This window comes from Vigna umbellata, chromosome 5 (genome assembly GCF_029865625.1).
Source record: "Vigna umbellata cultivar VRB3 chromosome 5, Vumbellata_1.0, whole genome shotgun sequence".
Taxonomy (NCBI): Eukaryota; Viridiplantae; Streptophyta; class Magnoliopsida; order Fabales; family Fabaceae; genus Vigna; species Vigna umbellata.
The window spans coordinates 46,301,337-46,373,425 of NC_142169.1; the positions used below are offsets into that span (position 1 = coordinate 46,301,337).

A 72,089-nucleotide genomic window follows, 5' to 3' on the forward strand; every position below is an offset into this window, starting at 1 on the left:
CTAATTGAATGGTTTGAAAGAAGAATTGAAATACCGAATGATTAGAGTGCTGAAAAGTCAACCAGAAACCAGAAAAGTCAACCAGTCAACCAGAAAAGTCAACCAGTCAACCAGAAAAGTCAACCAGTCAACCAGAATGCTGAAAAACCAACCAGAACGCAGATAAAGTCTGACCGAGTGGCGCTGAGCGGAAAAATATCGCTGAGCGGCACTTTTCGGGTGCCGAAATCACCGCTGAGGGGCAAAACAGCAGCTGGGGGGCAACATGGATCATGCGCTAACCGCTGAGCGCCATTCTAAGTGGGCTTGGACCGGTTTTCTTTTGTTTTTATGGGCTTGGACTTGTTTTATGTTATTTTTATGCCCTATTTAAGGACTTGCACGTCCTAGGGTTTGTATCTTTGGCAGAGACGAAGCAAACACTCTCTTTTTCACCCCATGGGGGTAGATTGGGAGATGGTGACAGCTCTCCTCTTCTCTTTCTCGGGTTTTTCTATCTCTTTCATTCTTTCATTATTGTTCATCTAGGTTCACCATGAATATGGTGAACTAAACTCTGTATGTTTGTTGGGGAATCACTGTAATCTTTTGAAGCTCTCATATATGGAATTTGTTTTTACATCTTTTATTTAAGATCTATGCTTTCTTTCATCATTAGTTAGGCTTTTTCCTCTTTGCTTAATGCTTGCATTGTTTAACTCATTCGATGCATGATTATTGGTTTTGTCGATACGGGCGCGTACGGGGAAGTCTAGATCCGGGGAATTTCTCCCAATATTATATTGGTTGTCGTTAAGCTCCTGCACTTATGAAATGATCATTAGGAATGCTAGGAATTGTATGAACTCGTGATTAGGGAGAAGCCTTCTTGAAAGGTACTTTAGAGAGTGGCATTAACAATGATGATTTGAATGTTGAATTCCTAAAATATATGAGAGTGGGTAAGATGAAATTGACCCCAACAACATATTCATACATATATTTCATTGAAAGTGTTTATCTTTAGCTTTTTTCCATTGATCAAAACTTCATGCATACATATTTAATTTTCGTCTTTTGCATATAAAATTCAAATATTTCGTCTTTAAGTCTTAGCTAATCAATAAACCACACAACTAAACTAGGCCGTGAGTCCTTTGGGAAGAACGATACTTGGTCTTACCAAGTTTATTACTTGAACGATTCGGTCATACTTGCCGATTGAAAAACAAGTTTGTGACATCATATTTTGGTGTTCATAAATTTGTCCATCAAGTTTTTGGCGCCGTTGCCGGGGACTCGTGGTTTAACTGGTTAATTTGTGTGATTGTTGATTATCTTTGACTTTAATTTTGAATTTTTGTTTTTATTTTTTTTCTGTTTTTATTTTATTTTATTTTTATTTGATTTGATTTGATTTGATTTGATTTGATTTTATTTTATTTTGATTTTATTTGATTTGATTTTATTTTATTTTCTGTTTTTATTTTTCGGTTATTATTTTTTTTATTTTTCTGTTTTCTTTTATTTTCTGTTTTTTTGTTTTTATTTTCACTTTTTTTTGTTTTGTTATATTTTTTCATTTTCTGTTTTTAATTTTTTCGTTTTCTGTTTTTAATTTTTTCGTTTTCTGTTTTTATTTATTTTTTTTTCTGTTTTCTGTTTTCATTTTTCTATTTTATGTTTTTATCTTCTATCTTGCTATCTTTTATCTTCTTATCATTTATTCTTTGTATCTTCTCTATCTTTTTGTGCTAACAAATATTTTCTAGAGTTTTGTGCCTAATGCTTGCAGGATGCAATTCGGACAAGAATTTAACTATATGGGCACTCAATTCTTCAAGGTCAACAAAGGAAAGCAAGATATTTCTTCATTCAGGCAGGGCATGGAAGAATCACTGGGTCATGCATGGGATAGATACAAAAGCTTGCTACGAAAAACACCCACGCATGGATTCGATGAAGTGGAAGTAGTCCTTACCTTCCTTGGAGGTCTTGGTTCACAAACCAAGATGAAGCTTGATGCCTCAGCAGGAGGAAACATTAAATGGAAAACTCCAGAGGAAGCAACAGAAATTATTGAAAATATGGCTACTAGTGATAATGAGCTCAACAGTGAAAGAGGAGCTCCTATGCAACAGAAAGGAGTTCTACAGTTACAAACCAATGATGCCTTGCTTGCACAGAACAAGATACTAACTCAACAATTGGAGAATCTCACAAAGATACTTGGACAACTGCCAAAAGAGTTAAAGACTGTTGCACAGGTTCAACCACAGATGTGTGAATTATGTGGTGGTGACCATATAAATGGTCAATGCGCCTTTCCAGTGGAAGCTTTAGAGGATGTTAACTTCATGGCTAATCAATTTCCATACTGTCAGGGGAACTTCAATCAAGGGTGGAAACCACACCCAAGTATTGGTCAAGGACAAAGTAGGCAAGCTGGACAATCAGGGCAATTTCACAAGCAACAACAGCAACAACCAACCTTATGGCAACAAATGTCTACACTTAATGAAAGATCAGCAAGGTTGGAAGAAACTCTTCAGCAATTCATACAGAAAACTGAATCTTCTCAAAAGAGCACTGAAGCTGCTATCAAGAACTTGGAGATTCAAATGGGTCAGATTACTAAGCAGTTGGAAGAAAGGCCTGACAAGAATTATGGGGCTAATACTGAGGTTAACCCCGGGGAAGAGTGTGAAATGCTAGTGAGTGTAAATGTTGAAAAAGTTGAGTTGGAAAAAGAAGAGAGAGAAGAGAGAAAAGAGAGAAAAGAGAGAGAAGAGAAAGAAGAAGAGAAAATTTGTGTGAAGATTGAGAAAGTGAGTAGAAAAAAAAAAGAAAAAAAGAAAGTGAGAGAAAAGTGGACAAATTTATGAACACCAAAATATGATGTCACAAACTTGTTTTTCAATCGGCAAGTGTGACCGAATCGTTCAAGTAATAAATTTGGTAAGACCAAGTATCGTTCTTCCCAAAGGACTCACGGCCTAGTTTAGTTATGTGGTTTCTTAATTAGCTAAGACTTAAAGACGAAATATTTGGATTTTATATGCAAAAGACGAAAATTAAATATGTATGCATGAAGTTTTGATCAATGGCAAAAAGCAAGAGATAAACACTTTCAATGAAATTTATGTATGAATATGTTGTTGGGGGTCAATTTCATCTTATCCACTCTCATATATTTTAGGAATTCAACATTCAAATCATCATTGTTAATGCCACTCTCTAAAGTACCTTTCAAGAAGGCTTCTCCCTAATCACGAGTTCATACAATTCTTAGCATTCCTAATGATCAGTTCATAAGTGCAGGAGCTTAACGACAACCCTTATCATATTGGGAGAAATTCCCCGGATCTAGACTTCCCCGTACGCGCCCGTATCGACAAAACCAATAATCATGCATCGAATGAGTTAAACAATGCAAGCATTAAACAAAGAGGAAAAACCCTAACTAATGATGAAAGAAAGCATAAGTCTTAATTAAAAGATGTAAAAATAGATTCCATATATGAGAGCTTCAAAAGATTACATTGATTCCCCAACAAACATACAGAGTTTAGTTCACCATATTCATGGTGAACCTAGATGAATTACAATGAAAGAATGAAAGAATAAACCCTAAAAAGGTGAAGAGGAAGCCTCAGCATCCAAGATCCTCCTTCAAAGGGGTGGAAGAGAGAGTGTTTACTTCGTTCCAGCCAAAGATACCTAACCCTAGGAAACCCTAATGCTTAAATACCATTCGTAAATTACAAAAAATTAGGTCCAAGCCCATTAAAGTGCCGCTCAGCGGTAAAATACCGCTGAGCGGTAAGTGCGTGTCTTGCTTTCTCCCCTCAGCGGCTATTTTGCCCCTCAGCGGATCTCCCGTGAGCGCCTAAGTGCCGCTCAGCGGTAAACTGCCGCTGAGCGGTGACTTCGGCTTCTCCTTTTGCACTTTTTGATGTCTTTTCTGATTTCATCTCTCTCCTTCTTCACTTCTTTCACCAAATTCATCTTAAAACTTGCACAAAAACACTGAAATCAAGCATAAACCTGTCCAGCTCTCTTATTTTTGAAAATATGAGTAAAAACATGATTTCAAGCTAGTTTCTAAGCATAAAGGTTGCTTTTAGTATCAATTTTAAGCATGAAAATAACAGTTTTTCAACTGTTATCAAAAGGTTGCATTCAAACGGCAGCACGCTGATTTGATTGGGCTAGAAAAGAGAGCTCCAGGTTGCTTGATTCACTTAAGCTGGAAACGCTATCCTGGTGTTGAGGAGGTGGCGTCCAGATTGCTGCATCCAGCAAGGCATATGTGGGAATTAAAGTGTGCTCCAGCCGCCACCTAGGAGGAGGGTTTTTTTGGTTTTAAAAATATGTAGTCACAGAAGGAGCAGCTTGGGGGTAGCAGATGGTCCAGCCGTCACGGAGAAGAAGAGGGTGATGATTTTATTTTTAAGGGATAGCATTTCATCCTTCTTTGGGGGCAGCGATGCACACGGTTAGGGTCTGGATGGGATTCCCTTTTTATCAACATTTAGCTTTCATTTTCTTTTAGGAGAAACGAGTGCTGATTTCAATGGAGAAGAACGATGCTTTCATTTCATTTTTTTTAGAGAATAGGATGCGGTGATTATATATATTAGTACGGTTTTTCTTTCTTTTAAAGTCCAAGATCTCGGAAGCACAAAAAGCTAATTCATTTTTTTTCCTAGAAGTCAAGCACACACGTTGTTTCATTTCTTTTATTCACGCAGAACAAAACTTTCCTTATTATATATATATATATATATATATATATATATATATATATATATATATATATATATATATATGTGTGTGTGTGTGTGTGTGTGTGTGTGTGTGTGTGTGTGTATTGAAAGCATTTTCATTTTCGGAGACGTGTAGATGTGTTGTCACGGGCTGCATCAATTGCGTCTTTAATGTTCATCATAATGGAAGATGGGTTTTATTATTTTACAACTTCATTTAACTTATGCGTTGGTGATTTATGTGCTGTTTTCAGTTGCCTTCTAGTCTTTTGCATTGAATATTTTAATTTAGGTAGATGAGTTTTAGATTTCTTTATTGCGAGTGACGAGTTTTCGTAATTATTTATTGCATTTAATTTGGCTCATATGTGCATTTCATTTTTTACCAAGTGTTTCTTTATTATCTGCTGTATTTTAATTAGTTCACACATCTTGCTTTAGGACCATTCGATTTACTGTTTTCATGTTGTCTGTTTTGTTCGGCTTCTTTATCTTCTTGCATTTCCAAGTTTCTCACTTGTTTTAGAAACCGTTCGGTCTCAATGTAGAACCATTCGGTCATCTGTAGGACCGTTCAGTCTTCACGCTTTGTCATTTATTTCAGTTTTTTCAATTATGTTTGGTTGTATTTAATTTCCAGTTTTAATTTAGTTCAATTTCTAATCACAAAAACACTTCAAACCCCCCCACTACGTGTTGATCTGAGACTGAACCCAAATTGGCGTTGAGAGACGACCTAGAAGTCACTTCCTAGTAATATACTGCATTAATTTTGCAAACAACTTTTGTGTGAGGTGCGACCCTCTCAACAGTGTTTCGGAGTTCTTGCAATACGTTGAACAAAATGCTAAGTCTGTGAACGAGACATATTTTTGTCCTTGTGTGCGTTGTCTTAATCAAATACGGCAAGACTTAGGCAATGTGTGTGACCATCTATTCATGTTCGTCATCATGAGGACTTATATCGTTTGGACTTGGCATGGAGAAGTATTGGACCAACCTACCACGTCACGAGGAACGAATTATGTGGAGGAATGGATGAGTGATCATTTAGAGGACATGATACGTGATGTCGGTGAAGATAATTTTGGAAGAGTTAATTTGTTTGATTCTCTTATAAATTATTCAGAGCAACTGTTGTTCCCCGGATGCTCGAACTTTACACGTCTGTCTGCAACTTTAAAGTTGTTTAGTTTAAAAGCAAGGAATGGATGGACCGATAAAAGTTTCACCGAGTTCTTGGAGTTGTTGAAGGAGATGCTTCCAGAAAATAATACTCTACCTATTCGTAATTACGAGGCAAAAAAACTTTTATGTCCAATGAGTCTTGAATATCAAAAGATACATGCTTATCCTAATGATTGTGTTTTGTACACAAAGGACTTTGTTTCGCTAAAGTATTCTCCAACATGTGGTTTATCCCGTTTTAAAAAGAAATCTGATAGAAACACTGCTGATGAAGGTAATGATGGTGCACCTGCTAAGGTGATGTGGTATTTCCCTATAATACCTAGGTTCAAACGTATGTTTTCTGTTAAAGAAGATGCAAAGAACCTTAAATGGAACTTTGACGAAAGAAAGTGTGATAATCTTCTTCAACACCCTGCTGATTGATAACAGTTGAAAAACTGTTATTTTCATGCTTGAAATTGATACTAAAAGCAACCTTTAACACTTAGAAACTAGCTTGAAATCATGCTTTTATTCATATTTTCAGAAATAAGAGAGCTGGATAGGTTTATGCTTGATTTCAGTGTTTTTGTGCAGGTTTTAAGGTGAATTTGGTGAAAGAAGTGAAGAAGGAGAGAGATGAAATCAGAAAAGACATAAAAAAGTGCAAAAGGAGAAGCCGCAACTGCCGCTCAGCGACAGTTTACCATTGAGCGGCACTCAGAAGCTCACGGGGGATCCGCTGAGGGGAAAAATGGCCGCTGAGGGGAAGAAACCAACTCACGCACTTACCGCTGAGCTGTACTTTACCGCTGAGCGGCACACTTATGGGCTTGGGCCTAAATTTTCTGCAATTTTAGAATAGTATATAAGCTCTAGGACGTCTTAGGGTTTGTATCTTTGGCAGAAACGAAGCAAACACTCTCTCTTCCACCCCTTTGAAGGATGATCTTGGATGCTCAGGCTACCTCTTCACCTTTCTAGGGTTTTATCTTTCATTCTTTTATTATTATTCAATTAGTTTCACCATGAATATGGTGAACTAAACCTTGTATTGTTGTTGGGGAATCAATGTAGTCTTGTGAAACTCTCATATATGGAATTTGTTTTTACATCTTATATTTAAGACCTATGCTTTCTTTCATCATTAGTTAGGGTTTTTCCTCTTTGCTCAATGCTTGCTTTGTTTAACTCATTCAATGCATGATTATTGATTTTGTCGATACGGGAACGTACGGGGAAGTCTAGATCCGGGGAATTTCTCCCAATAGTATATTGGTTGCCATTAAGCTCCTGCACTAAAAGAACTAATTATTAGGAATGCTAAGAATCGTATGAACTCGTAATTAGGGATAGGCCTTCTTGCAAGGTAATTTAGAGAGTGGCATTAACAATGATGAAAAGAATGTTGAATTCCTAAAATATATGAGAGTGGATAAGATGAAATTGATAACCCCAACAACATACTCATCCATATATTCCATTGAAGTGTTTGTATTTTGTTTTAGCCATTGATCAAATTCATGCATACATGTTTATTTTCTGTTTTGCATATTAAACTCCACTTATTTCGTTCTTAAGTCTTAAATAATCAACGAATCACATAACTAAACTAGGCCGTGAGTCCTTTGGGAGAACGATACTTGGTCTTACCGAGTTTATTACTTGAAACGATTCGGTCCCACTTGCCGATTGTTAAACAAGTTTGTGGCACCGTTTTTCGGTGTTCATAAATTTGTCATCACATTCATGAAAAATAGCATTTGTTTGATATTAACTGACTTTGTGAACACTAAAGCATGTGCACATCTTGATTGAAATCTTGGTCCAAAGTTTGATTGAAGTCTTTGCTTATCTTGAAAAGAAATTTTTGAATGAGTGAACCATCATATGAATTGGTAGAAGATTGAGTTACATCTTGTTTGCTTGAGGACAAGCAAAGTTCTAAGTTTGGGGTTGTGATAACAGTTGAAAAACTGTTATTTTCATGCTTGAAATTGATACTAAAAGCAACCTTTAACACTTAGAAACTAGTTTGAAATCATGCTTTTATTCATATTTTCAGAAATAAGAGAGTTGGACAGGTTTATGCTTGATTTCAGTGTTTTTGTGTAGGTTTTAAGGTGAATTTGGTGAAAGAAGTGAAGAAGGAGAGAGATGAAATCAGAAAAGACATCAAAAAGTGCAAAAGGAGAAGCCGCAACTGCCGCTCAGCGGCAGTTTACCGCTGAGCGGCACTCAGAAGCTCACGGGGGATCCGTTGAGGAGCAAAATGGCCGCTGAGGGGAAGAAACCAACTCACGCACTTACCGCTGAGCGGTACTTTACCGCTGAGCGGCACACTTATGGGCTTGGGCCTAAATTTTCTGTAATTTTAGAATAGTATATAAGCTTTAGGATGTCCTAGGGTTTGTATCTTTGGCAGAAACGAAGCAAACACTCTCTCTTCCACCCCTTTGAAGGAGGATCTTGAATGCTCAGGCTACCTCTTCACCTTTCTAGGGTTTTATCTTTCATTCTTTCATTATTATTCATCTAGTTTCACCATGAATATGGTGAACTAAACCTTGTATTGTTGTTGGGGAATCAATGTAGTCTTGTGAAACTCTCATATATGGAATTTGTTTTTACATCTTATATTTAAGACCTATGCTTTCTTTCATCATTAGTTAGGGTTTTTCCTCTTTGCTCAATGCTTGCTTTGTTTAACTCATTCAATGCATGATTATTGATTTTGTCGATACGGGAACGTACGGGGAAGTCTAGATCCGGGGAATTTCTCCCAATAGTATATTGGTTGTCGTTAAGCTCCTGCACTAAAAGAACTAATTATTAGGAATGCTAGGAATTGTATGAACTCGTAATTAGGGATAGGCCTTCTTGCTAGGTAATTTAGAGAGTGGCATTAACAATGATGAAAAGAATGTTGAATTCCTAAAATATATGAGAGTGGATAAGATGAAATTGATAACCCCAACAACATACTCATCCATATATTCCATTGAAGTGTTTGTATTTTGTTTTAGCCATTGATCACATTCATGCATACATGTTTATTTTCTGTTTTGCATATTAAACTTCACTTATTTTTCGTTCTTAAGTCTTAAATAATCAACAAATCACATAACTAAACTAGGCCGTGAGTCCTTTGGGAGAACGATACTTGGTCTTACCGAGTTTATTACTTGATACGATTCGGTCACACTTGCCGATTGTTCAACAAGTTTGTGGCGCCATATTTCGGTGTTCATAAATTTGTCATCACTGATTCACCCCAATGGAAAAAGATTGATGAAAAATTTCTAGAGTTTGGTGCAGATCCAAGAAACTTAAGACTTGCACTTGCAACTGATGGTATGAATCCTTATGGAAACTTAAGTAGCAAACATAGTTCATGGCCAGTTATGTTGATGATTTACAATCTTTCTCCTATGTTGTGCATGAATAGAAAATATGTGGTGTTGTCCATGATGATATCGGGTCCTAGACAACCTGGAAATGACATTTATGTTTGCTTAAAACCTTTAATTGATGATTTGAAATTGTTGTGGGAAGAAGGGGTCGATGTGTTTGATTCACATGTTCAGGAACAGTTCCGTTTGCGTGCAATGTTGTTTTACACTATAAATGATTTCCCAAAGTATGGAAACTTGAGTGGTTATAGTGTTAAAGGTCATTTTGCATGTCCCATATGTGAAGAAAACACTAGTTACCTTCAATTGAAGCATGGACAGAAGACGGTATATACAAGACATTGAAAATTCCTTCCTCGTAATCACCCTTATCGTAGATTGAAAAAAGCATTTAATGGAAGTGCTGAGGATGAGGTTGTGTGCAGACCCCAGAATGGTGAAGAGGTGTACAACGAAGTCAAAAACATTGACATTGTGTTTGGAAAACATCACAAAAGTACCCTTGTAAAAAACATTTGGAAGGAACGATCAATACTTTTTAAGCTTCCATATTGGTGTCAACTTGATGTTAGACATTGTATTGATGTGATGCACGTTGAAAAAAAGGTTTGTGATAGTGTCATCGGAACTTTATTAAACGTCAAAGGAAAGAGCAAAGACAGAATAAAAGCATGACAAGATTTGGCTGACATTGGAATCCGATCTGAGTTACATCCACAGATAATAGGAAGATGCACCTATCTGCCCCAGCCTGTCACACACTTTCTAAAAAAGAAAAACAAAGTGTTTGTAACTGTTTAAGAAGTGTGAAGGTTCCACAAGGTTATTCTTCAAATATTAGTAACCTTGTTTCTATGCAAGAGTTAAAGTTAGTTGGTTTAAAAGTCTCACGATTGTCATGTATTGATGCAACAATTGTTACCTGTTGTTATTCGAGGCATATTACCTCCTTCTGTTAGGGGTATTCTGACACGCCTGAGTTTGTTCTTCCATTTGCAAGAAAGTTATTGACCCTCGAGGTTTAGATGAATTAGAAAATGAAGGAATAAGACTACTGTGCCAATTGAAGATGTATTTTCCACCTTCTTTTTCTGATATCATGGTACATTTCATTGTTCATCTAGTCAGAGAAATTCGAATATGTGGGCCGGTCTTCTTAAGGTGGATGTACCCAGTTGAAAGATACATGAAGATCTTAAAGGGATATGTCAAGAATCAGTATAGACCAGAAGCTTCAATCATAGAGCGATAGTTGCAGAGGAAGCCATTGAATTTTGTTCAAGTTATATGCCATCTTGTGAACTAGTGGGTCTTCCCAAGAGCAGACATGAAGGAAAATGTGAAGGTAAGGGTGTTCGAGGTGTGAGAATTCAAAGTGTTAGCAGAAAAGAAGCTGACCAAGCTCATTTGTACATCTTAAGCAACACTGTTGATGTGATTCCTTACATTTCTAACCACGTTAATGAAATAAAGGCAACAAACCCAAGAATGAGTGAAAAATGGCATCTTAGTGAACATGTGAAAACCTTCTTACAATGGTTTAAGAAAAAGATTTATGCGACTCCACAAGCTTCTGAAAGTTTATTAAGGTTATCTCGTGGACCGAACACAGATGTCATTACATATGGTGGGTACTATATAAACAATATTTCTTTTCAGACAAAGGTAGAAGATGACAAAAGTAGAGTTCAAAATAGTGGCGTCACACTACAAGCTGAGGCTGTCCACTTTGCTAGTTCTAAAGACAAAAATCCAATCACAACATCCATGAGTTATTTTGCAATAATACAAGAAATATGGGAAGTTGATTATGTCACTTTTAGAGTCCCAGTTTTCAAGTGTAAATGGGTTGATATAAATTCTGGTGTCATGACAGATGACTTTGGTTTCACATTGGTAGACTTGAATAAGATGAATTACACTGATGAACCATTTATCATGGCTAGTCAAGCAAGACAAATATTTTACGTAAATGATCCAGCGAAGAAAAAATGGTCAGTGATTTTAGAAGGAAAAACATGCATGGACATGATGATGACGATTCTCTTGATATACTTGAGACAACATCTGTTGCATCTAGACCCATTGAAGACCCAGTTTATGACGTTGCCGATGTATTCAAAAAGAGACGTATACCTTGTGCCATACATTGATGGGTAGGTGTTGTTATATGTAAAAGTTCATTATTAAAGTTTCCTTAATTACTTAGTTAAATAACTATTTGTCCTTCGTGATAGGACGCACTGGCAGTTGATGGTCATCATTCCCAAACAATGTAAAATTATATGGTTTTGTTCGTTGTACAGGAAGATGAAAAATGACTTGAGAACCATGCTTCAAGGGTAAGTGTTTCTCCAAAAATGACTTTGAATTTGATGTTCACCTTAAACTTTTATGATAAATATTGTTATGATAATTTTACTTTGTGTTTTCAATCTGTACAGAGTTATTGGTAAATCTCGAGGTCAACTAGTTCAAATTTTATATCCAAAGGTTGTAAGTCATTTATAGTTCTAATTCATTTTCTATGTTATTGAATGATCTAAATTCTTGACTATTTAGTTTGTCATTTTAGTGTAACCAGCAACAGGATTCATGGGAATGTGGCTTTTATGTCATGTGTTGGATTAAGACCATCATCGAGCTGTCATTACAGATGACTGGAATGAGGTAATGATGCATACCTTGAATACATTACAAATCAAATTCATCTTTAAACATATATGAAACCATAATGAATCTTTCTTCAATTTTGCAACGCTTCAAGAGTACATCTCCTATACCAGAGGACACAATTAGGCAGATAAGGCAGGAGTGGACAGCTTATCTTCTGCAAAGATGAAGTTAGGAACAATTTTATTTGTTGTTGAACATTGCTTAATTTTAGTTTAAGTTTATATCTTGATAGTTTTGGTGTTGGAGTATTTTGTACATTAAGTAGAACTTTCTTTATATGAAACGTAGATATACTATACTATATTGTTCTGGGACAATTTTCTGCTTTTCAAGTGTGGTTTTAATGCAAAAATAAATTGATTTTTAAAAAAAAACGCCCAGTAGACGTCGATTAGTGCACTGACGGACGTCTATAGACGTCTGGCACTGCACAAACCGACGTCCAAACCCCCTAATCCCTAAACAACCCGTTCAGGCATATAGACGTTCGGGGTGACTTCATCGGACGTCTCTATAGAGACGTCGGGGGGATGTGCCTCGGACGTCTCTATAGAGACGTCGGGGGGATGTGCCTCGGACGTCTAGTCAGACGTCGGGGGGTGTGCCTCGGACGTCTATATAGACGTCCGGCCTGACACAACGGACGTCTATATAGACGTTGGGCCTAACACAACGGACGTCTGACTAATGTCACCCACAAAAACGTCGGGTATAGGTCGGACGTCAAAAAGCCAAAAGAACAAACATATAAAGTCCTTTCTGCACTAGTGTCTTACTCTCATATGTTCTATTTTATTTCTAAAGAAAGAAAATGAAGTTAAACATAAACACATTATTTCTGCTCTCATTTTTCATATGTTTTCTTCTATTTTGAAGAAAACAAATGTAATTCTTTCTTATCCTCTTGAGAGTGAAATATTAGTTTAATAATTAGCATTTTCATATGTGTTTTATCATATTCGGTTTTTTTATTGTGGCTTGATTATCATGTATTTTTCTTTTAGTAAGTATGTCTCTAAATTTTTTATTAGATTATGGTAAATTATTTTTTAGTCTTAAACTTTATTTTTTTTAATAAAAAAGGTATATTGATGAAGAATAAAATAATACATTCATTATTTAAAAGTGATAAAAAGGAAGCTACCGTGAAGACGACAACAAGAAAGATTCAACTTCTTCACATATCTTTAAGCATGATACTAATGATCCAATTATTTAATTAGAGAAGCCTTTTTGTAAGGTCAAAGAATTACATGCAACGAGTTTCATATTAATTCTTTGAGATGTGATCCAAGAAAATGTGCTCAAATATGACAATACCCAATTAGTCAAAGAGATGAATTTAGAAGAGCATATTTAAAATAGGTTTCATATCAAATACAACTTCAAAACTATCCTTTTTTTAGGAGAAACATCCAATGAGATTTGAATCTAATTGGTTTAAAATGCTTCCTTCTTAGCTAGAGTATCCAAATTTTATGAATTTATCAACCATGCTTGGATTATGTCAATCTTTGGCAAGAACAAGAAACTCAAGCACATTATATTCGATTGAGCGTTTAATTTGTCTTATATTAATTCTTTCTGTCAGAACCAGTAAAATCCACGCACGTATCGTTTAGTGGAATTCACGTGTCAAGAGGGAGGCTCGACACTCAGATGACGGACCCCAAGTGTCAAGCGAAGAGGATCCGAAAATCAGTAGTGGAAAGCAGGTGTCGACAGATAAGGGGACGTCCGTTTTGAAGTGTGAAGCAAAACTTGGATTTTCAGAAAATCTACCCCACTCTCTGCATGCACCCTCTTTTCAGATTTCTGAAGAATCCCATTCTCTCCTCCTTCTCTCTACATCCTCTTCATCTTCTTTTTGAGAAAACACTCACTTTCTCTTCTCCGATCACTATTCCGGCACCATAGAAGCACTTCCGGCGTCAAGAGCTTCCAGATAAACCGTTCGGTTTGTGAAGCTGGGCTGGTAAGTCCTTCTCTTCGCTCTGTCGTTCATTTTCCTAAACATGCAAACCCAGTTCTGGGTTCGTGTGTTAATCACCATTCTCAAAATGAGTGGTTCTGATAGTGTCGGGTTGTCACTTGGTGTAGTTGGAATTGTCGAGCGTTGACGGTAGAAGGACCTGTTGTGGTGAAATTGTATTTCTGCGTCTGGGAACATTCGGTCACGCTCAGAGGTAAGGGAAGCTTATTTAATTTAATTTGTATGCTATTGTACTGTATGAACATTCGTTAATTGACTGAATGACTTTGATGCATGATGATTGATATGATTGGATTGCATGAACGTTCGTTTATTTAATGAGTGGAGATGAAATATGGCTGAGTTATGTTATAATGAATGAAATATATGAAAACTATATGATATGGATTGTATGAAGTATGAAAGTTGATTATGATATGAATGTATAAAGTTATGAAACTATATGTTAAGAAATGAGACAGATATAAATGAATTCTGAATATGAAATTTCTCATATGAAAGGGTACGTTCGTTACTGAACAGTCATTGACCGTTCGGTTCTTCTGGTAAACATAGTTGAAATGGGATTCTTTCATTTGGAGAGAATCCTAGTTGAGGACGAGCGTCCTCGTGTGGTAATACTATGCTTGAGCGTTTGGCCAAGCATAGTTGTATCTGGGTATCCTGTGATAACTTAATTTTTATATATATGTAATGGTATATTTTCGTTGTTCGTAAACACTACTTCAATAGTATCTGACTATATTTATCAAGCCTCTTATTATAAGTTCATTAGTGCTCGGTCTTACACCTAGCGCTCGTACTGAGTAGTGCTCGGTCTTACACCAAGTGCTCGTACTAAGTAGTGCTCGGTCTTACACCAAGCGCTCGTACTCGTTTCTTGTATAATCTATCTTGATGGAAAATAGTGTTCGTCTAACTTCAATAGAATTTTCTTCTCTACCGTGCTCGGTCATTGACTGACATTCGGATTTCTTGATGTAAATTCAAATAAGCTAAATATTCATAAGCGTTCGGTTTCTTTAGGTGAATCCTTCTAAGTATTCTTCTCCGAAAGTCTGGAAGTGTATACGTCCATTTGATTCCGGCCTAGAGCCTTAGTATTTGGCCTAGTTCTTTCTGTGTCCAGTTAGAACTCTCAAGGGTCAGTTCATCTAATTGACTCACTTTGTAATTAACGATTGTTCTAAGTCGTTTTTGTTTTATATATGATTATACTCAGTCTCTTTCTCAACCCAATAGTGGTCACCCCTGTATTATTCTATTATGGAACGGGAGACTTCTCTGTCTCGTTCCAAGTGTTCGTCCTCGTTCTGAGTAAGGATTGAACGTTCGGTATCGAGTATCTATAAGAATCTTTGAACAAAGATGAAATTTAACTTATTGGCAATGAAAGATGAATTTGAGAAAACTGATAATGAAAGATGAAATTGAGAATGATTATGAATGAAATAGGAAGAGAATATGATATGAATGAAATGATGTGGATTTGAACGAGCGTTCTAGGGAGGAACGACTCATGGATGAATATTGGAATTGGTAAAGTATGACTGTGGTCATGCTAATGCTGGCGGTTCATCCTGATGTTTCGTGAGTACTTGTCCTCACGTAGAGGAGGGTAGGTCATGTGTGGGAACGGCAGGAGGTTCTAGTCCTTAGGGGTACTTTGGACAAATAGGACTAACCTCGAGTGGCAGCTGATGAGAGTATTTCAGTTACTACATCATCCGGGTGCACGAACGCCTGTAGCTACGCAAATTTCATACAGTCCGGACAGTCAGTCTAGTAATAGGTTTTGTATAATATGTGCGTTGAAATCTCTTGTGTGTTGGATTGTTTAAGATATATGTTTATGCATGAATTAAATTACATAAGCTTACCCTTTGTTTTCCTGTGTTGTCTGGTTTTGTACGTCTGTCCTTGTCATTGCAATGATCATCCGTGTGGATGTGAGCAGAAGAAGACGAGCTGTTGGAAGAGGCGCTAGAAGAAAAAAATTTGGAAGAAATTGAAGTAAAGACCGAACAATAGGACGTTCGGTCAATAGTCTAATTATAGTAAGGTGGTCGTTCGATCACCTTCCTTTTTGTTAAGAATGATCGTTCGATATTTTCTTTTGTAAACCGTTCGGTCAGGTTTGCTTATCTTGTACGGCTTAAATTTGTAACTCTTTCTGTAAGGTCGTTCATCCATGAGCGTACGTTCGACTCTAATGTAATACTGATCTGAATTATTATTAATGTGATTATTCTAGTATATAGTTTTGAACTGTATTTTTGGGATGTTACACTTCCTATTTCTACAACTTCATCGTAAATATCATTTCCTACAATAAAAATTACCAAAACAAGATTCACTACAAAAAATTGTGTAAATTGTGGTGATTTTAATATGATGGTTGTTTAAAATCGTCACTTTTTCTAGCATAATATGATAGTTGGAGAACTGTCACATTTTACATGTGAAATATGGCTGTTTTAACTGCCATTTTTTGAATCACCACCTTTTGTATTTAAAACATGGCATTTATAATTGTCATTTTTTTAATAAATCTAAACTTCCAAATTTTCTTGCAAGGAAAGTCAAGGACATTTTACTTGATTGTAAGTTCATTTAGTCTTAGATTAACTTTTCCTATTTTTACAAGTTCATCATAAAGATCATTTTCTACAATGAAGATTATCAAAGCAAGATTCACTACAAAAAATCGTGTAAATTGCAGCAATCTTAATATGATGGTTGTTTAAAATCGCCACTTTTTACAACATAATATCACAGTTGGAGAACTGCCACATTTTACATGCAAAATATAGCGGATTTAGCTATCTTTTTTTAATAATCACATTTTGCATGTAAAATATGATGTTTATGACTACCATTTTTTAATAAATCTAAACTCCCAAATTTCCCCACTCCCTAATTTTCCAATTCCCTCTAAATTTTTACTAAAATTCTCATCATTTTCATTGAATCCCTAACCTCCCACTCTACACCCCCTCTCCAAATCCCTCAACCACAAGCACCTCTTTCATATTGCCTACGCCCTCATTCGTTGCATGCTCCTCAAGGGCGTCCCCAACAAGAACACCTATGTTATCCTTATCAATATTTTGCTCTCTTTTGGCAAACTCTACATGCCCAAGCTCTCAAGAAATGAGCAATAAGGACTTAAACCCTCCATTAGGGTTTGAGGAAGTTCTGACATTTGATTTAGATAATTCCAACTGAGGAAGAAAGGTAGCACCATAACCATAATAAGTGGCATCACTGAAACCCAATGTGTTTTAGTCTTCTTTCTCTTCTTCTCATACGCTATGCCTCTTGCCTTTTCCTACGTGCACACCTATAGACATTGCTCTTCTACTTATTTATGTTGATGATATGGTTATTACTGGCACTGATCAAGTATCCATCCAAGAACTTAAACAACAATTACAAGCTTCATTTCATATGAAAAATCTTGGACACTTACACCATTTCCTTGTCCTTGAAGTTGAATCCACCTTCATTGGTACATTTCTCCATTGACATAAGTATACTATAAATCTGATTTCTATGGTTGATCTTTAATCATAATCTAGGTGGTATAGTAGCGGGAGATGATATTAGAAATATATGTCGAGATAATCTCGAGTACCTTACCAGATCACCTTGGGCATGTATAGTACACTTACTATACTATCTTCTACACATACTCTTTATTAACAGTAAATTATGCCCAGCCCTACATAGAAGGCAGAGGAACAGAATACCATATTTCATATTTTTATATCTCTTCAATATCCCTTTCGTGGGTATTAGTAAACAACCTATTTGTAATATCATTTCATGATATATATTTTTTAATATCTTATGACTTGTATTACTACTTTTTTCAAAGGATTTTCTGAAGCAAATATATGTCAATATAAGAATAACAACATTAACAAAATCTCAACCAAATCTCACTTAACATTTCAAGCTATGAATATAATATTTTAATTCTAAAATCAAATAACTTCCGACCTATAAAAATTGAAATACGAAAAAAAAATAGTTTTTTATCAATACAATATCAAGTTACTCCAATAATATAAATATCCTACCATTCATTTCTTTGAAATATAATAATTAGAATTGGTTATTTCCAACTCTTTAAAAATAAGTTCTTGTTAATTTATTAGGTTAAAATAACAAAATACACACACAAATCATATATTTCTAGCATTTAAACTTTATATAATAGGATGCTAATTTAGGGCATCAAATATCCATAAGAAGGTAAGAAAGCTACATTTATTTTTTACATATAGGATATAGGATTGGATGCTCTTATCCTTAGGCTTTCACCTTCGAACAACGCTAGGTTTCTTTCTTAGCTCTTCCGTAACCTGAAAAATCATGAAATACTCCTTTAAAAGCTGCAACACTAGACAAAAGATAAAACTCTACTTTTGATTTGAAAAAATGCCACAAAGAACTTAAGGGTATTGCTGTTAAGTTCTGTGCCATGTTAACAAAGATATAATAGTAATACTTGAATCATGAAACTGGAAAAACTGCACAGATTAAAGGAAATTTTGTTCTTTTAGGAGATGTTTACTTGGATTTCTCTTTTCTGTATTCACTTTTTAATTACAAAACTGGCACTTTGATTTCAAATACCTTGTTAGACTGCAGTGTATCAGATCAAAGGATGAATCGAATAAAGTTAGACAAACTTTAAATTTATGGTAATTTGATAACAATTCATGATTTCCATTACCCTCATCTCTGATTCATCAGCAAAAAAGAAAAATGAAATTCCCACTAATCTTCTAGCATTGATGATCAACAACTTATTGTCATGTTACATAGCAGCCTATACAAAAGACAGTAATCAGTAATCACACACCAGTAAAACTACAATCTGTTCAGCTTTCTACAAAGCAACCAATAAAATGAATGGAAAAATATCAATCATCAATATGACAAACTGTGATAGGTTTATGGTCAAGAAACCTATAGAAACTCACACCAACACATCCAGACAAACTCAACAGAAATAATGTATAACCTCTCTTTGTATTATCCACAGCAAAGAATACAAAGTAAAACGAATTATGAGAGCTTAACCTCCACCCTTACAGGATTAAAGAATTCCTGTCAGACTAATACTTGATCCAAAGACCCACCTTACAATTATACAAGACCTATTTATACAACCCCTTCCCGCCTTTCCTAACTGCCTGGCAGTTAGGCTAACTAATTTTTCTTTCTTCTTTCATACACTCTTAACCTCCTAACATTACCCTTCTCTCCTTCAACAACCTTGTTCTCAAGATTGAACTCCGGATATTGATCCTGGATAGTCACCCTGTCTTCCAGGTTGCGCCCTCTCTGCCTCTTTCCTGCCACTCGACCAAAATTTGTTGTATTATTTCTTCTCCTTGCTGCCTTTGTCTACTCTCCAGAATTCTCACCGGCCAATAAGTTGGTCCATCTGCTTGTAACTCAGCTGGCAGATCTTTTTCTACTTTCTTTTCCCCCACAGTTGAATGTATCCTTGCTAATTCCGGCAACCGTAATCTGTATGCCACTTTCCCCACCAGCTGTACCACCTGAAACGGCCCAAAATAACGAGCTGCCAGCTTGGGATGCAGTCAAGAAGGTATGGTAGATTGTCTAATAGACCCAGTCATCCACCTTAATATCCGCCTCTTTCCTCCTTTTGTTTGCCTGTTGTGCCATTAAATCTCGGGTCCGATTTAAATGGAATTTCAATTGCTTCATTGCCTCGTACCGTGTCATTAAATCTTGGGCTACTGCTTCCACCGGTGTCTCTCCTGGAACAAACCTACTTAGAGACAGAGGAGCTCGGCCATACACGGTTTTGAAAGGTGTACACCTAGCGGCCCCCTGATAACTTGTATTGTACCAGTATTCAGCCCAAGGTAGCATTGCATTCCATCTTTTGGGTTGTTCCGACCAAAAACACCTCAAATATTCTTCCACAATTCGATTCACGACCTCCGTTTGCCCATCTGTCTCCGGGTGATAAGCTGTGCTCATCTTGAGTTGGGTCCCCTGCATGTTATAAAGCTCCTTCCAAAATATGCTCAGGAATAAGGGATTTCTATCACTAACAACCGAAACAGGAATCCCGTGCAACCTGACGACTTCCCTAGTAAACACCTCGGCCACTGTTCTAGCTGAGTAGGGATGTTTAAGCGCCATAAAATGGGCGTATTTACTCAACCGATCTACCACCACCAAGATGGCATCATAGCCCTGGGACTTGGGCAACTTCACAATGAAATCCATGCTCACCTCCTCCCACACTGCCTGGGGTATAGGAAAGGGTTGTAGTAACCCCTGAGGCGAGGCAGCCATGTATTTGTGCTGCTGACACACCACACATCCTGCCCCAAAATCCATGACTGCCTTCTTCATGCCCATCCAATATAAAGCATGGGCTATCCTCCTATATGTGCGAAACACTCTAGAGTGGCCTCCTGTGTTGGTCACATGAAACTCAGCCAACAATTTGGGAATCCAGGCTGAGTTGGCGGATATCACCAGCCTTCCCTTGTAATGCAGTCTGTTATTCTCCAATGTATAAGCTGGATGACAGTTTGGATCTCTTTTGATATCTACTATTATTTTGCTCAGCGATTCATCCTCTCCGACCTTTCGCAACATTTCCTGGAAGTCCTGCCAGTATGACCTGGAGATCGCCTGCAATTCTGCTTCCTCCATACCTCCTTCCTCTTTTCTGGACAGGGTGTCAACAACCTTGTTGGAACTCCCTGTCTTATATACAATTTCCAAGTCATAGCCCATTAGCTTGGCTATCCAATTTTGTTGACTGTAGGTTGTGATCCTCTACTCCAGTAGATACTTCAAACTGCGTTGGTCAGTATGTACCACAAACCTCCTTCCCAGCAAGTAGGGTCTCCAATGTTGGATGGCCAGAACCAAAGCCATTAGCTCCTTGTCATAGATAGATTTACTCAGGGAACCCTCCGATAGGGCTTTGCTGAAAAAGGCAATAGGTTTCCTGTTCTGAGTCAGCACGGCCCCCACCCGTCCTCCTAAAGCATCGCATTCCACATGGAATATCTGATTAAAATCAGGCAAAGTCAAAACTGGCGCAGAGGTGACAGTAGTCTTCAGTGCTGCCATCGCGGTTCTAGCTTGTTCAGACCACACAAATTTACCCTTCTTCAACAACTCCGTTAAGGGCTTTGCTAGCTTCCTATATCCTTGCACAAATCGCTTGTAATACCCTATTGACCGAGGAAACCCCTCAAGGCTTTCAAGGTTTTTGGTTCTTCCCATTCTAAGACCGCTTTGATCTTCTCCTTATCCATCTCGACTCCTCCCTCTGAGATTTGATGTCCCATATGTTATATGCTTTTTCCCGAATTCACACTTCTTTCCATTAGCTACCCAGTCATTTCGTTCTAACACTCCTAGCACCAGATCCACATGCCCAAGATGCTCCCAACTGGCACTATATACTAAAATGTCATAAAAAAAACCAGTACAAACTTCCTTAGGTACTGCTGCAGGAGACCATTCATCACGCTTTGGAACGTGGATGGCGCATTAGTGAGACCAAAGGGCATCACTAAAAATTCGTAGTGGCCCTGATGTGTCCGGAAAGCTGTCTTCTGTACATCCTCCTTCCCCATTCTAATCTGATGATAGCCCGCTTTTAAGTCTATCTTCGAAAAATAGGTAGCTCCTCTCAACTCATCCAAGAGCTCTTCGATTACGGGGATAGGGAATTTGTCCGGCATTGTGGCTCTGTTTAAAGACCTGTAATCAACACAAAAACGTCAACTGTTGTCCTTCTTCACTAAGATAACCGGACTAGAATAGGGGCTTGTGCTTGGTCTGATTATTCCTGCTTTCATCATATCAGCCACCTGCCTTTCAATTTCTCCCTTCATAAGGTGTGGGTACCTGTAGGGATGTACATTCACTGGATTCTCCCCTTCCTTCAGTGGAATTAAGTGCTCCATATCACGAGGTGGTGGTAAGCCTTGCACCTCCTGAAATACTCGGTATTAAGCACTGCCTCCAACTCTGCTTTCTGCTCACCTATCAAGTCAACTGGCCCCTCACCGTCCACCTCTTTCTCCACTCGGCCCAGATCCCAAACCATTACCCATGACTCAGCATCTGTCAACTTTAATAAAGCCTGAGGTTCCACCAGCTATCGAGATAAAGCTGGGTCACCTTGTATCCTCACCTTCTTACCCTCCAAGTTATACCCCATGGTCATTTCTTTCCAATTTATCATCACCTCCCCCAGTTTAGCTAGCCATTCAACCCCCAAGATGACATCTACACCGCCTGGTTCGAATAAATGGAGCCTCTCCTCAACCGCTGCCTCTGCCAGAATAATCGCTACCTTCTCACAACACCCTCTCGTCTCCCTTCTCTACCCATCCCCCAAACTCACCTGATAAGGGGACGTGTCGTCTATGGGTAGCTTCAGCTCTTCTGCCAGCCTTCGGCTAATAAAGTTGTGATAGGATATGAATGTGGGCCTTAGAAGGAAGGGAAGACAATAATAAAATATAGTTCTTAGAGGGGTTGAGGAATCTGTTAGGACAGTTAGGAAGCAGGGGATAGGATAACTGTCCTGGTGGGGTGTTATGTTCAGTTTAGAAGGAGTCTTTAAATAGGGAAATGGTTGTCTAGGGAGGGGACGTTTTGAGAGATCATTGTTGACAGGTTTTGACCTGTGAAGAGGGTTAAGCCTCTGTATCCGGATTGTATAGAACATTCTTTCTGTGAATAATACTCAGTTTCACTCTTTTCTTTGTGTTTTGCGGTGAGAAGTGAGTTCTTTCTTAGGTTCCCAGTTCAAGAACCTATCAAGTTGTGACTGGCCCCGCTGTCGATGAGGACCAGCACCTCCCTGTCGCCAATCTTTCCCTTCAACTTCATCGTTTTAGGTTGGGTTAACCCTCCTGCGGAACAAGCCGATAATTCCATAGGCTTCGGATTTTTGTCTATTCCCTCGTCTGCGTCGTCCTCCTCATCCTCCGCCAGCAACAACACTCGCAAACTCTTCTCCGAGCAGCGATGGCCGGGTGCAAATGGACCCCACATCGGAAACATCGTCCCTCTTCTCTCCTTTTAAGAAATTCAGGGTACGGCAAGTTTCACACTGTCCTTCCCCGATTGTCACTCCCTCCGGTCAGAGTCCCTCTCGTGCTTCTCGCCGGCATAACTCCATCTCTCCTCGCTGGCCCATTACACTTTGTTTCGCCTGTCCGGTTCAAGGATTGACGTTCGGTATCGCAACGTACCACCGCCCCCGTCATGCGCGACCTCGCTAGGTTAACCTTGAACCCGTTCCAACCACCTCCTTTCACTCTTATCGTTGCGTCTTCTACATCCCGCGCGATCCTCATCGCAACCATCAATTCTTGAGGATCTTGAATGCGAACTTGCCCCTTTATGTCTTCTCGCAGACCGGTGAGAAAAGACCCCAACACCTGCTCCTCCAATACCCCACGAGTCTGGCCTATTAGTGTTTCAAAGTTCCGGACGTACTCCTCCACTTATCCGTCTTGCCGCAGTGTCGCAAGCTGCTCAAATACAGTTCCCCTGAACCCCCTCCAAACCGACTAACTAACGCTATCTTCAGGGCCGTCCAAGAACGAATCTTGGCTTTTTCCTTCAAAAATTTAAACCAGTAACTCGCAATGCCCTCCATACTAATATATGTGAGCTCCACCTTGTCCTCCTCCGCCACCTTCTGAATGTGAAAGAAACGTTTTGCCCGATTAATCCAGCTGTGAGGTTCCAAACCTTCGAAAGATGGTAGATCCACCCGTTTTCGCCAAATTTGTTGTATCCCCATATTATCGTGTCTTCCCTCATTATCATTCACCGAACTATCATTCCCGTTAGAGATTTCGTCATGATTGTTCGTTTTCGTCCCATCATCCTCATCATTTGTTGCAGATCTTGTTGCACAGCGGCGGACTCCACCTTCATCCCCTCCATTGTGATTTCCAGCGCGTCCAGTCTTCCCTCCATGGTTCCCTCCTTTTTCTTCACACGCCCTCTTGATCCGGCAGGTTGGACCAATTGATAGGTTTCTGGTCAAGAAACCTATAGAAACTCACACCAACACACCCAGACAAACTCAACAGAAATACTGTATAACCTCTCTGATAGACTTCTTTAATCAAGAAGTCAAGAAAATGAGTAGAAACTGATAACAGTTGAAAAACTGTTATTTTCATGATTAAAATTGACACTAAAAGCAACCTTTACACTTAGAAACTAGCTTGAAATCATGCTTTTCTTCATATTTTTAGAAATAAGAGAGCTGGACAGGTTTATGCTTGATTTCAGTGTTTTTGTGCAGGTTTTAAGGTGAATTTGGTGAAAGAAGTGAAGAAAGAGAGAGATGAAATCAGAAAAGACAATAAAAAGTGCAAAAGGAGAAGCCGAAGTCACCGCTCAGCGGCAGTTTACCGCTGAGCGGCACTCAGGAGCTTGCGGGAGGTCCGCTGAGGGGCAAAATGGCCGCTGAGGGGAGCAAACAAGTCACGCACTCACCGCTGAGCGGTATTTTACCGCTGAGCGGCACTTTAATGGGCTTGGACTTGACTTTTTGTAATTTACGAATGATATATAAGCTTTAGGGTTTCCTAGGGTTAGGCATCTTTGGCTGGAACGAGGCAAACACTCTCTCTTCCACCCCTTTGAAGGAGGATCTTGGATGCTGAGGCTTCCTCTTCACCTTTTTAGGGTTTATTCTTTCATTCTTTCATTGTAATTCATCTAGGTTCACCATGAATATGGTGAACTAAACTCTGTATGTTTGTTGGGGAATCAATGTAATCTTGTGAAACTCTCATATATGGAATCTGTTTTTACATCTTTTAATTAAGACTTATGCTTTCTTTTCTTCATTAGTTAGGGTTTTTCCTCTTTGCTTAATGCTTGCATTGTTTAACTCATTCGATGCATGATTATTGGTTTTGTCGATACGGGCACGTACGGGGAAGTCTAGATCCGGGGAATTTCTCCCAATTTTATATTGGTTGTCATTAAGCTCCTGCACTTATGAACTGATCATTAGGAATGCTAGGAATTGTATGAACTCGTGATTAGGGAGAAGCCTTCTGGAAAGGTACATTAGAGAGTGGCATTAACAATGATGATTTGACTGTTGAATTCCTAAAAATATATGAGAGTGGATAAGATGAAATTGACCCCCAACAACATATTCATATCTATATTTCATTGAAAGTGTTTATCTTTTGCTTTTTGCCATTGATCAAAATTCATGCATACATGTTTATTTTCTGTCTTGCATTTTAAACCCCAAATATTTCGTTTGTAAGTCTTAGTTAATCAAGAAACCACATAACTAAACTAGGCCGTGAGTCCTTTGGGAAGAACGATACTTGGTCTAACCAAGTTTATTACTTGAACGATTCGGTCATACTTGCCGATTGAAAACAAGTTTGTGACATCATAATTTGGTGTTCATAAATTTGTCCATCAGAAACACACACCAGACAAACTCAACACAGTGAATAACCTCTGATTGTATTTAGTGAATCAAAGAATACAATTGTTCCCACAGCTATCAAGGAAGCCTAATCTTCCCCCCTCCCACACTAAACAATACAAAAACATTCCTCTCCCGCCCTTCTCAACAAACTCTTTATTTATACTCTCATATACTTCTAACAAACTCCTAACTGACTTCTTTACTTCCCGCCTTTTTTATTCCTTCTTACATATACTTTTAATCCTCTATCACTATCTTCGTATTATCAACAGCAAAGAATACAAAGTACAACGAATGATGAGAGCTTAACCTCCCCCCTTACAGGATTAAAGAATTCCTGTCAGACTAATACTTGATCCAAAGACCCCCCCTTACAATTATATAAGACCTATTTATACAACCCCTTCCCGCCTTTCCTAACTGCCAAGGCAGTTAGGCTAACTAATGTTTCTTTCTTCTTTCATACACTCTTAACCTCCTAACACTCTGTATTGACATAAAAACTCTTGGGTGTAAATCAGAAACTGATTCAGACTTCAAGTTCTAGTTCTTTGAACTTCCTCAACCCACTTAGTCCCCTATAGATTCCAAACTCAGTTTCTGATCCAGTTTTTGAGTATAAAAGATGTTAATACTATTGAAGGTTTGCATTCATCAATAAACCATTCATACTTAAAATCAGACAGAAGAAATTGTGTACCACTGTTATCAAACACGTACCAGCTAAGCACACTATGCAGGTGCATCTCCAACAAGTTTGAACTCTTGCAGCTCCTTGAAGTTCAACCATGGCTTCTCCCAGACTTTGGCTTCATAAACCTTCTTTTGCCCACCATCTTTTGCCTCCAAAGTGATGGTGTACAAGGTACCAGAAACTACTTGCTGTTGTGCACTTACCACCCTTCCAAACTCCAGAAGGGCGTTCTGCATATAGCCATCACCAATCAATAAAAACAAAATAAAAATAGACACCAGTTTGCATTTCTACTACTACAAAGAACAAAATGTCAAACTTTGTTGTTAAAATTCGCGCCACAAAACCATTTATTCACTGACATACTATAAATGCAGATTTTATCCTGACAATCAATAATCAATTATGGCTTCTGATAGTGGATTATGGGCTTCCACAAGCTCCAAATGACAAATATTTGCATCATAACCTTCCTCTCTCTCTCACTCGCTTTGCACCATACCATACTGAGGCAAAGTGCATGTTCGGTAGAAGATACTTTGTTAGGCAAATATTGGCGTATTTTTCCAAATAGATCTGCCAACACACTCTGAAATATTTTCCTTCTAAGTTACTCTCAATTACTGATTAAATTTTTTGGAAGTTATTAAAATCATGTCTGATACTATATATAAGAAACAAAACTTAGAAAATTTAGCAATTTACAATAAATTTAAGCTAATAACACTGAGTATATTCACAAAATTATCTTTAACATTCTCTTCTTAGAAAACTCTACCTCAGAACAAACAGGGCATGTGCTATAAATAATCAATCCCACAACAGAAGAACCCCATTATCCCCACAAGAAAAATCCAAAAGTTAACAATTATTGTTCATCAAACAAAAGAGATAATATAATCAAACATGTGAATCTCCGAAGAAACCTTGGCATGGCCGAAACCGATCAACGACCAGACCCAATAGGAAATCAACAGAAAATTTGGGAATTTCTCGAGAAGCATACAGACACCGAGCAAAACATAATGAATGGTACAAATTTCTTTAATCTTTTTGAAGGAAAAAAATAAAATAAAGGGTGTGTGAAAGGAAAAAGAAAAACCTGTTTTTTGTTGTGTTCTCCAACAGCAAATCGAGCTAAACTATCGATCTCAACGCTGTTCTGGCTTCCTGCGACATTACGATTGCCACCAAGTGTTGCCATTATCTCTCTCTTGGATGAACTGAGAAGATCTTCGTGCCTTCTCCTTTTATGCAGTTACGACTTAAGAGTAGAGAGGGGATTCTTTGCGTCATTGTTATCCTCGGTTTCTGTTGATTTGACACGTGTCACTGATAACACGTTATTTGTTGCTTTTGTTTTCACTGTCAACCACGATTTTGTCGAGAAAGTCTAAGGTGAAAGCTTCGTCGTGGTTACTTAGCGCGTTCCTCTTTTACTTAGATGTTAAGAATTGGAAAATGGAAATTATACTTCTTAACAAATTCAAAATATTATTAAAGTTTAACTTAGGTTTATTGGGGATATTTTTAATTAAACTTTTAGTAAATTTTTAATTTTTATTAAGTATTTAAGATTTTGGTATATTTTTAATTGAGTATTTGTTATTTAATTTTGTAATTACGTGATTTTACATAGATAATGAAAATGATTTAGTTAAGTTTGAAATTTTTTGTAATTGTAAGTATTTTTTTATTGAATTTTGTTAAAAAAATTATATTCTATTAAGTGTGTATTTTCTTTTACATTTCTTAATAAAATTCTATGGTTGTTTAAGTTTAAAGTAACACATACAAAATTTAATAAAAACAAATTGCGTTTTAAAAAATTTTAATTATATTTGTTTCTGTATATAAGTGAGTAGGACCAAGGAACACACATTTCCGTTTTTACATTCTCTTCTTTCTTCCTTCGAGACCACTTGATTTGATTCCTTTAAGTCCAAACCGAACAGTGGGTACCTGCTAAAGACACTCTGACACTCAAGTCATATTTTAATCAATGAACTTAATTCACAATTAAGTATCAGAACTCAATTAAGCTAACCTTACATATGTAGCTTACCTCTATATTTATAAATTTATCATGGACCTTAAGTTAATATTAGTCCAATAACACCAATGTCAGTGTTAGCCCAGTTGTAGCCCAACACTTTAAGTTAATATTAGTCCAATAACACTAATGTCCGTGTTGGTCCAATTGTAGCCCAACACCTATTGGCCCGTTTTACTTGTTTCACTTATAATTTACAACGAATTTACCGAACGACATGTGTATCTTTCCCACACCGTTCAGTTAATGCATCATGTTCACGTTCAGTGATGCCTTATCGCATGGCCTACCGAACATATCACATATTATACCATACACATGCCCCCAAGTCCGAGACAACAATAGTTGGCGACAGGACTTTTAACCGTTTTAAACTCGCTGACCTTGGAAGTTTTACCCTTATTATTATTTAAGAAAATAAATTGTTCCTGCGTCTAGGGAAATGGTAGGGATGACAATTTTGCACCGTGGATTGGTTTTTTTCTTTTCCCGCGCTGTTAGAAGATACAAAGTCGTCCAAACGTATTCGCTGGATCAAACTTCATCCTACGGCCAATGTTGGTTCTCACTCTGCAATTTAATACCTATAAATGTGGTAGGCCCATTGCGTCATTTTACTTTTCCAGCAATAACTTTAGAGCACAACGTTCAACTTACACATACCTAAGGTAAGAATAATGGCTACTGTGAATTTATCATCATCCAAAGAGTCTTCGGGAGGGAGAAGGCAGGGCAACGATGATGGAGTCTCAATTGCGACGACGTTGTTTAACCCTCGGCAAGTGTAACCGAATCGTATCAAGTAATAAAACTGGTAAGACCAAGTATTGTTCTCCCAAAGGACTCACGACCTAGACAGTTATGTGATTTGTTGATTATCTAAGACTTGTAGAACCAATTCTTGTAAGTTTTAAATGAAAAATACTGAAAAGTAAATATGAATGCATGTATTGATCAATGGGCAAGAAGAAACAGAACACGTGGTTTGAAATATATGAATGAATATGTTGTTGGGGTTTATCAATTTAATCCTATCCACTCTCATGTATTCTAGAATTCATCTTTCTTCATTAATTGTTAATGTCACTTTCTAAATTACCTTAAACTCGATGTCTCGTCGAAGAAAGCCTAATCATAATCACTAGTTTACAATGTCTTGTCTCCCTAGCAATTACTCATGCATTATAAAGAACAGAAGCTTAAAGGCAACCAACCATCATACTCCTATGTCTATGTTTATACTACTATTGGGAGAGATTCCCAGATCTAGATTTCCCCGTATATGTCCATATCGACAAAACCAATAATCATGACATCGAATGAGTTAAACAATGCATGCTTAATGAAAGAAAGAATGTATCATAAAGATCTTAAAGAACAAATTCAATACATGAGAGTTTCACAGGATTACATTGATTCCCCAACAACAATAAAGGTTTAGTTCACCATATTCATAGTGAAACTAGATGAAATACAATGAAAGAGTGAAAGATAAAACCCTAGAAAGGTGAGAAAGGAGTTATAGCATCCAAAATCCTCCTCCAAGGGGTGAAAGAGTGTGTTTTTGCTTCGTTCCAGCCAAAGATGTCTAACCTAGGTTGACTAAAACCTTATATAGCTTTCTAAAAATTATAGAAAAGTGGCCCAAGGCCCATTAAAATGCCGCTCAACGGTAAGTGCGGGTCTTCAATTTTGCCCCTCAGCTGTTGTTTTTGCCCTTCAACGGTGATTTCGGCACCTGAAAAGTGGCGCTCAGCGGTAATTACCGCTTAGCGCAACTTTTTCTGCACTCTGGTTGACTTTTTTGCTTTTTGGTTGACTAGTTGACTTTTCTGGTGACTGGTTGACTTTTTCTGGTTTTTGGTTGACTTTTCTGCATTCCAACCATTCGGTACTTTAACTCTTCTTTCAAATCATTCCAATAACCAAAAAAATCAAAGGAATCTAGCACAAAACCATAAAATTCACCTTCAACTCTCATATTCACAAAACTAAAGCAAAAACATGAGTTAAAGCAAGTTTCTATGTTAAAAATGGTTGATTGATTATCGAAATTAAGTATAAAAATAACGGTTTTTCAATCCTTTGTAAAACACTTTTGAAGGAATATAAAGTTTACTCTGCTCAAGCATTTCCCTCACCCAAACTTTGCTCAAAAGTTACCTATCCCTAAGCTTCCCCTTTCTCTCCTCTAGCTTCCTTCTAGGAATGGAAGGCGGTCTGAGCTAGTACCACTTACCACCGAAAGCTCTTCATCCACCAAAAATCTTCCACTAAACCCAAGTCTTCCGCTGCCATTTGATTTCCGTGTGCGAACATCATCTCTGTTCACGGTTCAATCCATCATTCCGCTGCTTCATATCATCCTCTAGCTGGGTGATGGACAAATTTATGAACACCAAATTATGATGTCACAAACTTGTTTTCAATCGGCAAGTATGACCGAATCGTTCAAGTAATAAAACTTGGTAAGACCAAGTATCGTTCTTCCCAAAGGACTCACGGCCTAGTTTAGTTATGTGATTTCTTAATTAACTAAGACTTACAAACGAATTAATTGGGGTTTAAAATGCAAGACAGAAAATAAACATGTATGCATGAATTGTGATCAATGGCAAAAAGCAAAAGATAAACACTTTCAATGAAATTTATGTATGGATATGTTGTTGGGGTTCAATTTCATCTTATCCACTCTCATATATTTTAGGAATTCAACGATCAAATCACCATTGTTAATGCCACTCTCTAATGTACCTTTCCAGAAGGCTTCTCCCTAATCACGAGTTCATACAATTCCTAGCATTCCTAATGATTAGTTCATAAGTACAGGAGCTTAACGACAACCAATATAAAATTGGGAGAAATTCCCCGGATCTAGACTTCCCCGTACGTTCCCGTATCGACAAAACCAATAATCATGCATCGAATGAGTTAAACCATGCAAGCATTAAACAAAGAGGAAAAACCCTAACTAATGATGAAAGAAAGCATAAGTCTTAATTAAAAGATGTAAAAACAGATTCCATATATGAGAGTTTCACAAGACTACATTGATTCCCCAACAAACATAAAGAGGTTAGTTCACCATATTCATGGTGAACCTAGATGAATTACAATGAAAGAATGAAAGAATAAACCCTAAAAAGGTGAAGCGGAAGCCTCAGCATCCAAGATCCTCCTTCAAAGGGGTGGTAGAGAGAGTGTTTTCTTCGTTCCAGCCAAAGATCCCTAACCCTAGGAAACCCTAAAGCTTATGTATCATTCGTAAATTACAAAAAGTCAAGTCCAAGCCCATTAAAGTGCCGCTCAGCGGTAAACTACCGCTCAGCGGTGATTGCGTGACTTGTTTTCTCCCCTCAGCGGATCTCCCGTGACTTCCAGAGTACCGCTCAGCGGTAAAATACCGCTCAGCGGTGAGTGCGTGACTTATTTTCTCCCCTCAGCGGCCATTTTGCCCCTCAGCGGACCTCCCGCAAACTCCTGAGTGCCGCTCAGCGGTAGACTGCCGCTGAGCGGTGACTTCGGCTTCTCCTTTTGCACTTTTTATTGTCTTTTCTGATTTCATCTCTCTCCTTCTTCACTTCTTTTACCAAATTCACCTTAAAACCTGCACAAAAACATTGAAATCAAGCATAAACCTGTCCAGCTCTCTTATTTCCAAAAATATACAGAAAAGCATGATTTCAAGCTACTTTCTAAGTGTAAAGGTTGCTTTTAGTGTCAATTTTAATCATGAAAATAACAGTTTTTCAACTGTTATCTGATAACAGTTGAAAAACTGTTATTTTCATGCTTAAAGTTGATACTAAAAGCAACCTTTAGACTTAGAAACTAGCTTGAAATCATGCCTTTTGTTTATATTTTCAGAAATAAGAGAGCTGGACAGGTTTATGCTTGATTTAAGTGTTCTTGTGCAGGTTTTGAGGTGAATTTGGTGAAAGAAGTGAAGAATAAGAGAGAGGACATTAGAAAAGACAAGAAAGAGTGCAAAAAGGAGAAGTCGAAGGCACCGCTCAGCGGCAAACTACCGCTGAGCGGCACTCAAGAGGTGACGTTGGAACCGCTGAGGGGCAAAATGGCCGCTGAGGGGAAGAAAGAAGACGCGCAATCACCGCTGAGCGGTAAATACCGCTGAGCGGCACTTTTTAGGCTTGGACTTTTGTAATCTTTTGTAACTCTAGATTAGTATATAAGGGCTTGCACGTCCTATAGTTAGGCATCTTTGGCAGAAACGAGGCAAACACTCTCTCTTTCACCCCTTTGAAGGAGGATCTTGGATGCTCAGGCTACCTCTTCACCTTTATTGGGTTTATTCTTTCATACTTTCATTGTAATTCATCTAGGTTCACCATGAATATGGTGAACTAAACCTTGTATGTTTGTTGGGGAGTCAAAGTAATCTCTTGAAGCTCTCATATATGGATTTGTTGAGTACATCTTTGAATTAAGACATATGCTTTCTTTCATCATTAGTTAGGGTTTTTCCTCTTTGCTCAATGCTTGCATTGTTTAACTCATTCTAATGCATGATTATTGGTTTTGTTGATACGGACACGTACGGGGAAATCTAGATCCGGGGAATTTCTCCCAATATTATACTGACAATATTATATTGGTTGCTTTTAAGCTCCTGCACTCATGAACTAATCATTAGGAATGCTAGGAATTGTATGAACTATTTGATTAGGGAGAAGCCATCTAGAATGGTACATTAGAGAGTGGCATTAACAATGATGATTTGAATGTTGAATTCCTAAAATATATGAGAGTGGATGAGATGAAATTGACCCCCAACAACATATTCATTCATATATTTCCTTGAAAGTGTTTATCTTTTGTCTTTGTCATTGATCAATTCATGCATACATATTTAATTTTCGTCTTTGCATATTAAACTTCAATTATTGTGTTCTTAAGTCTTAGCTAATCAACAAATCACATAACTAAACTAGGCCGTGAGTCCTTTGGGAGAACGATACTTGGTCTTACCAAGTTTATTACTTGAAACGATTCGGTCATACTTGCCGATTGTGAAACAAGTTTGTGACATCATATTTTGGTGCTTACAAATTTGTCCATCAAGTTTTTGGCGCCGTTGCCGGGGATTCATGGTTTAACTGGTTAATTTGTGTGATTATTGATTATCTTTGACTTTAATTTGAATTTTTGTTTTTATTTTTCTGTTTTTTATTGTATTTTATCTTTTTATCTTTTTAGATTAGATTTTATTTTATTTTATTAGATTTTATTTTTTTAGGTTAGATTTTATTTTATTCTTATTCTATCTTTTAGGTTAGGTTAGATTTTATTTTATTTTATCTTTTAGATTAGATTTTATTTTTTTAGATTAGGTTTTATTCTATTTTATTTGATTCTATCTTCTAAATCTTTTATCTTCTTATATCTTTTCAATCTTTATTTTCTTCTATATCTTTTTGTGCTAACAAATCTTTTCTAGGGTTTTGTTTTCTTGTGCATGCAGGAGGCAATTCGAACTAGAAGTAAGAAAACAACAGAACCACTACTTGAAGGGCTAGACGAGAGTAGAAGGAGGAGAAGAATCAGAACGTCCAGAGAACTTTTCCCTTCTCCTGAAACTCTCCTACAATCATCACTACAAGGTTCTGTTCATAGCACAGGGAGTATGGAGAACAATAATAATGCTAGAAGAACTCTTGCAGATTACACTAATCTTGCTGGACCTCAGCACTTCAATAGCATAGCTCGACCTAGAGTCAATGCAGCCAACATGGAGGTCAAACCAGCATTAATTCAACTGGTAAAGAGTAATCAATTTAATGGGTTATCACATGAAAGCCCATATGAGCACCTTACAACATTTAATGAAATCTGTAACACGGTCAAGATTAATGGGGTGCCAGACGAAGCTATCAAACTTAGCTTGTTTCCTTTCTCATTGGGAGGCAATGCTAAGCTTTGGTTGAACTCTTTTCCAGAAGAAAGTTTCACGGAATGGGAAGCAGTGGTTGCAAAGTTTTTGAATAAATACTTCCCACAATCTAAAGTGACTAAGGGAAAGCAAGAGATATCTTCATTCAAGCAGGGCATGGAAGAATCACTTGGACATGCATGGGATAGGTATAAAAGCTTGTTACGTAAAACTCCCACGCATGGCTTTGAAGATCAAGAAGTAGTCCTAACTTTCCTTGGAGGGCTTGGTTCACAAACCAAGATGATGCTAGATGCCTCAGCTGGAGGCAATATCAAATGGAAGACTCCAGAGGAAGCAACTGAAATCATTGAAAATATGGCTACAAGTGATAATGAGCTGCACAATGAAAGAGGAGCTCCTATGCCACAGAAAGGGGTTCTACAATTACAAACGCATGATGCTCTGCTAGCACAGAATAAAATTCTAACTCAACAGCTAGAGACTCTGACAAAAACTTTGGCTCAATTACCTAAAGAGTTGAAGTCTGCTGCCCAGATACAAACCCAGTTGTGCGAACTATGTGGAGGTGATCACATAAATGGCCAGTGTGCTTTTCCAGTGGAGGCCGTGGAGGATGTTAACTTCATGGCTAATCAGTTTCCATACCGTCAAGGGAATTATAATCAGGGTTGGAAACCACATCCAAGCATTGGCCAAGGACAAACTGGGCAGGCTAATCAGTATAATAAGCAGCAGCAGCAACCAACCTTGTGGCAACAATTATCTATGCTTAATGACAGATCAACAAGGTTGGAAGAAACTCTTCAGCAATTCATCCAGAAAACTGAATCTTCTCAAAAGAGCACTGAAGATGCTATAAAGAATTTGGAGATTCAGATGGGTCAGATCACCAAGCAATTGGAAGAAAGACCCAACAGAAACTTTGGGGCTAATACTGAGGTTAACCCCAGAGAAGAGTGCAAAGTGGTCAAGAGTGTAAATGAAGAGATCATTGAGTTGGAAGAAGATGAAACAGAAGAGAGAAGAGAAGAAGAAAGAAAGGACACTTTTCCTTTTCTAACAAATCAGGAGAAACCAATGGATTTCACAGATTTATTCAAAATGGTTGATAATGAAGCTCCTTGGGAACAAATTCTACAGAAAATAGCAGTTTACACCAAATCAGATGAAGGAACCTCTACAAAAAGAAGACGTAGAGAGGATGAGGAAGAAAAGTGTATAACTGTTAAGAAAGAATCATTCCCACCAAAAGCAGCAGATCCAGGCAGTTTTTCTATCCCTTGCATTATAGGGAAGAAAAAGGTAAAGAAAGCTCTCCTTGATTTAGGCTCAAGTGTTAACTTGATGCCTTATTCTCTATTGGAGCAAATTGGCCATGTTGAAATAAAACCTGTAAAGGTTAATCTTGTAATGGCTGATGGATCTTCAAAGGAGCCATGTGGGATTGCAGAAGACATTGTAGTTTGTGTTGGCAAACTTCAGTTCTTGGCAGACTTTGTGGTGATGAAGATGGAAACCGAGAAGATACCTTTTATACTTGGAAGACCGTTTATGAAAACGGCCAGGGCTATCATAGATGTGAATGAAGGTATAGTGGTTCTCCAAGACGGAGAGGAGAGAGTGGTGGTGGATGTCTTCAAAGATGAAACACAAGCAAAGGAGGAAGAAGCCAGTTATAAAGCTGCATTTCGAGATGCACCCATAACTAGAGGTAAAAATAAAAATCTTGAGGTTTCTGATAACCATTGTTTGTATTTTCAGGCACCCAAGGTAGAAGAGATTGGAAAAGGAGAAGAAGTTCCTAGAGACTGGAAAAAATTAAAACTCCAACTTGGCATACCTGTAAGACTCAAGAACAAGTTGTGGGTTATAAAAGGCTTTAAAGAGAAGGAGATGATAGAGATAGAGTCTCCATATTCTAGAGAGTCCAAAACAGTCCAAAGGAAGCAGTTGAAAGGTTGGTGGAAGGACTACATCAATTATAAAGAAGATGGAACACGAGCTTTAACAGGGTCAAGCTAGTGACGTTAAAGAAGCGCTTGCTGGGAGGCAACCCAGTAGATTTACAAACTTTTGATTTGGTTTTATAATTTGTAATTTGTGAACATTATTCTGGACATTATTTTGTTGGATTTAGCATCTACTGAAGGATGCTAGGTGGTTAAGTATCTACTGAAGGATACTAAGTTTGTAACACCTACTGATGGGTGTTGGTGAGAAGATTTTGCACCTACTGATGGGTGCTGGTAAGTTTGAAACACCTACTGATGGGTGTTGGTGGATTTTGGGTCAGGCTCGTGACGTTAAACAAGCGCTACCTGGGAGGCAACCCAGTTGATTGATTGTTTTCTGTTTGTTTATTTTTAGGATTTGCATAAGCATTTTTAACATTGAATTGCAGGGAACCTATGAGGGGTATGCTAGGAAGGCACGTAGGTCAAGAAAAGAAGGAGAAGGGCACATCACGAAAGTGCCGCTGAGCGGCAATTACCGCTGAGCGGTACTATCGCAGATGGGCCTAAGTTCCCCTTAGCGGAACCCGAGCCCATTGGGGTATTTTTAAACCCTAAGCTGCGCGTTTTTATATTCTTTCAAGCTCTTCTCTGTACTAAGACTCCCACATATCTCCTCTTAGGTTTCCCACATCTTTTTACTCTTCCCTCTTTAGAAAATTTCTCTTCCACTCACTTTTACACTAGTGTGCTATCAAAGTTTGGGGTTGGAAGAGAGCATTCTAGTTTGGAAGCATTCTCATATCATCTAGCATCTCCACCCAAGTAAGTAAAATGCATTTTGTTCATTCTAGGGTTCTTGAAATTGACTGTGATTGTCAAAGCATGAATATTTAGAGGTTTTGATTTCTATGCATGATTTGATGATATATTTGATGTTTGAACCGATTAAACTGCTTGATTATGAACTGGAAAACTGAAAATTGCATTTGGGTGGAGTTAGGACAGTTTAAAAACGAGATTTGCAAAAATCTGCAGATCACCGCTGAGCGGCATTTACCGCTGAGCGGCACTCTGCCAGATTTGCTTTTTCTGGTTTGTTGCGTGTTTGAATGTGGCACTGGTGGCGCTGAGGGGAAATTCTGGCCCTCAGTGGTGGTTTAGCTTCAAAAGGAGTTTTGTTTTGTGTTTACTAATGATTAACATCATGTTCTGTGGTTTTGGATTTATGTTTGAATGCAGGAATGGCATCCTCTTCAGGAAAGAGATTGAAAACCATGGCAACCAAGAGAAAGGAAAAGGAACCAGAGCAGCCCCATAATGGCAGGTTCCTCTCTAGGAAACATGAGAAGCACTTTAGGGTGGTTCATGACAGGAGACTTCTAATGGAGAGAAAGGTTGGAATGATACCTAACTTTGCTCCTCAATTTGGAGAGCAAGTGTTAGGGAATGATTGGGGGAAGCTAGCCACTTATCCATCACCTGCCAACATAGCTGTGGTGAAAGAATTCTACACCAATGCAAAGAAGATTGGTGATTATCCAGCTGAGAATTATTTGGGCTATGTTAGAGGCCATGCTATCAGGTATGATCCTGACTCCATCAATAACTTTCTGGATAATGTGTGGGCTGGTGAGCAATGCCAGTTTGCTCTTAGCATGGAGGAAGGTGCTGACTTTGAGGATGTTGAGAGAGTATTGTGCATACCTGGAGGACACTTCCAAAGGAATAGATCTGGCTCAGTGGTTAATATTAGGAGGACAGATTTGACTCCTCTTGCAAAGTATTGGATGGCATTTTCTCATGCCAACATTCAGCCATGTTCACATGTGTCAGATATTACTCTCAGCAGGGCACTCTTCATCTACTGTGCTATCAGAAACTTGAATGTTAATATTGGGCAGGTGATAGCTGATGAGATTAGTGTGTGTGCTAACACCTCAAACAACAAAGCACCACTGGGACATCCTTCTTTGATCACTCACCTTTGCAAGCTAGCTGGGGTGGACACTTCTGTTCCACCATTTGAGAGGCCAAGAAAAGCTATAGATGAGGCCTATTACAGACAGTACTGTGGAGGTGAGGAGGCAGCCCAGCCAGTGCCACCACGCCAGGCTCGTAGAGAGAGAAGGCCAGCATAGAGCAGGACTTCTGCTGATACTCATGAGGCAGAACCATTCCAGATGAGGGACATGTATATGTCTCTTATAGGTGCTCAGTTGCAGTCCATCCACAGAGGGCAGGTGGCCACGGCTGAGATGATAGTGGGGATGTATGATACCCCTCCAGCACACAGGTGGACTATGGATGAATTCCATAATGTGGTAGCTTGGCCAGAAGAACCATGGCATGGAGGAGCTGAAGCAGCTGAAGCTTCAGCCCGAGACATGGATGAAGATGAAGCTGAGGAGGAGGATGCATTTGATGAAGATGATGATGAAGAGGAAGAGGAAGATACAGAGAGCTCGGACTGATGAGGAGCTGAGATAGCATTTACTGATGAATGCTATCATATGATTATGCTTTTGTGGTTTAAGTTTTCTGAACTTATTTGTTTTTGTTTTTAGATTAGGGTTTGATGTACTCTATTGAACACCTGGTTTGTTATGATGGTTTGCTATTAACTGTGATTGTGTGATAAGTAATGCTTGATGATGCTTATTGATTGATTGATGTTGAGATGATGTGCACATTAAAATGCTTATACAGGTGATTCACAAGCTTTGTGAACAAATGCATAATATCATGATTGTGATTGTGAAATTAAGCAGGATGTGCATGTCAAATGTGAATGAGCTTATATGTGAGGTTTTGAGCTCCAGAGTTGTTATTGTTGAATGCTGTTACTTTGAAAGCATGAATGACTTTGCCCAGGTTTTCTATGATTGAATCAATTGCTTGTTTTGCATCATATGATCAAAGGCCGTGTTTTTGAAACCCTTTTTATTGGCCAAATTCATAAAGTTAGCCTTCTAAAAGAGAACACGTTGTGTTCTATCCTTTGAACCCTTAGCCTTAAATATACATTGAACACCCTTGATTGAAAATCTTTACCTTGAGTTAAGTAGAAGATCTTGTGTGGTATTGTTAAATGTTCAAGTTTGGGGTTATTGGGGAAACATGAAAAAGGAAAAAGCATTGAGCTAAGAGCTAAAAAGTAAGAATATGCAAAGAAAAGAAAAGAAAAAGAAGCAAAGCTCAATGCAAATGCAAAAGCAAAGGCAAAAGAAAGTTGGGAATGAATAAGAAGATTGTGTTGTTATGATTCTCTTAACTCAAGGATTTTGTGATCCAGAAAAACCAATTTTCTTGTTAGCCCAGCCACATTATAAGCCATTGAAAAGTCCTTGTGATGATGCATGCTTGTGAATGTAATTGATTGTGGTTAAATGAAAGGCAAAGTTGATTCATGTGACATTGTGATAGTGGAGTGAATGAGTGAAACACTTTACCTCTTATACACTTGTGTGTTGAGTGAAACACTTTACCTAGTGAGGAAATATTCCATAAGCACATGAACATCCATGCTTAATTGATTGATCATTCATGAAAAATAGCATTTGTTGGAATTTAAATGACTTTGTGAACACTAAAGCATGTGCACATCTTGATTGAACTCTTGGTCTTAAGTTTGAGTGAAGTTATTACTTATCTTGAAAAGAGGATTTTGAATGAGTGAACCATCATATGAATTGGTTGGAGATGGAGTTACATTTTATTTGCTTGAGGACAAGCAAAGTTCTAAGTTTGGGGTTGTGATAACAGTTGAAAAACTGTTATTTTCATGCTTAAAGTTGATACTAAAAGCAACCTTTAGACTTAGAAACTAGCTTGAAATCATGCCTTTTGTTTATATTTTCAGAAATAAGAGAGCTGGACAGGTTTATGCTTGATTTAAGTGTTCTTGTGCAGGTTTTGAGGTGAATTTGGTGAAAGAAGTGAAGAATAAGAGAGAGGACATTAGAAAAGACAAGAAAGAGTGCAAAAAGGAGAAGTCGAAGGCACCGCTCAGCGGCAAACTACCGCTGAGCGGCACTCAAGAGGTGACGTTGGAACCGCTGAGGGGCAAAATGGCCGCTGAGGGGAAGAAAGAAGACGCGCAATCACCGCTGAGCGGTAAATACCGCTGAGCGGCACTTTTTGGGCTTGGACTTTTGTAATCTTTTGTAACTCTAGATTAGTATATAAGGGCTTGCACGTCCTATAGTTAGGCATCTTTGGCAGAAACGAGGCAAACACTCTCTCTTTCACCCCTTTGAAGGAGGATCTTGGATGCTCAGGCTACCTCTTCACCTTTATTGGGTTTATTCTTTCATACTTTCATTGTAATTCATCTAGGTTCACCATGAATATGGTGAACTAAACCTTGTATGTTTGTTGGGGAGTCAAAGTAATCTCTTGAAGCTCTCATATATGGATTTGTTGAGTACATCTTTGAATTAAGACATATGCTTTCTTTCATCATTAGTTAGGGTTTTTCCTCTTTGCTCAATGCTTGCATTGTTTAACTCATTCTAATGCATGATTATTGGTTTTGTTGATACGGACACGTACGGGGAAATCTAGATCCGGGGAATTTCTCCCAATATTATACTGACAATATTATATTGGTTGCCTTTAAGCTCCTGCACTCATGAACTAATCATTAGGAATGCTAGGAATTGTATGAACTATTTGATTAGGGAGAAGCCATCTAGAATGGTACATTAGAGAGTGGCATTAACAATGATGATTTGAATGTTGAATTCCTAAAATATATGAGAGTGGATGAGATGAAATTGACCCCCAACAACATATTCATTCATATATTTCCTTGAAAGTGTTTATCTTTTGTCTTTGTCATTGATCAATTCATGCATACATATTTAATTTTCGTCTTTGCATATTAAACTTCAATTATTGTGTTCTTAAGTCTTAGCTAATCAACAAATCACATAACTAAACTAGGCCGTGAGTCCTTTGGGAGAACGATACTTGGTCTTACCAAGTTTATTACTTGAAACGATTCGGTCATACTTGCCGATTGTGAAACAAGTTTGTGACATCATATTTTGGTGCTTACAAATTTGTCCATCATTATCACAACCCCAAACTTAAAACTTTGCTTGTCCTCAAGCAAATAAGATGTAACTCTATCTTTAAACCAATTCATATGATGATTCACTTCATTCAAAAATCTTCTTTTCAAGATAAGCAAAAACTTCACTCAAACTTATGACCAAGAGTTCGATCAAGATGTGCACATGCTTTAGTATTCACAAAGTCATTTAAATTCCAACAAATGCTATTTTCATGAATGATCAATCAATTAAACATGGATGTTCATGTGTTCATGTGATATTTCTTCACTCAGTCAAGTGTTTCACTCACACTCAAGTGTATAAGAGATGATCACTCATTCACTCTACTATCACAATGTTACATGAATTAACTTTGCCTTTCATTTTACCACAATCAAAAACATTCACAAGCATGCATCATCACAAGGACTTTTCTATGGCTTATAATGTGGCTGGGCTAACAAGAAAATTGGTTTTTCTGGATCACAAAATCCTTGAGTTAATAGAATCATAACAACACAATCATCTTATTCATTCCCAACTTTCTTTTGCCTTTGCATTGAGCTTTGCTTCTTTTTCTTTTCTTTTCTTTTTCTTTGCATATTCTTACTTTTTTTTTTTTTAACTCTTAGCTCAATGCTTTTCATGTTTTTCCCAACAACCCCAAACTTGAATATTTAACAATACCACACAAGATCTTCTACTTAACTCAAGGTAAAGATTTTCAACTAAGGGTTTTCAGTGTATATTCAAGGCTAAGGGTTCAAAAGATAGAACACACAGTGTTCTCTTTTAGTGGGCTGATTTTATGAATTTGGCCAATAAAAAGGTTTTCAACAAATGGCCTTGATCACATGATGCAAAACAAGCAATTGATTCAATCATAGAAAACCTGGGCAAAACCATTCATGCTTTCAAAGTAAGAGCATTCAACAATAACAACTCTGAAGCTCAAAATCTCACACATAAGCTCATTCACATTTAACATACACATCCTGCTTAATTTCACAATCACAATCATGATATCATGCATTTGTTCACAAAACTTGTGAATCACCTGTATAAGCATTTTAATGTGCACATCATCTCAACATCAGTTAATCATAAGCATCATTCAGTATTACTTATCACAACATCACAGTTAATAGCAAACCATCACAACAAACCAGGTTTCAAATAAAGTACATCAGCCCTAATCTAAAAACAGAAAATACTTACAAAACTCTGGGTTGCCTCCCAGTGAGCGCTTGTTTAACGTCACGAGCCTGACCCAAACTTTCAAGGATCAACCAACAACATCATTGTGGAAAATTGTTGCACCTCTCCCCCTAGATAAGGTTTGAGACGTTGACCATTCACCACCCAACTCTTTTGTGGATCAGCAGCAACTGGATTAAATATTTCAATTGCTCCATGCGGATGCACTTCTTTTATCACATATGGTCCTGACCATTTTGACTTCAGCTTCCCAGGAAATATCTTCAATCTTGAATTGAACAATAATACCTGTTGTCCTGGATTGAAAACTCTATTCACCAACTTTCTGTCATGATAAAATTTAATTTTGTCTTTATAAGCCTTGGATGAATCATATGCATGTAATCGCATTTCTTCAAGCTCCAAAATCTGTCGTCTGCGTGTGCATTTAGTTTCATAAGGATCGAAATTCAAGAATTTCAAAGCCCATAATGCTTTATGCTCCAATTCTACAGGAAAATGGCATGCTTTCCCATAGACTAATTGGAATGGTGATAATCCCATAGACGTCTTCATTGCTGTCCTACAAGCCCAAAGAGCATCATCCAATTTGAGAGACCAATCCTTTCTTGATGAAGTCACTGTTTTTTCCAGGATCCGTTTTATCTCCCTGTTAGATACCTCAGCTTGTCCATTGGTTTGCGGATGATAGGGTGCAGCTACCTTATGTTTTACTCCATAGTGTTTGAGTACTTTCTCTAGCTGATAATTGCAAAAATGAGATCCTCCATCACTGATCAACACTCTTGGAGTGCCAAAACGTGAGAATATCTGCCTCTTCAGGAATTTAATTACCGTGCTAGCATCATTTTTAGGACAAGCTAATGCTTCCACCCATTTACTCACATAATCCACTGCTACCAGAATATATTCATTGTTGAAAGATGGAGGGAAGGGTCCAACAAAGTCAATACCCCAACAATCAAAAACCTCCACCTCTAAAATACCTTGTAAAGGCATCTCATGACGTTTAGTGATTGTCCCTGCTCTTTGACATTTGTCACAATTTTTAGCATGATTATGAGCATCTTTAAACAAAGTTGGCCAATAAAATCCTGATTGAAGGACTTTTGCTGCTGTTCTTTCTCCATTAAAATGTCCTCCATAAGGTGAATCATGACAATGCCAGAGAATTCCTTCTGCTTCTTCATTTGTAACACATCTCCTCAGAAGATTATCTGCTCCAATTTTGAACAAATAAGGATCATCCCAAACAAACTGTTTGGCATCATGCAAAAATTTCTTTCTTTGTTGCCAAGTTAAGTCTTCCGGCATGACCCTTGCAGCTTTGAAATTAGCCATATCAGCAAACCAGGGTCTCTGCTGAATATACATGAGTGATTCATCTGAAAAAGATTCCCAGATTTCAGACTCCTTGCTAGTGACTTCATTATTGACTAACCGTGACAAATGATCAGCAATTAAGTTTTCACTTCCTTTCTTATCACGGATGTCTACATCAAATTCTTGCAATAGTAAAACCCATCTAATCAGACGTGGTTTAGAATCTGGTTTTGTCAACAAATATTTGATAGCTGCATGATCTGTATAGACAGTTACCTTGGACCCAATAAGATAAGGTCTAAATTTCTCTAGAGCATACACAATAGCAAGAAATTCTTTCTCGGTTGTAGCATAATTCAATTGAGCATCATTCAGAACCTTGCTAGCATAATAAATTGGATGAAACTTTTGTTCTTTCCGCTGGCCAAGGACAACTCCTATTGCATAATCACTTGCATCACACATTAATTCAAAGTTTTGATTCCAATCTGGTGCTACAATTACTGGAGCTGACACTAACTTCTTCTTCAATGTGTCAAAAGCTTTCAAGCAATCTTCATTCATCACAAAAGGTGCATCCTTCATCAAAAGATTACTCAATGGTTTAGCAATTTTTGAGAAGTCCTTGATGAATCTTCTATAGAACCCAGCATGACCAAGAAAACTTATAATCCCCTTTACATTTGTTGGTGGAGGTAGTTTCTCAATGACTTCTACTTTAGCTTTGTCTACCTCAATTCCTTTAGCAGAGATTTTGTGCCCCAATACAATTCCTTCAGTTACCATGAAATGACATTTTTCCCAATTCAAAACAAGATTTGTCTGAACACATCTTTTGAGGACAGTGTTCAAATTAGCCAAACATCTTTGGAAAGAATTTCCAAAAACTGAGAAATCATCCATGAATACTTCAATGCATTTTTCTAAAAGATCCGCAAAAATTGCCTACATACACCTCTGAAACGTAGCTGGAGCATTACATAATCCAAAAGGCATCTTTCTATACGCAAAGATACCAAAAGGACAAGTAAAAGCCGTCGTCTCCTGGTCTTTTGGATCCACCACAATTTGATTATATCCAGAATATCCATCTAGAAAACAATAAAAAGCCTGCCCTGATAACCTTTCTAGCATTTGATCCATGAAAGGAAGAGGAAAATGATCTTTCCTAGTAGCTTTATTCAGCTTCCTATAATCAATGCACATACGCCAACCAGTAACTGTCCGAGTAGGAATAAGTTCATTCTTATCATTATAAATTACTGTCATCCCACCTTTCTTTGGAACCACCTGTACTGGACTCACCCATTCACTGTCAGAGATTGGATAGATGATACCAGCTTCTAACAGTTTCAACACTTCTTTTCTGACAACCTCCTTCATAACAGGATTTAGCCTTCTCTGTGGTTGAGCACTTGGTTTATAATCTTCTTCCATAAAAATTTTGTGCATGCAGTAAGTTGGGCTAATACCTTTGAGATCTGATATTGACCACCCAATTGCTTCTTTGTTGGCTTTCAGAATTTCTATCAATTGCTCTTCTTCTTGTGAAGATAAAGAGTTATTGATGATGACTGGCTTTGTTCCATCTTCTTCTAAAAACACATATTTCAGATGTGATGGCAATCTTTTTAATTCTGGTGTCTGTGTTTTGACTGTTTCTTCCTTATCAATTATTTCAAATCTTGGATCTTCCTCTGGACTCTTTTTCAATGTTTCCAAGTCCATCAGACATTCATCAATCAATTTCTCTTCTTCTTCATCTAAATCTTCACATGCATCAATGAGAGTTTTTTCCAATGGAGAAATATTTCGCACCATCCTTTCTTGCACCATACAAACTTCGTCAAGTTCATCAAATTGAAAACATGCTTTGTCATCATTTGGATATGTCATGGCCTTGGATACGTCAAAAGTGACTTCTTCATCGTCAACTCTCAATTTAAGCTTACCATTCTCTACATCAATCAAAACTCTAGCAGTCTTCATAAAAGGTCTCCCAAGAATAAGAGGAACATCACTAGTTCCTTCCATCTCCATCACAATAAAATCCACTGGGAATACAAATTTGTCAACCTTCACTAGAACATCTTCAACAACTCCATATGGATACTTAAGAGACATGTCTGCCAATTGAAGAGCCATTCTGGTTGGTTTAATTTCCAGCCCCTGAATTGTTCTGCACATGGATAGCGACATTAGATTAATGCTAGCTCCCAAATCAATCAATGCTCTTCCAACTTTCACATCTCCTATGGTGCATGGAATAGTGAAGCTTCCTGGATCTTTAAGTTTAGGAGGTAGTTTCTGTATGATTGCACTGCAGTTGCCCTGTATATTGATAGTTTCCTTCTCAATGTACTTGTGTTTCTTTGTGAGGAGTTCCTTCAAAAATTTCGCATATGCTGGCATCTGTTGCAATGCTTCAGAGAATGGTATAGTAATCTCCAACTTTTTAAACAATTCCATGAATCTTTCCAACTACTTTTCTTTCTCCTTCCTCGAATAACTCTTTGGATAAGGAAGTGGCTTTTCATACTCTTTTTCTTTCTGTCTCTCCTCTCTCTCTTCTCTCTCTTTTTTTTCTCTCCTCTCCTCTTCTTCTTTTTCCTTTTTCTCTCTCTCAACTCTTTCTTTCCACTCACATGTTTCTTTTTCACTCTCACTCTCATTTTCTTTCTCTTCTCTTTCTTTTTGTCTCTCCTCTAACACTCTACCACTTCTAGTCACAATAGTTTTACACTCCTTTCCCAGATTATCATGTTTCATCTCGTCAACTATTCTCTCAACATAAACCTCCATTTTCTTAAATGCAACATCTACATTATGACAATAAGACGCATTCGTCTTCAAGAATCTTTGGAAAGTCTCTTCAAGCTTTGTTGTTTTCTCAACTGGAGTACATTGCATCTGCCATTTTGGTTGTTGCACTTGAACCATTGAGACCTGTTGTATTTCCTGTGGTATTTGAGAAAGTTTCATAGTTACTTCTTCAAGCTGTTGAGAGATAATTCTATTTTGAATAAGCAAAGCTTCATTTAATTGTAACAACTTCTTCTGACTAAAATCTCCTTTTTCAATATTGAGTTCATTGTCATTAGTAGCCATATTTTCAATAATTTCAGTTGCTTCCTCTGGAGTTTTCCATTTAATGTTTCCTCCTGCTGAGGCATGAAGCATCATCTTAGCTTGTGAACCAAGACCTCCAAGGAAAGTTAGGACTACTTCTTCTTCTTTGAAGCCATGCGTGGGTGTTTTTCTTAGCAGACTTTTGTATCTATCCCATGCATGCCCCAGTGATTCTTCCATGCCCTGCTTAAATGAAGATATCTCTTGCTTGCCTTTTGTCACCCTTGATTGTGGAAAGTACTTGTTCAAAAACTTTGTTACCACTGCTTCCCACTCTGTGAAACTTCCTTCTGGAAAAGAGTTCAACCAAAGCTTAGCATTGCCTCCCAATGAGAAAGGAAACAAACTAAGTTTGATTGCTTCGTCTGGCACCCCATTGATTTTCACTGTGTTGCAAATTTCATTAAATGTAGTAAGGTGCTCATATGGGCTTTCATGAGATAACCCATTGAATTGATTACTCTTCACCAGTTGGATCAATGCTGGTTTGACCTCCATATTGGCTGCATTGACTTTAGGTCTAGCTATGCTGTTAAAATGTTGAGGTCCAGCTACATTGGTGTAATCAGCAAGAGTTCTTCTGATATGATTATTCTCCATATTTTCTGTGCTATTGTCAGAACCTTGTGGTGATGGTTGCAACAGAGTTTCCGGAGGAGGGAAAAGTTCTCTAGATGTTCTGATTCTTCTCCTCCGTCTACTGTCTTCTAATCCTTCAAGCAACGGTTCTGTTGTTTTCTTGCTCCTAGTTCGAATTGCCTCTTGCATACACAAGAACACAAAACCCTAGAAGATTTGGTTAGCACAAAAAGATATAAAAGAAAATATAAGATTCAGAAAATAAAGACAGAAAACAGAAAAAAAAATAAAATAAAATAAAAATTCGAAATTTAAAAATAAAATAAAAAAAATAAGTCAAAGATAATTAATAATCACACAAATTAACCAGTTAAACCACGAGTCCCCGGCAACGGCGCCAAAAACTTGATGGACAAATTTATGAACACCAAATTATGATGTCACAAACTTGTTTTCAATCGGCAAGTATGACCGAATCGTTCAAGTAATAAAACTTGGTAAGACCAAGTATCGTTCTTCCCAAAGGACTCACGGCCTAGTTTAGTTATGTGATTTCTTAATTAACTAAGACTTACAAACGAATTAATTGGGGTTTAAAATGCAAGACAGAAAATAAACATGTATGCATGAATTGTGATCAATGGCAAAAAGCAAAAGATAAACACTTTCAATGAAATTTATGTATGGATATGTTGTTGGGGTTCAATTTCATCTTATCCACTCTCATATATTTTAGGAATTCAACGATCAAATCACCATTGTTAATGCCACTCTCTAATGTACCTTTCCAGAAGGCTTCTCCCTAATCACGAGTTCATACAATTCCTAGCATTCCTAATGATTAGTTCATAAGTACAGGAGCTTAACGACAATCAATATAAAATTGGGAGAAATTCCCCGGATCTAGACTTCCCCGTACGTTCCCGTATCGACAAAACCAATAATCATGCATCGAATGAGTTAAACCATGCAAGCATTAAACAAAGAGGAAAAACCCTAACTAATGATGAAAGAAAGCATAAGTCTTAATTAAAAGATGTAAAAACAGATTCCATATATGAGAGTTTCACAAGACTACATTGATTCCCCAACAAACATAAAGAGGTTAGTTCACCATATTCATGGTGAACCTAGATGAATTACAATGAAAGAATGAAAGAATAAACCCTAAAAAGGTGAAGCGGAAGCCTCAGCATCCAAGATCCTCCTTCAAAGGGGTGGTAGAGAGAGTGTTTTCTTCGTTCCAGCCAAAGATCCCTAACCCTAGGAAACCCTAAAGCTTATGTATCATTCGTAAATTACAAAAAGTCAAGTCCAAGCCCATTAAAGTGCCGCTCAGCGGTAAACTACCGCTCAGCGGTGATTGCGTGACTTGTTTTCTCCCCTCAGCGGCCATTTTGCCCCTCAGCGGATCTCCCGTGACTTCCAGAGTACCGCTCAGCGGTAAAATACCGCTTAGCGGTGAGTGCGTGACTTATTTTCTCCCCTCAGCGGCCATTTTGCCCCTCAGCGGACCTCCCGCAAACTCCTGAGTGCCGCTCAGCGGTAGACTGCCGCTGAGCGGTGACTTCGGCTTCTCCTTTTGCACTTTTTATTGTCTTTTCTGATTTCATCTCTCTCCTTCTTCACTTCTTTTACCAAATTCACCTTAAAACCTGCACAAAAACACTGAAATCAAGCATAAACCTGTCCAGCTCTCTTATTTCCAAAAATATACAGAAAAGCATGATTTCAAGCTAGTTTCTAAGTGTAAAGGTTGCTTTTAGTGTCAATTTTAATCATGAAAATAACAGTTTTTCAACTGTTATCACTGGGACGCAACCTATCATGTGGTATCAAAGCCAGGTTGCATAAGAAAATGAAAAGAAAAGGATCTCCATCAAGCATCAAGTGCTACGGATATGGAGAAAGAGGACATGTCAAGTCCGATTGTCCCAAGAATAAGAAAAGTGAAGAAAGGAACGAAAAGAAATTCCTCAAGAAGAAGAAGGCTTACATAGCTTGGGAAGAGAATGATTCTAACTCTTTAAACTCAAGTGACTCAGATGAGGAAGCAAATATTTGCTTAATGGATGATTTTGATGATGTTGGAAGTCAAGTAAGTAATTCTAGCTTTGAAACTAGTGAATTAGATTTACAAAAGCTTTCTTTGAGTTAATGAATGAATTTGAGAAACTGGATGTTGCACGTAAGAAGTTAAAAAAGGAATTTCATGAATTAAAACTGAAATATGAAAAAGCGTTAGATGAAGAAGTAATCTTAAGAAATAAGCTTACTAATCTTGAATTGAAAGAGTCTGAATCTAATGTGACTAAAAAAACTGTTGAATATTTATCTTGTAAAAGTCAGATGTTTGACATTGACATACTTGAAAAACTGCTTGCTAAAGCTACTAAATCTGTGTCACATGTTCAAAATTGTTTTAGAAAGAACAATGTTAAAAACAAGAACATGCATCAACATAAGCAACCTCAAGTTAAAAGGACTCGTAGAGTTTGGGTTGAAAAAGGCACTTTTGTAAAAAATAAATTGCATAGTGTTTGTTGCTTTTCTTGCATGAAGCATGGTCATACGTCTAACAAATGCAACATTAAACATTTTGGAGTGCCAAATGGAAAGTATGCATGGGTTTAAACTATAAAATGATGTTTCTTTGTTTATACTAACCCCAAGAACCTATAATGAGATTGGGGACCTAAAATTGTTGCTCAACTTGTTTTGTAGGAACGTTCTAAGTCAAAGAAGTAATTGTGGTACCTTGACAGTGGTTATTCAAGACACATGAATGGTGAAAAGAAGAGGTTCATATCCTTTGAGAAGAAGAAGCAAGGATTTGTTACATATGGGGATAACAACAAAGGAAGAATAATTGGAACCGAAAACATTAGAGGAGGCAATACATTGACCATCAAAGATGTACTTTACGTTGAAGGGCTCAAGCACAACCTCCTAAGCATAAGTCAGTTATGTGACAAAGGTCTTAAGGTAACCTTTGAAAGTGATAAATGCACTGTTTATTTTAAGAATTCTTCTGAAATAGCTTTACAAGGTGTTACATATATTTGATTGACATTGACAGTGCATCTAGTCATAGCATATCATGTTTAGTTGCAAAAGAGGATAATCCTTGGCTATGGCATAAAAGGGATGCACACATTCATATGCAACATTTGAATAAACTAATTTCTAAAGATCTTGTGATTGGTTTGCCTAAATTAAAATTTGAGAAAGACAAACTATGTGATACTTGTCAAAAGGGAAAACAAGTCAAATCTTCTTTTTCATCTAAAATCACGATTTCTACATCAAAGCCTTTAGAACTTTTGCATATGGATTTGTTTGGTCCTTCTAGAATTAAGAGTTTTGGTGGAAACTATTATGCACTTGTGGTTGTAGATGACTACACTAGATTTACTTGGACATTCTTTTTTACTTTGAAAAGTGAAGCCTTTAAAGAATTCAAAACTTTTGCTAACAGAGTTCAAAATGAAAAGGATTTGAAAATCAAGACTTTAAGAAGTGATCATGGTGGAGAATTTCAAAATTAGTCTTTTGAAAAGTTTTGTGATGAACATGGCATAGCTCATAATTTTTCTACTTCTAGAATTCCCCAACAAAATGGGATTGTTGAAAAAAAAAATAGATCCTTAGAAGAGTTAGCTAGAACTTTATTGAATGAGTCAATGTGCCAAAATATTTTTGGGCTGATCCAGTTAGCACTGCTTGTTATGTGTTGAACAGGATGTTCATTAGGCCTATTCTAAAATTGACTCCTTATGAACTGTTTAAAGGTAGAAAACCAAATGAGTCACATTTGAAAATATGTGGTTGTAAATGCTTTGTGTTAAACAATGGTAAAGACAACTTAGGAAAATTTAATGCTAAATTGTTAACTCGTTGGCAAGTGTACCAAATCGTATCAAGTAATATAAAATGGTAAGACCAAGTATTGTTTCCCAAGAGACTCATGTCACTAAACAATCATATAATACCTTAACTAATTAAGACTAAAGAACGATTCCAATGATTGAAATTAAATTGCACTAAAAGTAAACCTAAAAACTTGAATGTAAAATTGATCAATTGAGGCTAAAACAAGAATGAATGAATGATTTAAGATGATATGAGATGTTGATGTTCTTGGGTTTAAATTTCACCTACTTCACTTTCATGCATATTAGAACTCATCTTCCTCATTAGAATGTTAATGTCCCTAACGAAATTACTTAGAACCCGATCCGTTGGCGTAAAAAGCCTAGCCTTAATTATTAGACCTCAATCCCTTGAATCCCTAATAATCAATTCCGCATTAAGAAAAGAAGCTTAAGACAACCAAACGTCCTATCCCTATCCCTAGGCAATATTCCCTTTGGGTGAAATCCTCCAGATCATGATTCATAAGATATTTCCCAATACTCAAACAAATCAAACATCAAGTCATGAGTGGCCAAAACAAGACAAGCATTACGAATAGGAGAAAATCACTAACATTCAATGAAAGAAGCATAAAATATTTAAATCATGTTCAAATACATGAAAGTTTGGAGGTTACATCATCCCCAACAACAAATGAGTTTATCACTCCATTATCATGGAGAACATTGGCTTACAATGGAGGAATAAAATTAAGATGGAAACTCTAGAAAGAGAGAAGGAAAGCTCCTGCATGCCCAATCTGCCTCCAAAGGGTTGAAAATTGTGTTTTTGTGCTTCATCCATCAAAAGATACGAACCCTAATGCATAGAAGGCTTTAATTAGATCAAAAATTCGTCATGGGCCAGCATCACCAATGCTTAGGGCCCAACTAAGGGCAAATAGGCGCAACTGGGAGAAGACTGGTGATAACGGTTGATTTTGTCAGACCCATTAAAAACGCACCCAAAACCCCGAGTAGTGGGATCCATGTGCCAAGGAGTGAGTGAGCGTTTCAGTTAGTGGAAAACAGGTGGCTGCAGGAGAGTGGCCGTTCAGTTTTGGGTGACAGCAGTACTTAATGCGAAATTTCAAATGTCGTGCCATTCTCTGCATGCTCTCCTTCTTCTCCAAATTTTTGAAAAATGTTTTCTCCTCCTTCTCTCTAAAATCTCCACCTTCTCCCTAAGAAAACCTCACCATTTCTTCTTCCGATCACCTCTCAGGCACCGTCTGAACACTCCTGTCGTCGAGGGTGTTCCTTTGAACCGATCAGTTTCAGATTCTGGACTGGTAAGTTCATCTCTCTCTCAGTCGAGTGGTTTTTCTATACATGCAAACTCAGTTTCCAGTTACATGAGTTCCATAACCCATTTCTAAACGTCTTTCTGGTCTTTCATTTGGTTAGTTTTGTAAATCGTGATCGTAGTCTTCTAAGAGAGTGGTGGTGAGCTATTCTGTTCAAATTTTGAACATTCGGTCACGCTTAGAGGTAAGGAAAGCTTATATAATTTGATTTGAATTCTTGTTTGAACGTTGGCATGTTTGCATGATACATTATTTGATTATTTGATGGATATGAGATATGTGTGCACTGCTTGTTTGGACGTGTGGATGGATGAATGATGCATGTGGTGAATTGAGTTGAGATAGGGATTGATCGTCAACTGTAGTATTCTGAGTAAAGGTGGTAATCTGGTCGAGCATCCGTCTATATTAGGTTATCTTATACAAGGAATTACGGTAATAACGAGCGTGTTAAAATATTAGAATGTAAATATGAGTGATCAACCTAAGTGTAGTTCTCCTTTAGACTTCCTGAACAGTTTAGTTAACGTGTCATATACTACTCAAAGTCGTACACGTTATCGTTCTTTTTATTCAGAATAAGTGGTGGCTCAATTGTATATATATATTCATTCGTTTTCTGTGAGTTTATTAGCGATCAGTCTTGGACCAATCTTTCAGTCTCAGTAGCGCTCGTTCCTGATAAGCATTTGGTCTTGGACCAACGCTCGTCCAATAGTGTTCGGTTTCTACAGGGCTCGGTCTTAAACCAAGCACTAGGTCTTGTTTTCTTTAATATATTATTACTATGCTTCGAATCAGAGTCTTCATTCAAACTAGATAGTGTTCGTTACTCCATAGTTTCTCATTAGTATTAGTATTTAGTGTAAATTAGAGTTGGTCTTTAAAAGGTGTTCGGCCTAGAGTCTTAGTACTCGGCCTAGGCTTCGTGACATCTAGTTGAACTCTTAGGAGTTTGTTTATCGAAGTAGATGAGTAGCGCTCAGTCTCATTATTTTCTAAGAAGCGTTATTCCAGTCGTACTTGAGCTATGATAAGAGCGTATGATCTTATTTCATTTGAATGTATGGATGATTAAGTATGAGGAAAATTGAGATGTGATGTGTATGAAATAGTTGATTATGAACGAGTATTCCAGGGAGGAATATCTCAGAAACTAGTTATTGATTGGTAAAGTATGAATGTAGGCAAAGCTTAGTGGGCGTTCATCCTGATATTCCATGATTACTCGTTCTCATATAGAGATGAGTAAGTCACGTGCGGGAATGACAGGAGGTCCTAGTCCATAAGGTTAACTTGTACGGAACGAATCAACCTCGGGTGGCAGTTGTTGAGGGTATCCTAGTTACTACATCACCCGGGTGCACGAACGTCGTAGCTACACAAGATTCATACAGTCCGGACAGTTAGAGTCATGTGGTCGTTATTTGCATGCATGGATGTATGAATTATGATGTGGTCATTGTTGGTTTTCTTATATGTTGTATGTTGTGATTGAATAAATTAAATTACATAAGCTTACCCTGTTTATCATTTTTGTTTGTGTTGTGCGTTCGGTCGTTGTCCTGTTGCAATGATCATCAGTGTGGATGTGAGCAGAAGGAGAAGAGCTACTTGAAGAAGTATTGGAAGATGCAACAGAAGTGAAGGCCGAACCTTGAGAGCATTCAGTCTGGTGTTAGCTTTACCTTTTGTAAGACCGTTCGGTATAATTTATTTTGTACAACGTTCGGTCTAGTAGTAACTAGTATACGTTTTTAAATTCTCTAATGTTATGTAAGGTCGTTCGGCCATAATAGTATATCGTTCTGTGTAGAACTGATCTTTATTATTATTAACATGTGATGACTCTCGTATATGGTTTTACACTGTATTTTTGGGATGTTACATATTTCATCGTGATTTGTGATTCAATTTTGATACTAAATGAAGCCTTTTTGACCTAGAAACTTGCTTGAACTCTTGTTTTTAGTTAAGTTGTGAATAAAGAGAGTTGAGGTTAAAAGTTATGATTTTTATCACTAAATTCCTTTGATTTTATAGAAAATTGGAATGATTTGGAAGAGGATTTAAAGTACCAAGGAGTTGGAATCTAGAAAGGACAGAAAAAGCACCAGAAAAGAAGGCTACATAAGCTCACAGGACGTTGTTAACCCTCGACAAGTGTAACCGAATCGTATCAAGTAATAATAAATTGTAAGACCAAGTATCGTTTCCTAAAGGACTCACGGCCTAAACAGTTATGTGATTTGTTGATTAAATTAGACTTGTGAACAAAGTTTTGTATATTTAAATGCAAATACTAAAAAGTAAATATGAATGCATGTATTGATCAATTGAACAAAAGAAGCAAAACGTGATTGAGATATATGGAATGATAATGTTGTTGGGGGTTTTCAATTCATCCTATCCACTCTCATGTATTAAACAATTCATCTTCTTCATTAATGTTAATGTCACTTTCTAATTTACCTTAAACCCAATGTCTTGGTGAAGAAAGCCTACTTTTAATTACTAGTTTACAATGTCTTGTCTCCCTAACAATTATTCATGCATTACATTCGCATAGAAGCTTAAAGGCAACCAATCCTCCTATCCCTATGTCTAGGCAATATTACTATTGGGATAATTTCTTCATGTCTAGATTTATCTATATGTGTCCATACAAACAAAATCAATGATCATGCAATTGAATGAGTTAAACAAAGCATGCATAAAGTCTAGAAGAAAAACCCTAACAGTTAATGAAAGAAAGCATATGAATTAAAGAACCAATTCAATACATGAGAGTTTCAAAGGATTACATTGATTCCCCAATAAAAATGAAGGTTTAGTTCACCATAATCATGGTGAAAATAGATGAAAAATAATGAAAGAACGAAAGATAGAACCCTAGAATTTGAAGAGTGGAGCTTGAGCATCCAAAATCGTCCTCCAAGGGGTGAAGAAAGTGTGATTTTGCTTCGTTATGCCAAAAGATACTAACCCTAGGTCGACTAAAATCTTATATAGACTCCTAAAGATTACAGAAAAATGGCCCAAGGCCCATTAAAATGGCACTCAGCGGTAATTACCGCTCAGCGGTAAGTGCGGTTCTTTTATTTGACGCTCAGGTGCAGTTTTGCCCCTCAACAGTGACTACGGGACTTCAGAGTGCCGCTCAGCGGTAATTTTCGCTGAGTGGTACTTGCGGCTCTTCTTTTATGCACTTTTTCTTCCTTTTCTGACTCCAACTTATGGCTAGTTCACTTCTTCCATTCAATTCATCCTAAAACTTGCAAAAACAAGGAAAACCAAGCATAAAACCCATCCAACTCTCTTATTTCCAAAACATAAGCAAAAGCCTGATTACAAGCTAGTTTCTAAGTCATAAAGGTTGTCTTTAAGGTCAAAATTAAGTCTAAAAATAACAGTTTTTCAACTGTTATCAGACGCCTGGTTGCTCCTTTTTGGGGCCGTCAACGCAAGGTATCTCGTATGGGCCCCTGACTGCCCTTTTCTGGAGCCCTCAGCGCAGGATGCCTCGTTAGAACGCTTGAGCGACCTTCCTGGGGTGCTGAGTGTCATCCTCCCTTTGTCGCACGCCGCCTGGTTGCCTCTTTTAGGGCCCTCAACGCCATTCCTCTCGTACCAACACTTGGCTTCCCTAAGTAGGGGCACTAAGAGCCAACGTGTTGGGCTTGGACTCTATTTTCTGCTCTATTTAAGGATTTTTTCGTCCTAGGGTTTGTATATTTGGGTAGTAGAGACGCAAAAACAAACTTTTTCACTCTTTGGAGGTAGAATTGGATGAGGGAGCTCTCCTCTTCAATTTCTAGGGTTTTTTTTTATCACTTTCATTCCATTGTACACCTTTTCTCCATGATTATGGAGAACTAAACTCATTTGTTTTTGGGGAAGATGTAACCTCTAAACTCTCATGTATTTAGATTTGTTCTAAATTTTTATATGTTTCTTTCATTAATTGTTAAGGATTTTCTCTTTTGCTCTATGCTTGTTATGTTTTGATCATTCATGGCATGATTTTATGGTCTTCTTTATTATTGGGAAATACCTAGAAACCACGATTTGGAGAATTTCTCCCAAAAGAAATGTTGCCCAAGGATAAGGATAGGAGGTTTTGTTGTCTTAAGCTTCTGTTCGTAATGCAAAATTAATTATTAGGGATGCAAGTGATTGTTGTCTTAACCGATTAGACATTATTTATTTTTTTGTTTTTAATTTTTGTTTTTATCTATGGGTGATAATTGGGTGCTCTAGTGGTTTGTTCTCTAGTGTATGCAGGGTAAAATTCAGACTAGAAGCACAAAAATTTTTTAACCTCTTCTTGTAGGTCTGGACAATAGTAGAAGAAAAAGGAGGAACAGAACGTCTAGAGAACTTTTCCCTTCTCATAAGACTCTTCAACAAACTTCAGCTCAAAGATCTGACCAGGAAACAAAAATTATGGCTGAAGAGCAGAATGGTAGACGTACCTTCGCAGATTATGCAACAATTATTGAGCCTCATTATTTTAATAGTAATTCGAGGCCGAGGGTTAATGCTGCAAATATGGTGATGAAGCCTACTTTGATTCAATTGTGAAGAGCAACCATTTCAATGGATTTTCACATGAAAATCCATATGAGTATCTGACTACACTTAACGTCACGAGCCTGACCCAAAGTCCTTTAGCATCCCTCAGTAGATGCATATCTTTATCACCAACACCCATCAGTAGGTGTATACAAACATAATATCCTTCAGTAGATACTCTTCCACTAAGATTCATCAGTAGATGCAAATCATTTTCATCAACACTCATCAGTAAGTGTCTGATAGTACAATATCCTTCAGTAGATACTAAATCACCTAGCATCCATCAGTAGATGTTGTGCTTCTTCTCTTGATGATCTTGTACTCCTAGTACAGATTTTCGATATCTTGCAAACACTAAAGAACACTGCACTAGAGCACCCAATTAGCACAAACAGATAAAAAAAATGAAGAGATAAAAAGATAAAAAGGATAAAAAGATAAAAAGATGTAAAGATAGAAAGATAAAAAAAAATAAAAAATAGAAAGATAGAAGGATAGAAAGAAAAAAAGATAGAAGAAAGATAGAAGGATAGAAAGATAGAAAGAAAAAATAAAAAAGTAAAAAGATAAAAAGATAAAAAGATAAAAAGATAAAAAGATAAAAAGAGAAAAAAAAGTAAAAATAAAAAGATAAAAAGAGTAAAAAAAGTAAAAATAAAAAGATAAAAAGATAAAAAAAAACTAAAAAGATAAAAAGAGACAAAGATAAAAAGAGAAAAAAAGAGAAAAAGATAAAAAAATAAAAAGAGAAAAAGATAAAAAGAAAAAAAAAAGAAAAAAATAAAAAGAGAAAAAGATAAAAGATAAAAGGATGAAAAGATAGAAAGATAGAAAGATAAAAAGATAAAAAGAAGAAAAAATAAAAATATAAGAAGATAGAAAGATGAAAAGATAAAAAGATAAGAAGATAGAAAGATGAAAAGATAGAAAGATATAAAGAAAAGATAGAAAGATATTAAGAAATAAGAAGATAACCCTCAGCGAAATAGAATAGTTATACCACGAGTCCCCGGCAACGACGCTAAAAACTTGATGAACAAATTTTCAATCCCCGAAAACGGAGTCAAAAACTTGTTAACCCTCGGCAAGTGTAACCGAATCGTATCAAGTAATAAAACATGGTAAGACCAAGTATCGTTTTCCCAAGAGATTCACGACACTAAACAGTTATGTGATTACTCAATTAATTAAGACTCTAAAGAACATATTTTTGGGATTTTGAATGCAAATGGAATAAAATACACATGAATGCATGAATGCAATTTGATCAATTGAGGTTAAACACAAGAAAGAATGGATGAAGTTGATGATATTGTTGTTGTGGTTTAGATTTAACCTAATTTACTCTCATGCATTTATGAATTCGTCTTTCTTTTCATTATTGTTAATGTCACTCTCTAAATTACCTTAAACTCGATGTGTCGGTGAACAAAGCCTATCCTTAATTATGAGTTCATACAATTCCTAGCATCCCTAATAATTAATTTTGAAGCACAGAAGCTTAAAGGCAACCAACTATCATACTCCTATGTCTAGGTTTGTAATATACTGATGGGAGAGATTCCCCAGATCTAGATTTCCCCGTATGTGTCCATATCAACAAAACCAATAATCATGACATCGAATGAGTTAAACAATGCATGCTTTGAGCAAAGAGGAAAAACCCTAACAATTAATGAAAGAAAGCATGTATCTTATAAAAGATCTTGAAGAACAAATTCAATACATGAGGGTTTAAGAAGGTTACATCTTTCCCAACAACAATAAGGTTTAGCCCTCCATCGTCATGGAAAAACTAGATAAATAATGGAATGAAAGAATGAAAGAGATAGAAAAACCCGAGAAAGAGAAGAGGAGAGTTGTCACCATCCCCAAATCTACCCCCAAGGGGTGAAAAGTATGTTTCTATGCTTAAGCCATCAAAAGATACAAATCCTAAAACATCTGGGTCTTTAAATAAGACATAAAAATAAGAAAAAATGGATCCAGGCCCAAAACAAATCATAAAATTGCGTAAAACTAGCCCAAAACTCGTTCTGGTTGACTTTTTCAGCATTCTGGTTGACTGGTTGACTTTTCTGGTGACTGTTGACTTTTCTACATTCTAGTTGACTTTCTGCATTCTGGTTGACTTTTCTACACTGCAACTCCTTGATACTTCAACCGTTCTTTCAAATCATTCTAAAAACTTGCAAAGATAAGGAAATTAAGCACATAACCTGTTTAACTCTCTTATTTCCAAAAACATAAGCAAAAATATGATTCCAAGCTAGTTTCTAGGAATAAAGGTTGTTTTTTATATCAATTTTAAGTATAAAAATAACAGGTTTTCAATTGTTATCATCTGTCTCGACTTTTTTAAATTTTTTCTGGAGGTTTATAAGACAAAGATGGAAACGCCACAATATAGGTATAAATTTTTAAGGCACCTAAGAAAACCTAAAAGAAATATTTTCCACAAAGATGTTAATCTTTGATAAGAATGAGAGTTGTAAACCAAGAACCAAAAGAATCCTCTCTTAACATTGCAAATGCATATTTATGACTTCCACAATGTCTACATATGTATTTGGTGTCCCTATATATAGGTATAAATGTTTAAGGCACCTAATTAAGAAACCCTAAAAGAAATATTTGCCACAAAGATTTTTATCTTTGATAAGAAAAATAGAATTGATTTTATTTCCTATACTAATTACTATTCAGGAGATAGTCCTCTATCCTACCTTTGGCTTGGGTCAGCCCATCCCTACCTCTGGCTTAGGCTGACCCGTTTCGACCTTCAACTTATGTTAGTTTGTCTAGACCTTTAGTCTTAATCTCCGAACATTCATTTTGGGTCAACCAGTCTCCACCATCAAACTTAACTTGCCTTATTCTTCGACCCAACCCATTCTGTCTTAATTTTTAGTCTAGATGTATCTGAAAATTCTCCATACACGCTGTCTCTTCTCGATCTTTGACTTGGTGTGATGCATCTCTGTTGTTAACTTGTCGAAATATTTTTTTTCTAACTGAGGTAGCTCAATTTTTGTCCACGATATTCTATGTTAACCTTTAGTTTATCAGTGAACTTCATTTTTTCTCAAACTTAAAGTATTATAATTTAAAAATCAATCAAAGTCTTTTAGTATAATCATACCTCTGTTTAGCCTAAAACATTCATTTCAAATTACTTTTAATAATATAAAAATATTTATTATGATTTTAAGTAATGTGATCTATAACTAAAACTCAATTCTCATAAAATATTATTATTATTATTTTCCATATGAAATTAAAATAATATTTTAAAGAAACAAAATTTTATTCTCTTTAAATTTCATCGAAAAATCGTTCTTTTATTTTATAATATGTAAATATTACAAGATAAATTTACACAAATTTATATAATATAAAAATACAAAAAATATTGTAAATCTTATCTTAAAATATAAAGGCAATGGTGGGTTATGGGCGGTTTATAAAGGAAAAAAGCACAGAAAAGGGCGGGAGGCTGAAGAAGAAAACCTCGAATATCGATAACGTTGCATTTCTAATGGGAGGTTATCTTAAAATGTAAATCTTATATTAAAATATAATGGTAATGGGAGGTTATGATAGGTTTTAAAAAGAAAAAAAGAGGCGCGAGGATGGAGAAGAAAACATCGTATGTCGGTAGAATACAACGTATCCTTTGTCTTTTGTCAAACTCTTTGTCTTCTGGTTAACAATTAGTACGTCGAAGCCTACTAGAATTCGACGTAACCTTTGTATATTTTAAGCTGAGAAGTTGAGAAGTTAAAAACTACTATATTGTGAAAGACGTTCCAAGAATTATATCCAGACATGGTTTCTTCATCATCATCATCATCTAGAAGAAAAGAGAAGGTTGCCCAGGTTACAAGAAACGCAAACTGTAACATCCCAAAAATACAGTCTAGAACTATATAATAAAATAATCACATTGAATTATATTACAGATCAGTCTTACATTAATAGAGAAATACACTTGTGGCCGAATGACCTTACAGAAAGTCAAGAAATTTAAAGCTGTACAGGGATGCAATTCTGACTGAACGGTTTACAAAAGGCTATACCGAACGGTCCTACAAAAGAAAAGGGAAAAGGTGATCGAACGATCACCTTACAATCAAACTATGATACTGACTAAACGGTTCTATTGTTCGGTCTTAACTTCTACCTCGACTAAGTTTTCTTCTTCCAGCGCTTCTTCCAGCAGCTCGTCTCCTTCTGCTCACATCTACATGGATGATCATTGCAACAGAAAGACAACCGAACGTACAAAACAGACAAGACAGGAAACATAGGGTAAGCTTATGTAATTTAATTCATGTATCAGCATATATTTCACAAAATCAATCACACAAGAAAATTCATTAACTCATTCATGGAAAGCCTAATACTAGACTGACTGTCCGGACTGTATGAATTTTGTGTAGCTACGACGTTCATGCACCCAGGTGATGTAGTAACTGGGATACTCTAACAGCTGCCACCCGAGGTTAGTCCTATCTATCCAAATTAACCATAAGGACTAGGACCTCATGCCGTTCCCACACATGACTTACCCTCCTCTACGTGAGGACGAGTAATCACGGAACATCAGGATGAACCGCCAGCTTAGCATGCCCACATTCATACTTTACAAAATTCCAATATCCATTCATGAGATATTCCTCCTCGGAATACTCATTCATAATCATACTCATTTCATCTACATCATATTCCATCATTTTTCATTTTCAAACTTCAATTTTAACGAAGATCGCTTAGGATACCAAATATAGAACGTACACCCTCAACCCCGACCAAGACCTAACACTTGGAGCAAAAACGAGAGGTCTCTAGTTTCAAAACAAATTAAGACCGAGAGGGTTACTATCGGGTGGAGAAAGAAGCCGAGTACAATCATATTTCACAAGAACGAATAAAAATGAATGTTATTTACAAAGTGAGCCAATTTAATGAGCTGACTCTTGAGAGTTCAAACCGAACACCGAAAAGCCCAACCGAAGTACTAAGACTCTAGGCCGAAACCAATGGAGACAGACAATGCAAGACGTTCAAAGGGTAGTACTTAAAAGAATTATATGAAGAAACCGAACGCTTATAAATACTAAGCTTATTGAGTTTAACATCAAGAAAAACAAATGCCAGTAAAAGACCGAGCACGGTAGAGAGTGAACACTATTGAGTTTGGACGAACACTATTTTCATCAAGCTATATTATAGAAAAGAGAATGAGCGCTGGGTGAAAGACCTAGCTCTAAATCGTACGAGCGCTTGGTGAAAGACCTAGTATAGAATAGTACGAGCGCTTGGTGAATATAAGATATCATTTGACTAATGTTCAAGAACGAACGGACATACTACTACACAGATATACTTAAATTTATATTAAAATACCAAGGAAAGAATATCCTTGGTGGAACGCCTGTACACAAATTGTACTAGACGAAGACGCTCGTCCTCAACATAAATTCCTTCCAAATGAAAGAATCCAGTTCTAAACAAGTCCTTGAGAAAAACCGAACGGTCAAAGACCATTCAGTAATGAACATACATTATCATAGGGAATTTCATACTTAGAATTATTCATCTTCAAAATTTCATACATCCAGATCATAGTGAATTTCCATACTTCATCCAATCAGAACATAGCAACAATCATATTTCATATTAATTCAGCAACTCAACGAATGTACATACAATACAAGCAACATACAAATTAAATTATATAAGCTTCCCTTACCTCTAATGTGACCGAACGCTCACAGCTTGTATAGAATAGCTCACCACCAGAAATCTTAGAATCCTACGGTTCACGCTTTATGAAACTAAACCAAACAAAAGGCCAGAAATGGGCTCAGAATGAGATTATAAACTCATGCAACTAGAACTTAGTTTGCATGTGTCAGAAAACGTACGACTAAGTGAAGAGAAGAACTTATCAGTTCAGAACTCAAAACCGATCGGTTCAAACTGCAGCTCTTGACACCGGAGGAGTAGAAATGGTGCCTGAGTGATGATCGAAGGAAGAAACGGTGAGGTTTTATTAGAGAGAAGATGAAGGCGATGTAGAGAGAAGAAGGAGAGAATGGGATTTTTCAGAATCTAGGGAAGAAGGTTGCATGCAGAGAGTGGCGTGAAGTTTGAAAACTTAGTGTTTTTCTTCCAACGTCAAGACAAACGTCCACTCAGTTGCTTACACCTCCCTTCCTCCATCTGAGTGTCGAGCCCCCCTCTTGACACGTGAACTCCACTAAAGACGAACCCTGAGTGGATTTTTTAATGGTTTTGACACAAACCCATCTGGATGGATAAGTGATGAAGAGATCCGAGGAAAGTTTTTATTCTGGAGAGTTATAAAATATGTAGTTCCTCACAAGTATCTGGACCTGCAATTGTTCAAGAAAGAAGGGTTCCTTTTTCAAGAATGGATTGCATATCAAGGGCTTATTGATTTTGTCCAGATGAAAGGAGATTTCTATCCAGATTTGTAGAGGTTTTCAACACAAACCTGAGGTTTGTAAATGGGGTCATTCACTCAAGGGTAAAAGGTGTTAACATTACTATTGACGATAATGTTTGGTCACATTGCTGGACTGAAAGCTGAAGGTTTGGATTCTCATATCCGTGATTCTGAATCAAACAGATGGCTAAAAAAGAGAGCTATATATATAAACTGCTTAAGATATCCACGAAGGTACACGGTGGATAAGTAGTACCTACATGATGGCCTAAACAAGGAGGAGAAACTGATTGCTTATGTCCTGACTTGGCTATTGCTGCCTAGAAGATTTGTCGAGGACAAAATGTCAACAGAAGATGTATTTATGTTGAATGCTATCAATACTAGAATCCCAACCAACTGGGTTGCGGTACTAAAAGACCACATGATCGCGGCAGGAGATAAATATGCACACAAATTCCCATATGGAGTATTTATCAGCCAGGTGCTGATACTCCAAGGAGTAGATGTATCTCAAGAAGTAAGACTTGTGTGCAACAAGTCACAAGAAATTGGTATACTAAGTCTATTTTCTATTGGGCTAGAAAGGACTGTGGATGGATGGTTCTTCAGAGATGAGCTAACTGTTGGAAGTACACCTACTCCTGTTGCAGATCATACTGCCTTCATTCCACAAACTGATTTTGAGAAATATGTTGTTGATCTATTTAGGAAGAAGTCTGAAAGGGATGAGAGAGTTGAAGATACTCTTTCCATATGGGAGAAGAAAGGAAAAAGGAATGGCATTGGCTTTGAAACTGAAGATTCTAATGGTGAGTCAACTAATGAAGATTGAATGGAATCTTCATAAGAATAGGGACTACTTTTCTATGTGGATTTTTTTTATATTTTGTAATCATGGCTATTAAGTCACCTCTGGTTTTATTTTATGTATTGCTTTCGGTTTTATTTTGAAATGAAATGAAGATTTATTTTAGTAAACGATATGTGAATTATGAATGTTGATTGTGTTGTATGTGGACTAACCCTCAATCTAGTTGAGAAGAGAAGATTATGCAGTACACTGATCATTGGTTTAAAAGTGAAAATTTCAGTACACTACTAACTTGAATTGATTAAGGAAGAAGTAAAAAGAAAAAATTTCATGTCTGATTTTAAAGAAAAAAGAATCATAAGAGCGCAAAAAAAAACGTCGAAGCCTCATCGAATACGACGTTCTATTAAGCACACAATTAATGCTGCCAAGTACTTCAATTCCCTTCACGTCCCAGCCCGGCAACCTACGACGTTCTATGAGAGGGTAGAAAAGAAAAAAGATGTGAAAGTATGGCACTTTTTGGCGGAAGAACAAAACATTGAATTCCAACCGAACTCGACGTTCTATTAATGCTCTTGTGTTTAAAAGAAAAAAACTAAAAAGAATTAAAAAGGTAGAAACTTTTGGGTTCCAATTCTACGTCCAAGACCCTACAAATTCGACGTAACCTTTGCAATTTATAAGAAAAATTAATAAAAAAAGGGGCGCTATTTTAAGAGAAAACGTCGAATGGTTTGGAACTGGGACGTTGTTTTTAAACATAACGTCAAATTTTTCTTGTATTCGATGTGAAATTTATTTATTGCATGTAAAAACAAAACACAATCTCACTGTTTGTTCGCAGTTGCATTTCTGCAATGACACCATTTGACACCATCTTCTTTAGTGACATCATTTGAAGTATGTTTTTTTTCTTAAAATACTCTTACGTATGATGTATGTGCTCGTGTTTGTGTTGTGTTTGTCGATTCTGGACGTATGATATCTATATGTATAACGATACTATGATAGGTTTTTTTTCCTTCAACGTATGATATTTGTGTTCGTTCGTTGTCAGCGAACTTCGTCATCTTCTCCAGTAACACCATTTCAAGTTTGTTTTTTTTTTCTTCAATATCTCTTACGTATGATATATGTGTTCGTGTTTGTCGATTCTCGACGTATGATATATGTATAATGATAGATATTTGTGTTCGTGTATGTATCCTATGATAGTTTATTTTTTTCCTTCAACATATGATAGGTATTTATTTTTATTTCTCTACGTAAGTTAGTTTTTTTTTTCGTGGATTCTTTTCTTTTAGTGTAGTAGTATGGATCAAAGCTAGATTCATCAACGTCGTATTAGTGAAGAGTATGAGCGAGGGGTTTCTGAGTTCATACAATATGTTAAAGAACACAAAAAACCAGTGAACGGGGCATATTTTTGCCCATGTGTTTGTTGTCTCAATCAAGTATATGAAGACTTGGACAACATATGTGATCATCTGTTCATTTGTGGAATAATGAGAAGTTGTAAAGTTTGGACTTGGCATGGGGAAGTATTATATAAGCCAACAAATTTAAGAGGTTCGGATTATGTCGTCGAATGGATGAGTGATCATTTAGACGAAATGGTACGTGACGTTGGCAAATTTTTTTTGGAATAGCTCATTTATACGATAGTCTTAAGAACAATTCGGAGCAAGAGTTGTATCCAAGATGCATCAATTTTACAAGGTTATCGGCTACTTTGAAATTGTTTTGTTTGAAAGCAAGAAACGGATGGACTGATAAAAGTTTCACGGAATTGTTGGAATTGCTGAAGGAGATGCTTCCAGAAAATAACACGTTACCTATCCATAATTACGACACGAAGAAAATTCTATGTCCAATGGGTTTGGAATACCAAAAGATACATGCATGTCCCAATGACTGTGTATTGTATAGAGATCAGTATGCTTCAATGAAGGTGTGTCGAACATGTGGTTCGTCACGATTTAAGAAGAAACTTGATGGAAATAACGATGAACACAATTAAGGTCCACTGGCTAAGGTCATGTGGTATTTACCTATAGCACCTAGGTTGAAACGATTGTTTTCTGTTAAAGAAGATGCGAAGAATCTTATGTGGCACGTTGATGGAAGAAAATGTGATAATCTTCTTCGACACCCAGCTGATTCCCCACAATCGAAGAACATTGATGGAACATTTACCGAATTTAGTGTAGAGCCGAAAAACTTAAGACTTGCACTTGCTACCGATGGTATGAATCCTTATGGCAACTTAAGTAGCAAACATAATTCATGGCCAGTTATTTTGATGATTTACAATCTATCTCCTATGTTCTGCATGAAGAGAAAATACATGATGTTGTTTATGATGATATCGGGTCCTAGACAACCTGGAAATGACATTGATGTTTATGTAAAACCGTTAATTGACGATTTAAAAAATGTTGTGGAAGAGGACGTCGAGGTCTTCGATTCATATTGATGAGTCAATATTTTATTCACTTCACTTAGTTTATTGTACCGAATTTAATCGGGGAATTGTGCTTAATTGTCCGGTATTTTCCCGTTTTTGCTAATTGTGCTTAATTTGACCAAAAATTCTTATTTTAATTAATTTGAATTATTTGGACTAATTATTTGCATTATTAATTGTAGGGAAATTGTTGGATATTATTTGGGACATTTGGAGGTCAAAAAGAAAATGTCACATCAAATATACTTTAAACTAAAATGAGAGGGGGTGTGGATTTCAATTATGGGAGGTGCACACAAGAAAAAAAAAGGAGCTGGATTCATTTGGAGAGAAAAAGATGTGCAGACTATGAAGCTCCGTGCTCTTTCACTACACACATAGAAGCTTCTGGATTTGGACTTTTAATTGGTAAATGGAGTGTGGTAGCATGTTAGAAGCATACGGTGCAGCACGGCCCACACAGTTTTCGGTCCAGCTGTCACGGGCTGGTCCAAAGTGAAAGCTTTCACATCCAGCACGTCCCTGACCCACTCAAGCTCCAGCATCTCCACGGCCCAACATGTTTCTTCATTTTCCAACAGCATGTGGTGGCAGAGGAAGAAAATCACACGTCCAACATCACGCCACGGACGGCCCAGCTTCAGCTAAAAAATGGGAGAAGACGTCCAGTGCTGCAGCAGCTTCATGCGGTGAAGAGAATGTTGGTTTTAGGAGGTGCATCCAGCACATAGTCCACCACACGGGAGGCCCAGCAGTGAAGACGTGGTTCTGGAAGCACATCACGCCCTGCAAAGAAAAGAAGAAGCACGGCCCAGCTCTCTGTCCAACACCCAATGGAGGAGGCCACGTCCAAAGAGGGAGGTGCAGCTGGTCCACGAGTTTTGGAATCCAGCAGAGAAAAGGGAGGTCTGGGCTTTGAAGAAAGGGGGTTACGGAGATGAGAAAAACAGAAGGCGACGGGATGGAGAAGAGGGAGCTGACCTAGTAAGAGTTCCAGTAGGGTAGTGAGGGTAGTGAGTGAGAGACGTCCAGCCGCCACACGCTGGTTTCATGAGGAATGAGAGATACTTTTCCAATTTTATTTTTTGGTGCAAGGGCTGGAACGTTTCATTTAGCTTTTGATTGAATGAACAAGGATTCAACACTTTTGCATTTAATACTCTTTTATGCTTTAGATTCCAATGCTGTCACGGCTGCACACATGGAGGAAGGTTAAACATTTATTTTCTTGGAGAATGGAATGTACTAACCGTGAGATATCTTTTATTGTCTTTCTTTAATTAATATATACATGTGCGGTGTTAATGTTTTGAAGAAGAAAATGAACTCTTTTGCATTTGAGAGTAATAGGTGTGCATGGTATTTTAGGGGCAGAGAGCCGTGTGAGTTGCTGAGGGTTCTAGTAGTTTTTAGGCTCTAGTAGAAGAGAGGTAGTAGTGTAGGATGGAGCTCCAGCAGTGTAGTTCCAATGGGTAGTGTGGTGTAACTTTTCATTAGTGTACGTTTCAATGAGTAGAGTAGGAGTAGATAGTAGAGAGTTTGGAAGGAGAGCAAGACCGAGAGAATGCTGAACACCAAGAGCTGGAACTGGATAGTAGGAGCTGGAACGTGAAGGAGGAAACACTCTGATGGAGGACTACGGTTGAGGCAAAGTGGTGTGCATGTTTCAATTTTAATTTTCTTGTTTGCTTTACTAAATTATTGCACAATTTAAATTCAATGCAAAGTTGGTTTAGTTTTCTATTGTTAAAATTTCCAGATCAGTTTACCGTTTTTGTTTAGCTGTTGTAATTGATTCTACTGCAATTTAATCCCTGATGTTGTTTGTCTGCGATTTAAATTTTAACTGTTTGTTTTTACTGATGTTTTTAATTATGCGTTAATGTTTTACGTTTTCTGCACGTTTAATGTTTCGCGTATATTTGATTTTGATGTCTTTTACCGTTTGGCTTTTGCTGTTTTGAAATTTACTTCGCCGTTTTTAATTCGGTCGTGTTTTATTTAATTTCCAGTTAATTTAATTTTACCGCAACCAAAAAAAAAAAATCACAAAACCCCCCTTTTTCCGTGTGTGATCTGAGACTGAACCGCAATATTGGTCCTTGAGAGACGACCTAGGAGTCACTTCCTAGTCTATACTGCATTCTTTTATGCAAAACTTTTGTGGGAGGTGCGACCCTCTCATCAAAATGGCGCCGTTGCCGGGGACCAATGGTTCGGTCTTAGGTCTTTCTGTTGTGTTAGTATGTGTTGTGTTTTGTCTTGTGTTGTGATGTGACGTGACGTTATGTTCTGTTGTGTGTGTGTGTGTTGCATGTATAAATGTGTTGTGTTTTATTTGTTTCGTGATTTTTAGTATTATTATTTTTCCATGTCTACCAATTTTGATTATGTGAATACTGCTTATTCTGCCGATGCCTCTAGCTATGACTCTTATTCTGCATATTACTCTGATTGTAATTCTGTTGACTTTTATGCTGAGAACAATATGGCTCATCCTCCAACTTCTGAGAGCTCTCTCTGGGAGCCGGTTCCACCTAATGAGGATGGTGATCATTTAGTTCTCACTACTGGACTGATGAATTTGTTGCCCAAGTTTTATGGTCTTGCAGATGAATGCCCACATGAACATTTGGATAGGTTTTATCGAATTTGCTCTTTAATGAAACTTCCAAATGTCCCGGATGATCTAGTTTTCTTAAGGGCATTCCCGCACTCATTAGAAAGAGCAGCAAAAGATTGGAAAGACTCTCTTCCTCCAGGATCCATTACCAGATGGGGATATCTTGAGCACCAGTTTCTGAGCAAATTTTCCCCTGTGCAATATGCTTACAGCAACGGTCTTGGATGGAATGACCCTACATTGGGATGGTATGATGCTCCACAGCATCAATATCAAGAACCACCATTCCAGAGTACTTTTATGCCTCCACCAGTCCAGCAATACCAAAGTCAGCAATATGATGCTCCTGCCCAAATAACTCCTCAGCCTTCTACTTCTGAGCCTACATTGCAGGAGTTGTTGGAGCAGATGACCATGCAGAACCTTCAGTTTCAGCAAGAGAACAGAGCACACCTTCAATGTTTGAGCAATCAGATAGGGCAGATGACCACTCAACTCAATCAGGAACAGTCTCAAGATTTAGAGGAATCACCATTTCAGACTATTCTAATTCCTGATGATGATAGTGGCATCAACATAGAAGATGGGGAGAAGAGTCATGAGCTTGTTGTTGCGCCATCTACTTTCCCATCATCCTATGTCCCTACCCTTGCACCTGAGGAGAGTGATGAATATTTTGAGGAGCAGGCAGAAATAAGCAGTAATCCTGAACCAGGTAGACCACCTTCATCTTCCCACACTTTAGCAATCTTCAAGGAAGAGGAGGTAAGCATACCTCAATTTGATTATGTTGATGATTATGTGGTTGAGAGGTATGCTGATGATTATATTGTTGTTGAGTCTGATTTTAATTTTCCCTCTCTGCATGATGAGAAACCACTTTTGCCATCATATCTGAATACTTCTTATCCATGCACCGAACATGAATCTAAGTCTGTGGTTGATAATGTTTCTGAAATTGAAATTGATTCATGTTCTGAGGATGTATCTAAGGTTCAGCCAGTTACAATAGGATTGGGTGTTATACGCCTGCATGAAATTTCTGTAGAGACACATTGCACTAACCATGATGCAAGAGGTACACATGTATTTAATCAACAAGCACCCACAATTGATGACAAAGGTGCTAGCCTGAAAAACGGTTTGAAGATCAATTGGCACCTGCTGAGCCCGCTCATCAACAATTACTACTTAGATCCAGCTGTGGAAGACATTTCCCTGCTAGATCAAATCTGGAGGATGAAGCAATTCTTCCTCACAACTTCCTTGCTGGATCCAATGGTGGAAGATATCTCCCTTCAAGTCCAAAATTGGCAACTGCCACCATGATAAGGGGAGTTTTCTTTCTCTCTTCTCCCCCTTTCCCTACTTTTGTTGCACTTGTCCATGATCTGTTCATTGTTTTGATTTCTGATCTTATGCTTAGAACACATTGAGGACACTGTGTAGTTTAAGTGTGGTCTATTGGGGGAGATTTTTATTTTTCTTCGTTAGTTTTTGTTTTCTTGGTTAAATTTTTTTTTTTTCTTTTCTAGGTAGTTTTTGTTTTGTCTTGTATACAATTTTACATGTTTCTCTTGATTTCTGGACTTTGTTTGGGTTGTAGACTTATCATTTCCTTCACTTGATTGATACTTATTTGTTTGAAATCCTTGCTTTTCTCTGCTTGGAAGATGATTATGATTTTTGAGAGTTGAATTGATTGTGACAGAATTACCCTGTGTGAGATTTGAGCCACTTTATGTTCTTTCTTGTGTGTGATATGTCTCTTGATTGCTTGCACATATGCCTTGGCTTGACTCTTGTTGATAACTCTTGATTGATATGCATGTTTGGAAGTGATAAAGGCAATTCTGTTCTTGAGCCTCTCTAGCCAAATAAGCTGACCTTGTTCTAATCCTTTGATAACCCCCTTGAGCCTATACTTTTCCCCTGTTCTTTGTTTTCAAGCTCATTAATCACCCTTAAGTGAAAAACCATGATAACCTTAACCTTAGGGAATTTTGGAGCTTTGGAAGTGTCCTGGGAACAAGTGTGGTCTCCTTGGGGATTCTGATGAATTGGCTAGTTGGTTCCTCTTCTTGTTTTGTTTCTGTAAATATGTTGTGTATCTTGTCTCTTACAGTTGTGTCCTAAACAAAAAGAAAAGAAAAGAGACAAGATGAAAAATGAAAAAAAAAATAGAGAAAAATGAGAAAAATAAAAAAAAAAAAATTTAAAAAAAAAATAATATTTTGTGAATAATGGAGTCAAGAAGAGGATTGAATTAGAGGTCTGGGTGTGATTTAACTGTGTTTACACTTGTTCCCCATTGCTCCTCTGTTCCTTATGGTTTGTAGCTTCTTATCCAGATATATCCTCCCTTGTCCTTGGCCCCATTACAACCATGAAAAGACCTTTTGATTTGAACATGCGTATGTGCTTGAGTTTTGATATTAGAGGCTTGTCAAGTCTATTTGTGTTTGCTTTCT

At 37.3% G+C, this 72,089-nt stretch overlaps 1 protein-coding gene across 1 annotated transcript; it reads right to left on the minus strand.

Moving 5' to 3' along the window:
- Positions 1-18,059: 18,059 nt before the first annotated feature.
- Positions 18,060-27,473, minus strand: LOC124846291 (cysteine proteinase inhibitor). The gene is made up of 3 exons (XM_047323525.2): positions 27,312-27,473; positions 26,236-26,439; positions 18,060-18,370 (listed from the first exon to the last, which is right to left on the minus strand). The coding sequence occupies exons 1-2, from the start codon at positions 27,411-27,413 to the stop codon at positions 26,248-26,250; spliced, it is 294 nt and encodes a 97-aa protein (XP_047179481.1). The 5' UTR covers positions 27,414-27,473; the 3' UTR covers positions 18,060-18,370; positions 26,236-26,247.
- Positions 27,474-72,089: the final 44,616 nt, after the last annotated feature.

Excerpts from the sequence above, each read along its gene's own strand:
- LOC124846291 (XM_047323525.2), bottom strand. The coding sequence starts at position 27,413 with ATGGCAACACTTGGTGGCAATCGTAATGTCGCAGGAAGCCAGAACAGC. Across the intron at positions 26,440-27,311 it reads GAGAACACAACAAAAAACAG|AACGCCCTTCTGGAGTTTGG; the intron begins GTTTTTCTTTTT and ends GGCTATATGCAG.